The sequence below is a fragment of the Herpailurus yagouaroundi genome, unplaced genomic scaffold, assembly GCF_014898765.1.
Source record: "Herpailurus yagouaroundi ecotype Mexico unplaced genomic scaffold, PumYag 428, whole genome shotgun sequence".
Classification (NCBI taxonomy): Eukaryota; Metazoa; Chordata; class Mammalia; order Carnivora; family Felidae; genus Herpailurus; species Herpailurus yagouaroundi.
In genome coordinates this window covers 1,519,521-1,589,109 of record NW_024412645.1, presented here as the reverse complement: position 1 = coordinate 1,589,109, position 69,589 = coordinate 1,519,521, and the positions used below count along the sequence as shown (strand labels likewise).

The 69,589-nt window shown below is 49.0% G+C and overlaps 3 protein-coding genes across 7 annotated transcripts; all 3 read right to left on the bottom strand.

Moving 5' to 3' along the window:
- Positions 1–13,383: 13,383 nt before the first annotated feature.
- LOC121022611 (SEC14-like protein 3) lies at positions 13,384–22,769 on the bottom strand. The gene is made up of 12 exons (XM_040463895.1): positions 22,642–22,769; positions 21,584–21,659; positions 21,264–21,307; positions 21,083–21,142; positions 19,852–20,040; positions 18,823–18,918; positions 18,104–18,164; positions 16,849–16,932; positions 15,866–15,972; positions 15,336–15,475; positions 15,070–15,239; positions 13,384–14,232 (listed from the first exon to the last, which is right to left on the bottom strand). Exons 1-12 carry the CDS (start codon positions 22,693–22,695, stop codon positions 14,111–14,113), a joined length of 1,203 nt encoding a protein of 400 aa, XP_040319829.1. The 5' UTR covers positions 22,696–22,769; the 3' UTR covers positions 13,384–14,110.
- Positions 22,770–32,350: 9,581 nt separating this feature from the next.
- On the bottom strand, positions 32,351–48,358 carry LOC121022588 (SEC14-like protein 4). Of its 5 annotated transcripts, none has more exons than XM_040463812.1 (13): positions 48,239–48,358; positions 48,007–48,122; positions 45,018–45,093; positions 39,689–39,732; positions 39,317–39,376; positions 39,001–39,189; positions 37,467–37,562; positions 37,102–37,162; positions 36,053–36,136; positions 35,614–35,720; positions 35,398–35,537; positions 35,136–35,305; positions 32,351–34,010 (listed from the first exon to the last, which is right to left on the bottom strand). In XM_040463812.1, the coding sequence occupies exons 2-13, from the start codon at positions 48,100–48,102 to the stop codon at positions 33,871–33,873; spliced, it is 1,263 nt and encodes a 420-aa protein (XP_040319746.1). In that variant the 5' UTR covers positions 48,103–48,122; positions 48,239–48,358; the 3' UTR covers positions 32,351–33,870. The 5 variants fall into 5 exon arrangements, with proteins under 5 accessions (XP_040319746.1, XP_040319751.1, XP_040319748.1 ...); XM_040463817.1 differs by having other exon boundaries at positions 39,317–39,431; positions 48,228–48,306; XM_040463814.1 differs by lacking the exon at positions 48,239–48,358 and adding an exon at positions 47,756–47,886.
- A 15,893-nt stretch (positions 48,359–64,251) lies between these two features.
- On the bottom strand, positions 64,252–65,609 carry LOC121022606 (putative SEC14-like protein 6). Its single transcript, XM_040463890.1, has 5 exons — positions 65,572–65,609; positions 65,241–65,346; positions 65,025–65,164; positions 64,763–64,932; positions 64,252–64,514 (listed from the first exon to the last, which is right to left on the bottom strand). The coding sequence occupies exons 1-5, from the start codon at positions 65,607–65,609 to the stop codon at positions 64,252–64,254; spliced, it is 717 nt and encodes a 238-aa protein (XP_040319824.1).
- Between the last annotated feature and the right edge of the window lie 3,980 nt (positions 65,610–69,589).

The following is a 69,589-nucleotide window of genomic DNA, read 5'->3' as shown; positions in this document are numbered from 1 at the left end:
ACTTATGATTTTCCTGAGGCAGTTTGGGGAAATAAGGCCCCCCAAAGCAGGAGCTAGTGTTGGGTCTTCTATGAGGCGATGCCCCTGGGAATAAGCAGACCTTGTGCCTGCCAAATGTGAACCTGGGCAGGAGTGGTGGGGTGGTGGGCAAACCTGTGGCTTGCCCGGGGACACAGACTAGGGTGCTTCTCCTTGTCTCCTCTAATATTTGCCCAGCAGCCCCCTAGGCAGAGGTTGGGCCTCTCCTGGATGCCTGAGACCTGGGCCCATCTGGAGGCTTACTTTGCACATCCTCTTGCTGTGGGCCAATGAGTGGTGTGCTAGTGCTGTTCATAGGGGCCAGAGCTGATATTGTTACCTTTTTACGAATCATTTTAAACAGAGCCATTATTAAAAATTAAATGAGGGGGAGAGGCTGGTGCAAGATGCCTGCAGTGTGTCAGAGCGTCAAGGGCCTGGTTGCTGTAATAACCGGAAGAGTCTCTGGCCCGGGTCTGGCCACGGCAGAGTGGCAAGGGGCCACTGCTGTGCTTCTGGACCCGCCCAGTTCCAATGGGGAGGCCCAAGCCAAGAAATTAGGGAAGAGCTGGAAAAAAAAATTAAATAAGGTGAAAAAAAGAAGGATATAAACTTAGATTTAAATGCATTATATTGGGGCACGTGAGTGGCTCAGCTGGTTAAGTATCTGACTTTGGCTGAGGTCAGGATCTCATGGTTCATGAGTTCGAGCCCTGCTTCAGGTGAGCACAAACCCCTCATCGGGTGAGCTTGAACCCTGCTCAGATGAACATGAGCCCCGCTTCTCTCTCTCTCTCTCTCTCTCTCTCTCTCTCTCTGCCCTTGATTACTTGTGCCCTTGATTTTCTCCCCCCAAATAAATAAATAAATAAATGTGATATATTGGGGCACCTGGTTGGCTCAGTGCAGCTCTTGATCTTGCGGTCATGGATTCAAGCCCCATGTAGGGTGTAGAGATTACTTAAGTAAGTAAAACTTTACAAAACTGTGTTACATTAAAAACAAAGGTACTGAAAAGTTACCATCACGAAGAAAAATTTGTAGCTATGTGTGGTAATGGATGTTCACTAGATGATTGTAATCATTTTGCAATATATCCAAACTGCAAATCATCTACACCCAAAACTAATATAATGTCAATTATATCTCAAAAAACCACACACACACACACACACACACACACTCAACCAAAAAAGAACAGGTAGTAACACTCAAAACATGTTGCTTCTTGGTGATTTTACTAGACTTTATTATTATCTACGCTCTTGAGGTTATTTATATTTCTTCTTATCTGTTTGGTGGCTATACTCTATTAGAGTATTAGCATGTTGCTTCTACAACTCTGTGTTCAGTAACTTCTCTTGGGTAGCTTGCAATAGGTCACAATGGGACTATTAAAATTTTTTTTAATGTTTATTTTTGAGAGAGAGCACGAACAGGAGAGGAGACAGAATCTGAAGCTATCTTCAGGCTCTGAACTATCAGTACAGAGCCTGCTGCAGGGCTCAAACTCACAAACCATGAGATCATGACCTGAGCTGAAGTTGGACGCTTAACTGACTGAGCCACCCAGGTGCTCCTTGATGGCACTGTTTATACCACGAAGATCAACAAATCAGGGTCCTCTTGCCTGGGGAGCCAGTAAATTAAACATTTACCAGCACACTACTGCTCTGGCCCTCCTGCCAACCCAGGAGGTGGGTCACAGCACCACCATCCCCCTGTATAGACCCACATCTAGGATCAGAGAGGGCAAGTGACCTGGCAGAGGCCTCACAGCCTGTAAGGTCATAGGTAAGACTCATCCCTGGTCTGCTCCTTCTCCCAAAAAAGCCAGGTGGGGAGAAGGAAAGGTGGCCTCGGCTGCAACCCTTGCTCCTCTGGAGCCTTCACTCCAGCTTTCCTCCGGTTGCTACCCCAGCACCTGATGCTCTGGCTCAGGCCCTTCTCGCTCTTCCCTGGGTGTTCCCATTCACTCATATAGTTTCTGCCCCAATCCTCTGCCACCACATGTCCTATCTGTCCCCTCCAGTCTTGGATGAGGGCAGCAGCCTCTGGCTTATCTCCCCCTCCCCGCCCCCCCCCCCTCGCCCCTGGCTTTTCTATCTAGCCAACAGTCTTTTTTTTATTTAATTTTTTTTTCAACATTTATTTATTTTTGGGACAGAGAGAGACAGAGCATGAACGGGGGAGGGGCAGAGAGAGAGGGAGACACAGAATCAGAAACAGGCTCCAGGCTCCGAGCCATCAGCCCAGAGCCCGACGCGGGGCTCGAACTCACGGACCGCGAAATCGTGACCTGGCTGAAGTCGGACGCTTAACCGACTGCGCCACCCAGGCGCCCCTAGCCAACATTCTTAAAATGTTCAGAACAGAGTCCAGACTCCTTGTGGGGACTCTTACTCAGATCCCTACATGGTATGGATGACCCCACCCTTGCCCCTTCCCCTAAATCTTCATTTCAGCCATTCTGTCCTTTTTGGTTTCTTAGATCTGACGTTTGTCTTGACTGGGCTTTCTCATACAGTGTTCCCTCCTACTGGACACTCCCTTCCAACCTTTACCCCACCTCACACTGTAGGCCCACCCTCCCTCCCCTGACTACAGCCTACTCAATTCCTTCCCCCTCAAAGTACCCTCTGACCCCCTAGTGCTGGCTTGGTAGCTTCCTCTGGGCTCCCTCCAGCCTGATACTTCCTCCATTGCCTGAAAGGAGGGGCAGGCCCCTTTTGGGATTCACGGGCAGGGAGGTTTGTCTTTTCCCAATGCCCCCCAGGCCTTTGTCCGAGAGCATTCTGGGAATTGGGTCTCCCCGGTGGCCACTTCATGCAATGCTCAGCATCACCACAAAGAGGCAGCACCACCAAACATGCTTTGCTGGCTGTTTCAAACTGCCTCCGGGGGGGTTTTGAGAACAGCATGTTAGTGAACCCCTGGGGGCCTGCACCAAGTCCTGTGCTAAGCACTTCCTGCCATGTGGTTCATTTACTCCTTACAACCACATCATAGTTAGGTCTGTGTTTCTTGGAGTTGGAGTCACTAGCCTAAGCTCACACAGTCTGTCCCCCACCCCTACCTGCCCTCCCATGTAACTCAACATTCTCTCCAGTTCTTCTAACTTCCCTCTCTCCCTCCTCCCCTAACCTCTCTCCCCCCAGCCCAATTCTGATTCTGTTCCCATTGTCTTCCAACTCATGGTTCTCTACACAGCAAGGGCAGAGCTGATTCACAGGCTGTGTGACCATGGGCAAGTTACCTAACCTCTCTGAGCCTCGGTTTCCTCACCATACAATCTTCTATAATGAGCTCCTAAAACTGCTGCCAGGATTACAGGAGAAATGGCTCACAAAGCATTCAGCCAGAGCAGGGCTCACAGAGAGAGCTCCACAAACACTGGCCATTATTGGTGTGTCAAGAGACCTCTACTTCAAGGGCAATTGATTGAATCATTCCATCTGATGACTAATCCAGATATAAATTATGCCAGTTATATGCTTCAAGGATTCCACTCCCTAAGAATTTATTCAGAGGAAATAATTGGATGATTGTCCAAAGATGTGCAGCTGAAGGTGATCGTCGTGGTCTTATCTGTACGAACTAAGATCTTGGGAACTCCTTAAATGCCCAATGCATAAAGGAACATTCTTCTGAGCTGATCGTGCTGGTGGCTGAATCTCCCCGAGGGCCTTCTGTTCTATACCTCGAATGACTCCAGGCAGCCTCCACGATCCAGTCCGAGCACCTCAGCGTGGCATTCAGAGCCTTGAGGCCTTGACAGCCTCGTCTCTCATCACGACTCACCCCTGCACCTGCATTCCTGCCTCTGCTGACTCCTCACCGTTCCCTGGATGTGCCCTGTGCGTTAGCCTCTGTGCCTTCACCCAGGCTGTGCCCTCTCCACTTCCGTGTTCTTCTGTTGCCAGCCCCAGCTCTGATGGTACCTGCCCCATGAACGCTTCTCGACTTTTTCTCCAGACAGCATCATCTTGCTGTGCAGCCCCCTCCATCATCATGCCCCTCCCTCCCCTTGGACAAGAGTTATGAAAGACTGAGAGCAAACATGGATGGAGCACTTACTGTGTGCCAGGCACTGTACTAAGCACTGTGTTATACAACCTCCACCAGAGCCAGTGCAGTAGGTTCTCATCCTACAGATGAGAACATGAAGCCCACTGTGCGGTAAGCCTTCCATCAGCATTAACTCTTACAGACCTCACTAAATCCTCATGAGTAAGGAGGATGTTGGTATCTTTTCTAAAATCAGGAGGCACTGCAGGCAGATGGGGGAGTGTGGAAGTATTTGGCCTGTGCCCAACTCAGCCATGCCCTAGGCTCACCTGTGGGCTCCAGAGGAGGCTTGTTCCCTCCCCAGCCTCCTCTGGACCATTTTAAGGGGGCTTGTAGAGGGGGGGCAGCAGTGTTTCTTTTCATTATCACCGCCCCCAGGGGCCTTCTGCAGGTTGCTCTGGTCTTGCTGCAGCTGGGTAAGTTCTGGGCAATGGGGATCCCTTGGGACCTGGAGTGCTGGGTGGGGGTCCTTCCCCCCCCTCCCTGAGCTGAGCCTCCCCCTATCAGCAGTGCACGTGGTGAGCCCCTTTGAGGATAACTTGAAGAGCAGCAGGAGCAGACTTGGCATCCTGGGGATACCTGGAGGAGGGGACTTCTTTCCTGATGGCCTGTGAGTGGCTGTGCTGGTTGCCTTTCAACACTTGGCCTCACCTCCTAACGCCTCCAGCCCCTGGAGTTCCTTGCTGCTTCCCCCACTGAGAGCTAATGACACTAGAACCCTGGGTCACCCATTCTTCTTCCCTGACCTTCACCCTGCTTCTTGGGAGTCTTTCAGCCTTGTCCTAGGCTGAGCAGGATCCTCCTGGAGTCCAGGCAGTCCTGCTTCTTGAGGCTCGGGGTCCCCAGCCAGGCAAACTTGGGGGGCAGAGACCCCCCCAGTTATGCACCCCTGGCTTCTAAGGCAGAGCTTGTCATGCAGTAAACACCTAGCAAACACTAAACAGATGCCTTACATTCGTATCTTAAAAAAAACAAATGAACACCCAAAAAGCCTAAAACTCCTTTCTGGTCTTTGGTCTGCCATTGCCCTCTGGGATGAGATAATCCTTCCTCAGACAGGGTGGCAAGGTGGTCAGGAGCCCAAATGGTGAAAAGAATTAATTGGGGCTATGCAGGGGTGAGTGTGCTTTTACACCATTGCTCACACAGACGAGAAGAAATAGGGAAAGGTAAACTCAGGTTTCATTTTTTTTTAATTTTTGAAAAAAAAATTTATTTTTGAAAGAGAGAGAGAGAGAGAGAGAGCACAAGTGGGGGAGGGGTAGAGAGAAGGAGACACAGAATCTGAAGCAGGCTCCAGGCTCTAGGTTCCAAGCTGTCAGCACAGAGCCCGGACGCAGGGCTCAAATCCACAAACCAAGAGATCACGACCTGAGCTGAAGTCGGACGCTTAACCAACTGAGCCACCCAGGCACCCCAAACTCAGGTTTTATTTTAATGCTGTTTGGTATCCTTAGAGTCTTGCCATATGAGAACTCCAATCTTTAAATATTTCTGGAAGAGGGGCACCTGGGTGGCTCAGATGGTTAAGTGTCTGACTCTTGATTTTGGACCAGGTCATGATCTCACAGTTTAGGAGTTCGAGCCCTACATTGGGCTCTGTGCTGACAGCTAGGAGCCTGCTTGGAATTCTCTCTCTCTCTCTCTCTCTCTCTCTCTCTCTCTCTCTCTCTCTCTCCCTCTCTCTCTGCCCCTTTCATGATCACACATTCTCTCTCTCTCACTCAAAGTAAATAAACATTAAAAAAAATATTTCTGGGGCACCTGGGTGGCTCAGTCAGTTGAACATCCAACTTCAGCTCAGGTCATGATTTCACAATTCATGAGTTCGAGCCCCACGTTGGGCTCTGTGCTGACAGCTCAGAGCCTGGAGCCTGCTTTGGATTCTGTGTCTCCCTCTCTCTCTGCCCCTCCCCTGCTCTCTCTCTCTGTCTCTCCCTCTATCAAAAGCAAATAAACTATAAGAAAAGAAAAAAATTTTGAATTAAATATATTTCTGGAAGAGACCTTGCTTGGGAGTTTGAATCTGAGTTCTGCAGCTGAGAAGCTGTATGTAACACCCATGGGCAGATGGCAGCAGGACTTCCTGCCTCAGTGTCCACATCTGAAAAATAGAAGTGGTTGTGCAGTTCACAAAGTATGTGTGAAATTGCCCCAAATGGCAGCTATGATGATACTCAGTGCTGGTCAAGCTCATTTGAGCAGCTTCTCTTTGGCCTTCCCACCCCCATTACCTCCCCTGGGGTAACTTGCCCAGGGCTTGCCCTTCAGTCTGGCTATGGGGACCCACCAAACGCCCTTGACCTGTGGTGCCTCTTTCTCTGCAACCACTCAGCCTAGGCCACTCCTTGGGCAGGAGGTGAACAGTTCTGTTGCAGGTGGCCTGTCATTGACCCGGCATGGCCCTCTGAAGAACCCCTTCCAGGAGCCTTCACCCTCTATCACAAAGCCCCAGCAGGTGACTCTCCAGGTACTGCATGGTGAGTCTTGGGCTGTTGTGTATATGCGTGGGGGGGGGGGGGATGGAGTGTGGACCCCCGAGGATTGCCTAAGGGGGAGGTCAGAGTGTGGTCTACCTATACCATCTTGTGTCTGGCCTCAGTCTTCTGCCCTTGGTGGAACAGGTGCGCACCTATTTGGTAGATGAGACTGGGGTAGAGAACTGAGGTTCAACCGTCTCTCTGAGCCTCCATCATCCTACCTGTAAAATGGGTCTAGCAAACACTTCTAGGACCATTCAGGAATAAATGGAATTATGGTTGTGACCTAACAGGCATGCAGTATATACTTGTTAGGAGGTGGCCATGACTACTTACCAGGAATAACCCTCTTCCCTCTCTTCCCCCAGATGCCTTGCCACCTCCCCATGTAGAAGGCTCATGGCTGACTCTTGAAGCCTACATCCAGCTTGTGTCAAACTAGGCCATGAAATTCTACGTGGATGAGTGTGTGGGCTCTCAGAGCCATTACCTGAACCACTCCCAGAGAATATACACCCTTGTCTTCAACTGAGGGTCTAAGAGGCTACAGAGGGAGTAAGAGGGAGGGCAGGGGCTTATCCCTACCCTGATGTCTTGCTGAGCTGGGCCATTGGTGTGATAATGTAGAGGGGTCTATCTTGTTGTACTTGGTCATTGGTGACCAGCCTTTTTTTGTGTCTGATCTGAACTTGTCTGGGTCTGAACCTGCCACCTGGGCTGTGAGTTCGGCAAAGGATGGGCTGTCCTTGCCAGCCAGGATGCAAGCTGTTGAGTGACCATAGAGGCCTTAGGGTCTTGTCACTTGTGGCTGATTTTGTAACATCTGCCGTTTGCTCAGGCTAAACACAACTGTCCTTGAACTCTGGTAATGGGGTGGACATTCTTTAATGAGGCTTTAAGGAGCAAGAAGGTCCCATAGTATGAGCTTCTCTGTGGATTCACAGGAAGCTTGTTCCAGCCAGTCTCTGAGTTGAAGATCCCTGTGGTCCCCTTGGCTGTCCCCCGGGTGCCTCTCAATAGGCCCCAGATCTGGCCCTTGGTCCAGGCAGGATAATGAGACACTACAGTTCAGCGTGGAGGCCTTCATGCTCAACAATGATGTGGAAGAGAATGAGGCGAGGACCATGCCTCAGGCCCAGCTGGAGGTGTTGGGGACTCTCTTCCTGTTACTTTGCTTCCTTTCCCAGAGCTATTTTGGGCAGAGCTGGAGGTCAGCCCAGAAAGGGAGTGCTGGATCCCCTGATAGGGTCTACAAATAAAAATATAGGATATCCAGTTAAGCTTGAATTTCAAATAAATAATGAATTTTTTAGTATAAATATGTCCCAAATATTGCATGAGACTGATTTATACTAAATTTTGAAAGATTTAACTGGGTGCTCTGAATTTTATCTGGCAACCCTAACCCCTGAGAATGGCAGTGGGATAGGGATCCAGAGTTGGGATAACACCCACAGCACTGGCTTTGGCTGCAGCTCTGACCATAAGGTGAGTCCCTCAGGGTCTCACATTTCCATGTGTGGGATCAAGTTTGGGATCAGGCCTGGCTCAAGGACTGCATGTTGGGGGTGGGTGTTGGGAATTACCACTCACCCCAGAGAGATCTTGATAAATGTGATTATGAGTGAAGGAACCTGGGTAACCATGGCTTCTGTCCCTCTGGATGCTGAAAACCTGGGGCTACTTGGAGCTTCCTTCCTTTGTATCTTCCTAAGATACTGTCATCATGGGAAGTACAGATGTGCAACAGACAACTGTCACTGCTTGATGGTTGTCCCAAGATGGCACTGGAATTTCCTAAGTGTATGTCTATTTATAAAGAGCTATACTTGACACTTGACTCTTCGCTTTCTTTCTTTTCTCGATTTACTTGTTAACTCATGCATAGAACAGGAAATGAAAATCATGAAATCCTGAGAATCACTAATATTTGTATATATGCTAAGTTAGTGTTTTGTAAAATAGGATTCTTTTTTTTAATGTTTATTTATTTTAAGAGAGCATGCGAGAGTGCATGTGAGTGGGGGGTGTGCAGAGAGAGAGAGAGAGAGAGAGAGAGAGAGAGAATCCCAAGCAGGCTCCGCAATGTCTACATTGAGCCTGACGGGGCTCAAACTCACGAACTGTGAGATCATGACCTGAGCCGAAACCAAGAGTCGGACACTTAACCAACTGAGCCATCCAAGAACCCCTATAAAATAGAATTCTATGTGCCATTACAGAATTTGTGTCTGGCCCCCACTCTCAACATTAAGCACATTTCTCTGCATAGGAGAACATTTTTGTATTCTCTTATGAAAGTTAACAGCTACATAGAACCCAGTGTCTGACCAGGTTGTAGCTTAACCAGGGCCCTGTTTGAAACCAGGACTGCAGTGAGAAAATACCCATAGATAAGGGAAAATAAGAATTTTCTTTCCCTCTAAGGACCTGTAATAGACTGGGGCTGTGCCTTCCACAGACTGGCCTGACTTCCTCCCTGCAGTGCCCAGCTCAGGGAGATAAATAAGATATAACATGGTTCTACATGTGGGTGGCTGTCAGGGGCCATGGGTGCCCAGGAGGAACCTCTAAGTGGGTGTTGGGGTCCCAGATTCTTCCTTAATCCATCCTTCCAGGTGTATATCACTTGCTGACTGAGCACCTGGAGTTGGACAAGACCCTTTGAGTCTGGTTGGAAATCCTGTTTTTATAACACTTCCTCATAGAGGTGAGTGTTCTCTGTTTCAAGCTGTGGGACGCTGGACAAGCCCTTTCACTATTTTGGGTCTCCAGGACCCCCATTTCTAAAATGAGCATGTTTGCTGCCATGATATGTGGGCCTTAAGTCCTGGAAGCTGGCCAATGGAGAGAGGTTGAAAGGCCTCACCTGGCCCTGTACTGGGATGCTTCATCTGGACCAGTGGAAACCCTTACCCTGGAAATATAGGTGGCCTCTCCCTGGTATAGGCAAACCAGGGAGAGGAAGGTCCAGGGAGGCCAAGTGATGGCCTGCTGTCACCCAGCTAATACTGCCATGCTGGAATCGGACATGGGGTAGACTGTCCCCCTCCTACCTTCCTGACTGAGCGTGTCTTTCTGTCTGGACCACTGGCAGCTGACAACTGACAGATAAGTGGGAGAGCTCTGTGTGTGACTGCTGTGACTTTGGCTGTTCCCACCCAAAAAGAGGCTGGCGCCGTGGTAAGGCAGAGCGGGACCAGGTTAGAGGGGCTATTGGGGGCCTTCGGCTTGTGTGGGCAGATGGATGTTACTGAATCGGCCATGGGCACAGCCCCTGGGCTGGGAAGGTAGCAAGGTGGTGAGTCAGGGGGCAGGGGCCAGGAAGAAATTGTAGCTTGGGTGGGATGGGCTGTGGGCTGTTGGGTAACCCATGTGGGTGCCTTGAGGAGGAAGCTTGCTCTGGTGAGGGCAACCCTGCTTGGTGCCAGGACCTCATGATATGTATACTAATAACATTCCCCTGCCCTCCTTTACCAAACAAATATAATAAGTATGTAACCATCCAAGACAATTTAGAGACTTCAAAAAGATCTAAACCTACAACTCAGACCATTGTTAACTAGCATCTTAGTGTAACCATATCCAGACAGCTTTTGTTGTATATACACATTAATATAATGGTCCAGTTTTTATTCTGTATTCCAGTATTCTATAATACTCTGCAGACAGCTCTGTAGGTCAGATATCTCTTTTACATTTATGACCGTACGAACCATGGAATGGAGGTATTAGAATTTATTTGGTCCCTTGTGGATGGATATTTGTGCTCTTTAGTATTTTCTCTTAAACCCTGTTAAGTGACAGCTCACTGTCCTTTGCCCCCTGCCCCCATTTAGTAGTTGAACACACACCTGCTTAGGAGTTACCTGGCTCTGAGTCTCTGCCAAGGGCTGGGAGGGGAGGAAGATGCCAGGGCTAACAGCTTCCCCGCCACAGAGTTCCAGGTGAAGGGAACACCCATATGATAGTCGTGGGGCCACTGACAATCAAGAAGCTGCTGATGTCATGGTTTAAAAGTAGGTGCAGGGCTGGGAGGCAGCCTAGGCCCCAAAAGGTCTGGTTCTACCATCCAGGTTCGTGGACACTTGCTCTTGGTCCTGATCTCCCTGCCCTATCTTATCCCAAGCCACATCCTGTTTTTCCCCACATGTTCCTGGTTTTTCTTTTTCTCCTTTGAATAACTCTGGGCTCAAAGTCTGCCCCAGCTGTCTTGTGTGGCCTGCCCTAACCTCCAGGCAGTCCTGAGCCACTCCCTGGCCCCATCCTTCCCAGCCTCTTGAAAGACACTGAAGCACTTGGTGGCAGTGGTGCTGGCCTTCAGCTGTGTCACTCTGCTACCGATCCTGTTCCTACTGGCCCTGAAGAAGTTAGTCCAGGCCTTTGCGCTGCACTCTCCCCTTGGCTGCCTAGGGAGCATGCTGGCCGACCCAAGATGCCAGGAGTTGAAACCAGTGGCTGAAGCAATGGAGAGACCCTCTTCTGAGGAGGAGATTGATATGGTGTCCCAGTCTTCCATCAAGGAAAGCTTGGAGGCAGCAGGCCCTTCAGAAGACAACTAAACCACTCTTTTGCACACAATAAAATTTTCTATTTCTCTAGTGCTCTTGTCTTGGGTTAACTCTCTCTGGCTGGCACTTGTGTATGTTAGCACCGTGTGTTGGGGGTCGAATCGGACCTCTTAACTGCATGGTGTGAAAGTGGTGGCTTCCTGAGGAAGGTGCCTGTTTGGCACCATTTGGCTTGTTCTCTGCCTGTGGGTTGCCTTGGCCTGGGGTCTGCATGGTAAGTGTCCCAGACTGCCAAATTTGATCCCTCTTATGGGAAACAGCCCGTAGCTACCAAGGGAAGCTGAGGCCTTTCCTTCCCAGTCAGTTCTGGGCCATTGGAACTGAAAGGTAATTGACCTTCACACACTGTAGGGAGCATGCAGACCTCAGTCTTTCTGCCCCTACACTGCTTGCCGACCACTGCTGTAATGGGGTGTCCGTCAGCCAAGGTAACAAAGTAGGGCCTTTTCCCCTCCCCCTACACCACCTCCTGGACATTCAGAACTGGAGCTAAGTGGTCCCTGAGTGAGGCTGGGAGCTGGGGAGGGCTATTTCTCCACTGGTGGTGGAAATGAGGTGGGAGCTGATTTGCCATGGCTGGGTGTCAGCAGATGCTGAGGGACACTTTTTGGTTCTCAGCTCCAGCCCTGGCCTGGGCTCCCTGTGCTGCCCTGTCTTTTGGTAGCAAGTACCCTTCTGCTCAAAGTGATATCCCTGAGCAGCAGTAGAGGAGGTGAGGCAAATGAGGGCATCCAGTGGTGCTTATGGCTGCCTCAGCTTCGAGGGTGCAAAGGTCCACCCCCTCATCCTCTTTCTGACTCCTCTGCAATGTGGGATCCTTTCCCTCGGGGGCAAGGGTGAGAGCGCCATGTCCATCTACCATGCACCACTGATGCCTGAGCCAACCTCTCCCAAGGACCCCTTGGCCCACATTGCTGATGCTACTACAGTCTTCCAAGACAGTGAGCCCATCCTCCTCTTCCCTTTCTCCCTTGCTTCACCCTCCCTTCTCCCTCATTTGTAGGGTGGCCAGATAAAATACAGGATGTCCCATTAAGTTTTAATTTCAGATAAACAATAAATTTTAAGTATGTCCCAAATATTGCATTTCCCCCCATAAATCTGACAACCCTCTCCTCCTTTTCCTCTCTTTCTCCCTCCCTCACCCTCCCCACCTCTGAGAGTTGGCAGTCTTATTCTGGCATGTTGCTGTAGTAACATGAATTTGGTGGGAGTGAGCAGGTGGGGAGGGTAGCCTTAACTTCAGTGCTATTTCTGCCATGCATGGGCCAAAGGAAACAAGGCCAGTGCCTTTTGGGAGCTCAGTTTCCCATCTATAAAGTGGAGATAAAATCCTGTACCTGTAAGCGCAGATGGAAAGTGCTAGCTGCTGCTGAACGTTTGCTTGATTGGTTTCAGAGTCAGGCCTTCCGCTCTGGCTCACTCCAGCAGCCTTGGTCCTGGGCAACCCATTCCCAAGGACCAGTTAGCCCTTTGGTTCCCACCCACCCATGTTCTCTGTGTAATTTGTTTCCTCCTGGCAAGAGTTGTGTCAGGATGTAGGGCTCAAGCCAGTGAGGGACTCCAAGTCCCTGACTTGGAGTAGGAACATCAGGGAGACCCTACTTCTCCCTCAGTCACCCAGGGCCATAGTGGGTGTCAGAAGGTCATGCTTCTCAGAGGCCATGTGAACAGTGGACAGCATGCTAGGTTTAGAAGCATAAGGTTTAGAAGCATAAAGTTTAGAAGCTGGCCCATTTTCCCATGAGTTTCCTTGAACAAACATTATGCAGTTGAGTACTGGTGGGTCTCTATTGCCTCAGCTTCCCAATGGGCATAATACATACTTTGTCCTGGGTGTCAACTAAGGACACATCTACTGGAAGCTCTAGGACAAACAAATCATTCCTTCTCTCCTTCTTTGTGTAAGTAGGCTCTTAGGAAGTGGTATTAAGGGACAATTAAAAGCAATGTCTTTGGAATAAAGAAACAACAACAACAACAACAACAACAACAACAAAAACCCTGGATCTTGAATCTGCCACTTAAGAGTTGTATGACGTTGGGAGTGACTTCACCTCTCTAAGCCTTAGTTTTCTATCCATAAGATGGCCATGATAAGTGGTCCCAGGGAAGGTTTGAGTGTGAAATGGGCTAAATTCATTAAGCACTTGGCACCATGTGTGATATGCAAGACATCACTTACCAGATGATAGCTGCGATTTTTAAATTTTTACTGCCAGGCAGCAGCTAGAACCAGATAGGACTTCCTTTGCTTCCAGTAAAATTTCTTTAATTGTTTAAAATATAAGCTGTGAATTCCAAGGGAAAAGGGTAAGGGTCAGAGTGATGGGTTGGGAAAGCTGTGTGCTGAGTCAGACAAAGCCTTATGCAGGCATCTCCTACCTACCTGCGGGGGCAGCCACTCCCAGAAACCTGGGGGCTAGATCACCTGGGTCCTGCAGGAGAGTCCCCTGCTTCCACAGCCCTGTCTCTGTCCGAGGTGCTGAAACCTGCTCCGGGTAAGGTTCCTTCTTGTCAGGCATACCCGTGAATTACTTGCTCATTACCTTAATTCAACTTCACAAGTATACACTGACCATCTACTGTATATGGAGTAGAAGTAAAAAGAATTTAGATATACCTGTAACCCACGTGGCTCATAGATGATAGGGAAGAAATTCAAACACACACACAAATGCCTTAGAAGAAGTGAGGACAAAAGCTAAGGATTCATTTCCTATTTCTTGGGTTTCAGTGACATTCACCTCTTGCTTCTGCCTTGCTTCTTCCCCTATGCAATCTTGGCATCCTCAAAAACTGTGCCTCTCATACCTTTCCTGATCTAACCACAGCATATAAGTCTTCCCCAAGGCAGCTTTTTCTCTACACACTAGTCTCAGTGTCAAGAGGAGTAATGATCAATTTCTGAGGGGATAGTATATAGATAGACAAAGGAGAGGGTCAGGGGTCTCTGAGAAGTTAGGGGGCTGCCTAGACAGGGGTGAGCTCCTTGTCATACTTCTGCATGCCCTCGTCTGGGAGCAGCACCTCCACTGTGAAGCTGACCTTCTTGGCGTGAACAAAGCTATAAGTGTTGTCAAAGCGCAGGACATCTGGGGGAAAAAAATGGACAGATGGGTAGTTAGATCTGGCTTCATACTCCCCATGTCTCTGCCCTGGCCACCGGAAGGATGACAGGCTCTGTTCCTAATTGCTGTGTTTGCTAAGCTGGGGCAAGTTCTCACTACTCCTGTCCCTTTCCCATGGGAGCTGTCACCCTTGAGCCATGTCTGTAAACAGACACTGACCTCCTCTTGGCATGTGCCCAGGCTGGCTTTAGTTGCTCCAACCGACAATGAGAACAATGGCCATTCCATCCTATTGTCTCTACACCTGGACATCGCATGATAGAGGTGTGGGGTGGGCAGTTGAGAATGTCAAAGGCCTCTCAGCCTCCTTGGATAAAGTGAGATGCTGGATAAGGCCTGTGCACACCCTCTACTTCCTCACAACCACCCCAAAAGGCAGGGTTTGTAACCTCTGCTTCACAGATGAGCAAGCTAAGGGTCTGGATTGGTAAGATTTTGCCCAGTGTAATGCAGCTACCATGAAGCTGAGGTGGGACCCTGGCATCACACTCAGCTCTGTGGCTCTGGACAAGTTGATTTACTTCTCAGAGCCCCAGTTTCCTCCTGCAAAATGTTGCATCTGCCCTATTCTCTGCCTGTGTCCTGAGTGCTCTCACTCCCTGCAAGGCCTATGTGTCTCTGGCTCTTGGTGTGTAGCAAATGCTTGAGAGTGGGGCCTGAATGAACAACTGTGTGAATGAATAGCACTAACCTAGGCTGTATGTTCCTGGGGAAGGGGGTGGTTACTGATCCTCTTTTTCTCCCTCTAAACTGTGAGACAGGTGGCCTTCCAGAGCTGGGGCCCAGCCAGTGTAGACTTACATACACCAGCTTCTGAGCAGGTGAGGCTCCCGTCTTCAGGCACCATGTGGGCATTGTAGCGCTGGCTGGGCAGCACTTCTGTCATCTCCCCAGCCCTCTGTCGCTCCCCCATCTTGGTCTTCAGGAAAACACCAAAACCAATGTCTGCACCATCGGATGAGAACTGCCACCTGGATGAGCGGGAGGAGGACAAGTTCCTGCTCAGTCTGATGGGAACTTGAGGGTCTAAGACACAGCCAGGGATGGGTTGGTGGCCTGGCGCTTACCTGAGGACACAGCCTGGGAACAGAATCTCATATTCCACCTGGTGTGAGGAGCCACGGTTGATCTGCACTGAGTGCTCATACTGAGTCTTCACTTGGTCCCGCACATACATGGACTTGGGGATCTCCCCACCGTAGTTAATCTGCAGACACAGGACAAAATGGGCTTGCTTCTCTATTTTGGCCATTGCATTGTTTGTGCTGTTTCATCTGCTTGAGATGCTTTCAACATCTTCTGGAAGTATCCTGCTCACCCTGTCTTCTCCTACCCCCTGGGGAACCTTCCCTGACCCTACAGGGTCAAGGCCTCTTCTGGAAACTTCCCCTTCCAGTTCATCCCTCTGAGTCAAATTTTCCTCATTTCTTGTTTGCCTATACAGCTTCTGAGAGCTCGGTGATGGTAGGGCTGGGACTGTCTAGCTCAATACCTGGCTCACAGGGGTTTCTCCATAGACATTTGTGGAATGAATGAATGGGTGAGAAAGGAACTCAGCTCTATTCCTTTCCCCTCCCCTGTCTGGGGCTCTTCATACCTTAGTTAAACATTTGGGGTTCCCATCTGGGTCAGTCAGAGTCCCCCCAAACTGAACAGGCAGTTCCTCGGGACTGATTAGTTTCAGCAAACCGTCCTTCCAGTTGCCTGTGGGCAGAGGGGTTGAAGAGTTGTTACCAGGCATGGAGGGGACTTGTCAGCCCCTCATTCCCACCAGGGGGACCTGAGCTTGGGGAGAAACCCTACAAGGATTAGGCTTCCAGGGCCAATTCCTCAGCTTCCCAGGCCTCAGACTGCAGGAAGTGTCTTCCAACATTATGTTGCTATGGAAACATGTTTCCTCCTAGGTGATGGGTTGGCACATTTTTGAGGGTCTTCCAGTCATGAGTAATGAAGATAAGAATTATCTAATTGTCTCAAGAAGACTTTATTTTTTAAAAATGTTTATTTTTGAGAGAGACAGAGCGTGAGTGGGGGAGGGGTAGAGAGGGAGGGAGACAGAATCTAAAGCAGGCTCCAGGCTCTGAGCTGTCAGCACAGAGCCTGATGTGGGGCTCAAACCCACAAATCATGAGATCATGACCTGAGCCAAAGCTGGATGCTTAACCTACTGAGTCACCCAGGTTCCCCTCTCAAGGAGACTTTAAAGCCTTATGAGGTCAAGGACCTTGTGGGGGACCATACAGCACATAAGTGGCATTTATTGACCTTTCCTTCTCTGAATCACATCTTCTCTTCTACTGTTCCTCCTCATCCTCCCCAGCCCAAATTGGCTTTAGAAGCACTGAGGTGTTGAGTGTTGAAAGGAAAATGAGGCTCATAGGCTCATTGGTTGATTGACTATCAACCAAACTGAAACTGATAAGGAAGAAGGTGTGAAGGCCTTAGTCACCAAAGACAGGGAATGAAGCAGAGGTAACTGGAAAGACTTTGTCATGTAAAATACATTTTGCTTCACTTTTGGGGACACATTTCTGAGTCTAAGTGGCACAGAGCTCAGGGGATAGAACTGGAATTACTTACTTCCCAATACTATAATTTTTCTGCGAGTGTCTTCACTCAGGAAGGGCTTCATGAGGTTGTAGCCCACGGGGAACAGTTTGGTGGCTGGAGAGATATAAGCAGAGATAATGGAGGAGAAAATAATTCCATTGGGCCATTCTCTCCATAACATTCATAGCCAATCATATGGAGGAGTCATGAATTGGAAAATGCCCTGCACCTGACAAACCATTCAACAACTGGTCAACCAGCCAACAAGCAAGCAAGCAACCAACCACCCAATCATTCATCCAATCTATCAACAAACCAACAGAATGGCCAATCAACTTATCTTCTATTCAGCCCACCAGTTAACCACCGACCAGTCAGCCAACCTACGAAATAGTCAAACAACCAATTATCAAATCAGCCAACCAGAAAACCCATCAGCCTGTTAAACAACCAGCTAACCACCCAGCCAATTACCTTCTGCAGCCAGCAGAAGATCTAGCCAAACAACAAACCAGTCAGCCAACCAACCAATCTGCCAACTAGCTACTCACTTACCTACTCAACCAAAAATGCCAGCTGATCACTCAGTCAACCAAACTAACAACTATACAACAAACCAACCAGTCACCCAACCAACCAACCAACCAACCAACCAAACTATCCAACCAAACACCAGTCATTCAACTAGACAGCCAACCAACTTGCCAGTAAACTAGACAATCAACTAAGCAGCTAATCAACAAATCAACCAATTAACCAGCCAACCATCAAATATCCACACACCCTTCCATCTACCAATCCACTCAAACAACAACACAAATACCTATTGAACATCCACATGGTCCCAGGCCTACAAAAGATACAACAGAAGTGGAAAATCAGAGGCCCTGCCTTCAAGGAGCAGACAACTCAGGAAAAAAACCAGGATGAACACACATAAGACAACTAGAGGCCTCCAGAAGACAGCAGACAGGAGAGGCCAGACTTGAATGTTCCAGATGCCAGTACCACAAGCAGTTTGGGAATGGAGAGATCAATGTGGGTGGGAGAAAAGAGGGAGGATTCCTAGAAGAGCTAGTGTTGGAACTGCCTCTTCTTGCAGTAAGGCCAACCATAGAAATCGCTATTTATGGAGCACTTACTTTGTTCCAAGCACTCTAAGGGATTTTTATGAAGCCAAGCAACCAACCTGCCTCACTACTACCCAGGAAAGAAGGCACTTTTGTTGTCCCCAGGGCTCAAATGAGGAAACAGAGGTACGAAAAAGTGAAGTCACTTGCCACACCTTTCACAATGAGCATGTACTTCAGGGTCTCCGGGTAATTCTCTTCAAGGAGGCCAAAGAACTGTGGAACCAAGAAAGACCCCATCAGAGCCTACATCTCATCTTCTCCTATCCCCATCACCTTTGCAATCTCCCATCTGGAGTGTTCAAAGAGAGATAGAGGGTTTCCCTTCTTTTCATCACCTCCACTGGCCTCTGGAGGACAGCTTCGCACCTCAGACTATAACAACCACATTTTAATAATAATTATTTTTAGAGTAAATCTTATAGTAATTATAGTATAGCAATATTAATGACTATTATATATTAAATGTTCATTATTTGCCAAGCACTGTGTACACATTTTATATATCAACTCACTGGAATATCCCCACATCCCTTTGAAATGCAGAATATCAGTGTCCCCATTTTGTAGGTGAGGAAACTGAAACATGGAGGGGTGAAGTGACTTGCTGGAGTCACAGAGCTAGGGATGACAGAGCTGGGAAGGGTTGGCAGAAGGTGGTCCTGGTGGTGTCAGTACAGTGTTGAATCTGAGGCCTGATTTGTGGGCTCTTTCAGGAAACACATTAAGGCCATTTAGGTCCTGAGTCACAGTGCTGGGGCCCAGAAAGTCCACTGTCTTTTACCAAATCCTGGCTCTGAGTGAGCAAGAAGGTCACTGCAGACCGAACTCATCATTAAAGTAGGCAGGGGTCACCCAGGGGCCTTCTCCTCACCTCTTGGTACACTTCCACCAGAGGTTTCCAGAAGTGCTTCAGTCCCAGGCCCTCGCAGTCAAATATCATCACAATGGTCTCAATCTTCTTTCCCAGCTGCAAGGATGAAAACAAAGACCAGTACCCAGGTTTAGGGTGCAGGCTCAAAACTTGGGAAATGGTGACCCTAGCACATGACCCCTCAGAGATTCTTCCTGTCCCCTACTCTGAACAAATGAACAAAACAGTGAATGCATTTACCCACACATCCACCCACCCATCCCTCCATCCATTCATCCATTATCCATTTATAATCCATCCATCCATCCATTTGTCCATTCATCCATTAATTGGCCCACCCATCCATCAATTCACCCATCCATCCTTTCTTACTGCCATTCAATCAACCATTCATCCCTCCATTTGTCCAACTGATATTTATGAAGCACCTATTTTGTGCCAGACACTGAGAGTATAACATATAATACTCAATAATCCACAGTTCTGGTCCTCAAAGGGTTCACAGCCTGCTTAGAGAGACTGACAAGCAACTAGATCACTATAAGTTCTGAGATAGATGCTGCAAATAAACAGCACAGGAACTGTGAGAATATATGTTAACCCATATATGACGGGGACATCAGAGAAGGTGACATCTAAGTTTGAGATATGAAAGATAGAAGGGAAAGAGCCAAGGGGAGTGTGGGAGGTAGGGGTGTGCTGGAAGTAGAGTTATCCAGACAGAAGGAACAGAAGGGGCAGCCTCAGAGGGAATACCAGTAACTAGGGTTGAGAAATATGCATGAGGCTCTGTGTGCTGGGCCATACATTTGCATTATCTCATTTAATCTTTGCAACCATTATTTATTATTTATAGGTGAGGAACAGGCTCAGAGAGGGGAGACCACTCTCCAAGACCACACAGCTAGGAAGCAGCAGAGCTGAAATTTAACTCCAGAGTCCTTTGATGGTGATAGTAGAGAGCACAGCTGTATTCCTGGGACCATGTTCCCTGGCAGCCTCACCTCCCCACACAGGAGCTGGCCTTACCCGCTCTGTCTGCAGGTCACACTCATGCAAGATGCGCTCGCAGTCCCTCATCTTGGTCTTAAGCAAGTCCTGCTTGGTGACTGAGAAGAGCAGGCCCTTTGGGTCAAGCGGTCCAATGATGTCATACCACACGGGGCAGCCATCCCGGTCATAGCCACACAGGCCTCCAGGCATGTACTTCTGGATCACCTGGGCATGGAAAAGATACACAGAACTTGGCATTATTCACCTCCCGGAGACCCCCAGACTAGGTTAACTTGGGTGGCCCAAGCCTACACACAACATGATACAATCACTGTCCCTTCCCTGAAGGTGGCACTATTGTCCAGGTGAGAAAACTAAGGGACCTTCAGGGGAGGGCCTTACAATGAGTACATGGCAGAACCAGGCCTTACCTGGGCCTGGCTGAAGGCTTCTGGAGTCCTTAATGTTCTGGAGTACCCCCCCCCAACATCTCCCACGTTCTTTTCCATTGAGAGAAGTTAGGTTTCGTGATGGGAAACATGGATTCTGAAGGTCAACATGTCTGTTTCAAATACAGACACTACTGCTTCCTTGTTGTGCATCCTTGAACAAGTGACACTATCTCTCTGAGTCCCATTCCATTCCCTCTTCTGTAAAATGGTTTAGATACTTCCTCCCTTAGGGGACTGTTGGGGAAACTCCCCAGTATCAGTGACTGGCCCACAGTTCACGCTCTACAAATGCAACCATGTCCATTGTTTTACTAAGGTGCCAGTGGGTGGGACTGTTCTCTCCAACTCCTCAGTGGGTTAAGTTTCTTTCCCACCAGACAGGATGTTCTGAGCAAGACCCTAGAGGTGAGGGTTCAGAGGCACAAGCTGACTGTGGTGGTGAAGAACCCAGCTTCATGAATTCAAATCCCAGCTCCACATTGGGGCTGTGGGACTTTGGGTAGGCTGCTTAACCTTTGCTGGACCTCAGTGTCTGCATCTGTAAAATGGGGACACTTGCACCCACCTCACTGAGCTGTGAGGACTAAATAAGTTCATGCGACTAAAGTTTTAACTCAGGTCAGAATCTCATAAACACCCAGGAAATATTCATAATTATCATAGGAGAGGTGCCTGTAGGCCTGTGGGCAGTTCCACAAGCTTCCCAGGCTTTCTGGACTTCACTCATGCTTTCCAGTGAGCCAGAGGCTGTTTGAATGCTGTGTCTGTAAAAACTTGGGATGTGTGTGTGTGTGGGGGGGGGATGGTTGGCTCACCTCTGGGGGCTGCCAATCAAGGATGTGATCAATGTCCATGGACTTCCGGAACTCCATGTACTGAAAGAGAGAGGAGAGGTAAGGTCTCACAGGCTCCCAGCACCTCTGAGATGGGGGCTCAAGACATGGATTGCCCCCCACAAAGCCTTTCCCCAAATCTTCGGGGGTGGATGCATCTCACCTTGCGGAGCATGGCCTCTGATTTCTGCAGGTCAAAATTTCGAGCTGTGTGAAGATGGAAGGAAGGTGTGAGGCGACAGAGAGGCTACCTTGTGGTTACCTCGTCCTCGTTCTGGGCTGTGAGGAGCTAGGCATGGCACTGGGGGCCCGGGGAAGGACCTTCATTCTCTGCACCCTCCCTTCTCCTGGACCTGAACATATGAAGTGAGATGGCATGGCTGGATTCTGAGAGCCATGAGTTGTTGTGGAACAGTTGGGACAAGGCCCCTCTTGCTGCCCCTCAGCCTGATCTGCCCCCCACCCCCCAACCTCTGCCCTCACCTCGGAGCCAGCGCAGAAGGAAATAGTCATCAGGATTGGGCAGGGCAGGCAACACATCCTGCACATTTTCTCGGAACTGGGAAGGGAGATGCTGGTTAAAGTGGCTTCTGCACTTAGCCTTTGCCTCCAGACCCAATAATTATTTTCATCATCCCTTCTCTTACACATGCAGTCTGGTGCATAATGGTGGAAGGATGGGTGGGCAGATGGGTAGAAGGAGAGATGGATCATTGGATGGATATATGGATAGATGGGTAGGTGAATGCAAGTAAGGATAGATGCTAAGTAAATGAATAGAAAGAAGAATGAATAGAGGAATGGGTGGGTGGATGGAAAAAGAAGGAAGGAGAAATCAATGGATGGAAGGAGAGAGAGATAGTTGAGTAGAGAAAGAAGAGATTGGTGGGTGAATAGAGAGCAGGGGGGATGGATAGATGGGTGGGTGGGGTGCAGGGTTGGATGAAAGAAAAGATAAATGAGTGGGTGGGATGTGGGCAAGTGGATTGGAGTATGGAGGTATCCATAGTTCTTTCCATGTGCTGACTCACCAAGGCTTCTGCCTTTTTTCATTCCATTTTCTACAAAAGCATGGTTAGTGATTACGTGTCCCCTTCCCCATTGACCATGGGGATGACAACACACCCTGCCCTATCTCGCTCTTCCAGACAGGTTGTCTTTCAGGGTCCTGGGGAAGGAGGGGGAACAGACTCAGAGGTGCAGACCATTAGCATCCTTAGTCTCCCACCTAAGGGGCCTGGGAGGGATAGGAAGGGGGCAGCTGTTTGGTAGAGCTCTCTAGTTCTGGTTCCTACATGAGAAGTCAAGTTTGATCTGGTGCACACACTATTATTGCTTGGATGCGGTACTGTTCCATCAACTCCTGCCCTGGACAGAGCTGATGTCACTGGCCGCTTTGGAGCATGGCCCTGGGTAAGGTGACAGTAAAGGGAAAATATCAAAGACACTCTAAGCCAACAGAGTGGGCCAGGGCTCTGGCCACCTCCTCCCTTTGCCCCTCAACCTTTTTCTTCTGGGGGTCCAGGGAAAGGGTCTCTCACCTTGGCCAGGGTCTCTGCCTGCTTGGGGCTCAGGTCTCCGACTCGGCCACTCATCGTGTCTGGTTGCGGCTGGAGGAGTGGGGGACGCTTCAGGCAGAAGCCAAGCTTGATCTGTGGCCCTGACCCAGCTAGAGCCTTTTGCCCCACTCCTGGGTGTGGCTCCAGGCCCCTCCTCCTTAGCCAACTGTTGGATTGCACGTTACATAATTGGGATTAAGTGAGATCCCGTGCTTGGCTCTGAGACAGGTCTGGGGGGCAGGCGGGCACAGGATAGCATGCCAGAGGGCATGGTTGTCCAGGCTGGGTGCCTGTAAAACCTCCATCCATGCTCCCAGACCTCTAGAGAAGGGGGCAATGTCAGGAGGAGTGAGGACTTCTCCCTGCAGGCACTCTTTCTCTCCCATCCTCAGTCTCCCCATCTCCCTAATGAAGAGACCCCACACCTGGAGTTATGCAAAGGTCACCCCCTACACCCAGTTCTGACTGGTAAGAGTCAGGGACTTGGCCAATCCAGTAAATAATTCATTCAGTTTGTTGGGGGTGGGAAACTCACATCCTTTTTCACCAGGTATCCATATTTAAGAAGAGACAGGCTAGGGCAGAAAAATGGAACTCAAATGTGTCCTTGCTGAAGGTTTGTTTTTTTCCACAGGATCATAGGATTTCTATGATGCAATGCTGACCCTGAACCTTCAGCATGAGGAAGGGCTGAGCACCCCCACCCTGTTGCCTGCTTTCCCATCACTGCGATCCCTCATGCCCTGGGCCCTTAGGGAGAGGTGGTACATATTGATAGTCTTGGGGGACAGTGAGGGTGTTTTTTGAGATTTTTTAAATGTTTATTTATTTAACAGAGAGTGTGCACAAGCTGGGTAGGGGCAGAGAGGGAGAGGGAGAGAGAGAGGATCCCAAGCAGGTTCCATACTGTCAGCACAGAGCTCAACACAGGGCTCAGACTCACAAACTGTGAGATCATGACCTGAGCCAAAATCTGTCACCTGATCTAAGGAGACAGAGTCAAGTCGGATGCTTAACCTACTGAGCCACCGAGGCACCCTTCGGATTTCAAACGCCTGATCAGTGAGGGGTGTCCACCAAGTATGCGAGGTGATGAAAGAAGCCCAGAGGATTTCCCTGCCTTTTGATTTCTGTCATGCTGCTTGATGTTCCACCATTAGAAATGCCTGCGAGGCCCGGCCCTCCTCCCCATTCCTCTATGAGACATCCCCTTCAGGGTAACATCTCTGAGTGTCGCTTGTCTCATTTATGGAATGGGGCTATCAGTGCTTGCCCTGTCCTTATGCAGTCAGAGAGAAGATCTAAGGAGACATATAGACTGTCAAGGGTCATAACATCTAAGGGATTATTCTTGTCCAGCTGCCAGAAACTCCAAGAAAGCAGAGGCCATATTGTCAATGGCTACCTATAAAGAAACCAGAAGTGCATCTGATTGAGATCACAGCATATCCATGTGGTCACCTCTTCCAGGACTTGAGGTGGTCCAGGTGGGCTGAAATGGCCCCTGGGCTAGCCCAGGGCTCTCCCAGGTTCCCTGTCTGTAAGCATCCTGTGTTCCCATCCCTGGACTATCTTGGGACTTCTTTAGGCCAGCTGACATCAGTTAGTGCTGCACACCTTCTTTGCTCTGGGCCCTGATAGAGTCTGGCCCAGGAGAAGGGGGGACATCTTTGGCCATCTCCTTCCATCTGAGGCACCTGGCCAGGCATACTCAGGAGCAGTTAGGTAACTCCACACCTCAGCCCCACCCCACTTCACATTCCAGCGTCTTTCTGCAAAGCCCCGGCTGCTGTCCGCACCCACTTCCTGCCAGACTGGTGGCAGATGGAGATTGGGTTTCTCCACTGCTCTCTCATTAGCCCCTAATCCTGCCTATTTCCCACCAGTCTCCTTTCTCTCCCTCATCCCTCTAATGTGAGGTGCCCCAGTTATTTCTAGGGACATCAGAGGCAGGGCAGGGAGAGTCAGGAGGAGTGCCTATTGCGCCCACAGCATCATCATTCATAGCAGCATCCAATAGAACTTTCCACAATGATGGAAATGTTCTGTATTTGGGCTGTCCTATTGGACATATTTGGTAGCTTCTAGTTAGATAGGAAAATGGTTAGTGAGGCTGGGAAATATAAGTGTGAATTGAATTAAATTCAATTTTGATTAATTTTAATGAATTTTACTTTAAATCACCCCATGTGGTTTGTGGCTACCATATTGAACAGTGCAGGTTCACTACACTTATTGAAGGCTTATCCCATGCCAAGCTCCATCCTAAATGCATTACCTCGTTGAAGCCTCAAACACCCCTAGGGTTAGGTACAATTATTAAGCCCGTTTTACAGACAAGCAAACTGAGGTATAGAGAAGTTAAGTAACTTAGCCAGAGTTAAGCCCAGGCAATTAAGTGCTCTGTTGTTGCACAGTCTCAGCTCCAGGAGTTTCCGTCCTAATCAGGGAGAGGACCCAGACACAGAAGTCACCCCAATGGGATGCAAGTGGTATTTGAGCGAAAGGAAGGATGTGAGTTAGTGGATTGGAGTAGAGGAAAGGGCATTCCAGGTGGAGGGACCAGCATGGGCAAAGTCATGGGGGTGGGAAAGTGAGGAGTGTGTGCAATGCTGGAGATATTGCCGTAAACAAGATGGATTAGGTCTCTGCCTGCATGGAGCTCACAGTCTCCCATTTGTGGAGCATTTCCTCTGAGTATTATTGCATCGTTATGGGACCATTTGGAAATAGATGAGGGTATCCCCATTCTACAAACAAATGGAAGATCAGAGAGATTAAGAAAATTTTCTGAGGTCACTCAGCCAGGAAAAGGGGAGCCAAGATATGGACCCAAGCCTGTTTGATTGTGGAATCTGCAGCAGAACCACAGCCCAACCTCGCCTTCCCTTGGAAGGCACATTTGTTCCAGGCACATTGTGTCTGGAACATTGTAAGTGCTCAATAAATGGTCTAAATCATCATCGTGTGCTAGGAAGCCTGGGTCCACACCCCTCGGGCTACAGAGTGTTTTGAGGCCAGCAGAATTAATTTTCCTCCTCTGAAACAAAGGCCCTGGCAAAGGAGAACCTCCAACCCCCAAACCCAGTACATGTCTTCTCCAAGTAAATCCCCAGATTGTGTTTAGCTACTAGCTTGCCAAACTCTCAGGGGAACATGGCAACAGCCACAGAAGCAAACAGTGGCGGGGGGCAGATGGGGCCACCCACACCACGCCCTGGAATCCCTCCTTCTAGGCGGTTACTAGGAAATGTGAAAAGGCTGCCCCTCAGGCCCCTTGGGCCCCAGCATGGTCATATTTCTGCCTACCTTCCCCTAAATAAGTCATACCAGAACCAGTTGGGTGAGTACAGAGGGGGCCCAGGAGAAGCATCACCATGGGGTGACTGTTGCTGGGGAGAGGCAAGTAGGAAGGGTTCAGATGGCTGTAAGGTGAGATGGGGATGGCCTGAAAAGGGGAGGTGGAGGGGAATTGGGGGTGCCTCACCAGAGTTCTGATGACACTCTGGGTAGCAATCTGAGACAGTATACTTCCCATCTATACTTTTGGGCAGTTTTGTCTCCTTCTTAAATTAAAAAACTTTAGGAGTACCTGGGTGGCTCAGTCAGTTAAACATCCAACTTTGGCTCAGGTCATGATCTCATGGTTCATGGGTTCAAGCCCTGTGTTGGGCTCTCTGCTTTCAGCGTGTAGCCTGCTTCAGATCCTCTCTCTCCCTGTCTCTCGGCCCCTCCTCCTCTTGCACGCTCTCTCTCTCTCAAAAATAAATAATAATTCACATACCATAAATTCACTATCCTTGAAGTGTAAATTCAGTGATTTTTAGTATATTCACAAGGTTGTGCAACTATCACTACTATCTAATTACAGAACATTTTCATCACCCCCCCCCCCAAAAACAACCCCTGTACCCGTTAGCAGTCATTTCTCATTCCCTGCTCCCCTACTCCAGCCTTTGGCAACTACAAATCTACTTTCTATCTCTATAGATTTCCCTGTTCCGAATATTTCATATGAAGAGAATCATAGAGTCTTTTGAGACTGGCTTCTTTCACTTGGCATAATGTTTTTAAGGTTCATCCATGTTGTAGTACACTTGTCCCAGCACTATTTGTTGAAGAGATTATTCTTTTCCCATTGAATGGTCTTTGTACACTTGTTGAAAATCACTTGACCATAGTTGAGTGGATTTTTGGACTCTCAATTCTATTCCATTGGTCTGTATGTCTATCGTTATGCCAGTACCACATTGTTTTTGACTACAGCAGCTTAGTATTAAATTTGAAATCAGGAAGTGTGAGTCCTCCCTAACTTCATTTTACTTTTCCAAGATTGTTTGGGCTATTCTGAGTGTCTTGTGTTTCCACATGAACTTTGGGATCAGCTTGTCCACTTCTGCAAAAAAAAGCAGTTGGGATTTTGGTAGAGATTGCACTGAAATTGTGGATCACTTTAGAGAATATTGCCACCTTCACAGTATTAAGCCTTCTGAAACATAAACATAGGTGTCTTTTCACTTATGTAGTCTTTAATTTCCTTCAACAATATTTTGTGGTTTTCAGTGTACAAATCGTGCACTACTTTAGTTAAGGTTATTCTTGAGTATTTTACTTTTTGATGCTGATGTAAATGAAATTGTTTTCTTAATTTCATTTTTTTTAACGTTTATTTATTTTTGAGACAGAGAGAGACACAGCATGAACGGGGGAGGGGCAGAGAGAGAGGGAGACACAGAATCGGAAGCAAGCTCCAGGCTCTGAGCCATCAGCCCAGAGCCTGACGCGGGGCTCGAACTCGCGGACCGCGAGATCGTGACCTGAGCTGAAGTCGGGCTCTTAACCGACTGAGCCACCCAGGCGCCCCTCTTAATTTCATTTTTTGAATGTTCCTTGTCAATGTGTAGAAATACAACTGATTTTTGCATACTACGCTTGTATTCTGCAACCTGGCTGAAATTGGCAGCTCTAATTTTTTTTTCTGGTACATATTCCTCATTGTTTAATTTCCTTTCTTGATCAAAGAATAAAATTAAGTATAACAGTGGTGACGACGATGTTGGTGGTACAGTTGCTTCTGATGTCTGCACCATGGAGTGCCAAGAGCCACGGAGAATCAAAACTCTCGCTGGAGGAGATCTCAAAGAACTCTCTGAGTTGGTGACAAAACTGGACTGGTCAAGTTCATAATCTCTTTCCTTCCTTCTCTCATATGCTGCTTATCATAGGAATGGGTTGCTATGGTGATAGGAACATGGGGGCGGATAGTGAAGGAGACTGCAAAGTAGGGTAGCTTATACACTTTCCAGAGCAGGAGCTGGCATATCCCTTCTCACAATACCTGGGGGCACCATAAGAGTATTGAGTATTCTGAGTTCTTCATGCCAAACTGCTCTCTGTTTTTATTATCACCCTTGGGAAACCTGGAGTGCCCAAGAGTACTGTGGGGGAGGCTGAGTCTGGGGGTGACCACAAAAAAACCACCCAAGCAGCTTAATTCCTCTCCCAACACTGAGCAAATAATCCCCAAGTAGTTCAGAAATGGATGGTACTGAAACATAGCCTGGGTGCCTGGGTTTGAATCCTGGCTTCACCTTTAATGTACTGTATGATTTTGAGTCTCAGTTTTCTCACCTGTAAACTGGGGCAAATAACATCCCCCTCTTATAGGGCTACTGAAATGGTTAGAAGCCAGTACCACCCACTGCCTGGCTCACAGTAAGTGACCAATAGTGCTGGCTTTTATTTTATTTTTTTTTAAAGTTTATTTACTTTTTAAAGTAATCTCTACACCCCAAGATCAAGAGTTTTATGATCTTCCAGCTGAGCCAGCCAGGTGCCCCAATAATGTTGGCTTTTACAGTTATTGTCAGGCTGGTCACCCAGCCTACCATCCACTCCAGGACGAGGGCACAGCTAGCCGAGCCACTCCTTTCTGGTTCCTACTCCTCTGTTCTGTGGCTGTCCAACCCTCTCGTTGGGTCTCTTGCTGGTGCTGAGTCATGCTGTTATGCTCCGCTTTTTGGCAATGCTCCTGGTATGACCCAACTTCTGGGAGTGGATGGGCAAGGGAGACACCTTGCTCTGGAGTCAAACATCCTAGATTCCAGTCTTTTTTTTTTTTTTTAATGCTTATTTATTTTTGAGACAGAGTGTGCACTGGGGAGGGGTGGAGAGATAGGTAGAATCTGAAGCAGGCTCCAGGCTCTGAGCTGTCAGCACAGAGCCCAACACGAGACTCGAACCCACAACTGTGAGATCATGACCTGAGCTGAAGTCGATGCTTAACCGACTGAGCCACCCAAGCACCCCCTGAATTCCAGTACTGATGCCATCACTGAGCAAATAACTGTCTCTGAGACTTACTTTCCTCCCCTATATAACCAAGATGACTATATTTATTTGACAAGGCTGCCATGAAGATTAAACAAGATAGCACAAGGGCAGCAGGCCTACATAGGTGCTCAGTAAATGGTTATCTATTGTTTTTGCAAGGCTTCATTGAGCATCTGGGGAGTGTAGCCTGGACTGGTGGCTGGTGGGGAATAGGAAACAGACACAAGGCAGATAATGACTCTACTGCATGATAAACACTGGCCCTGTTGCTCCAAGAGCATGCAGAAGACACTCTAACTCTGCTAGAGACTAGGGGGGTTGGATAGGCAAAGAAGGCCCTAAGGACCTTGAGGGTGAACAGAACAAGACTGGGAAGGGAGTCCTAGACTGAGGGAACAGCATGAGCAAAAGCAGGGACGCAGAAACCAGTCTGATAGATTGAATTCAAGTCGTTGATAGAATTCAAGTCATTGGGTGAAACTGCAATGAGGGTGTCATAGCCAGGTCACAGAGAGCCTTATAAGCCACCAATGAAACTGAACTTTCCCTGGGGGAGAAATGAGGAGCCAGTGAAGGGCCTATACAGGAAGTGATGATCAGATTTTCATTTCAGAAAGATTTTGTCTGGCTGTCCTGTGGACTCTCATGGGAGGTGGTAGGAATGGGCACAGGGAGACTCATGGACTCCTTTCTAATAATCCAAGCAAGAGATGATGGAGGCCCTTACTAGGGTGGCAGGCACGGGATAGAAGATGGAGCCCGCAGGGGTTTAGAAAGAAAGCCAGGCAAGTGGCAGAACCAGGATCTGAACCAAGGTGGGACCACCTCTTTCTGCTGCTCCAGATGGGCCCACAAATAGCTCAGGCCCAGTGAATTTTGCCTCACCCCGCCTGTAAAACCAGCCTTCGTGAGCGGGGTGCTGAGGGGCCTGGTTCTTGCTTCTGCCACAGGGAAAGAGACACAGTTGGCTCAACACTACCCCCCGGTGGCTAAGAGCAGAGATCGCCAATGTTAGCTGAATGCCATCTGCTCAAGCCTGCTCTCTGAGGTCACCAAGTGTGAAGCCTGCTCACCCAGTGTGCTCAGCACCTGGCCTATCTGGATTGGTGAACACCATTTCACGTCTTTTTTTCTTTGAGTTTATTTATTTTGAGAGAGATAGTGCGAGTGAGGGAGGCACAGAGAGAAAGAATCCCAAGCAGGCTCCACACTGCCAGTGCAGAGCCCAATGCAGGGCTTGAACTCATGAACTGTGAGGTCATGACCTGAGCTGAAACCAAGAATCGGATGCTTAACCAACTGAGCCAGCCAGGCGCCCCTGAACCCCACTTCACGTCTTACCTTCCCCTCTTTATGTTGTGAGACATGACAAATCACTTCCTGCCCTAGGCCTCCCCCTCCTCATTAGTAAACAGGGGATGATGCTTCCCGCATCAGCTTGGGCCTGGCACACGGTAGGCATGGAGCGGAGCTGGCACTGTCCCAACCCACAAAGAGGCAGCTTCCTCAGGCTCTGGTCAGTGCCACTGTGCCCCACTGTGTGCCCTCTGGCCCAGGCTGGACCTCCCTGGCAGGAACACACCTGCCTGCATTGGCCCTCTCCTCCCTTGCAACACAGGGCCGGGTCACCCCTGGCAGCTAACCCAGGTGCTGGTTCTAACTCTGCCACAGGATTCTCAGCCTTTGGCCAAGGCACTCCCCCTCACTGAGCCTTCGTTTCCTGACTATAATCCCTGTCTGCTTCAGGGATGCATGTAAAGGAGCTGTACAAACTGTGGAGGACCATGGCCTGGAGCCCTGCTGAAGACTTGTTCTGGGCCGCTGTGATTGTCCCACACTGGTGTCCCTTCTGGCCTGGGGACTTGGAACGTGAGCTGAACTGAGGTAGAGTTTTGGGGGCAAGGGAGCCTTTCCAACTGCCCTCAAAAAACCCTAGCGGTACCCCCTGCTTATCCGCCTGCCTGCCCTGGAAGACTGTGGGGCTCTCCAGTTAGGAGATACGCCCTGGGGAAGGACAGGCCCCGCCCCCATTCCTCTGGAAAGGTAAGGCCTATTTCCAACCACCTCATTTTGAGCAAGAGTTTTGATCCATGGCTTCCTGCCAAGATTTTGTCATTCTTTCCTGAAGAACAATAAGTCTCTGTTTTGTAACCTCCATTATGAAATGGTTTTATTAACGACTACCTAATGTGTACTCAGTTGTTCACAAGAAATAGCAAACATCAGTGACCTATTACCTGCATCACCCAAGGGCCCTCCTGGCTTTCCTCTGGCTTCAAACACCCCACGGTTGCCTTCACCCCATTCCTCAGTCTGGAAGGCTCGCCCACACCCTCAGCTCTCCCTTCAGGGGTTCCTGCCTCGGGCAAAGCATGTCTGATCCCCCATCAGACTTTTTTTGCTGGATGCTCCCCCAGAATTTGGCTCCTGCCCCACCAAGCTGCCCACCTGAGAATGCCCATCAGAGTCATTTTGGCCTCCCTCAATACAGGCAAGCTTCCTGCTCGCAAAGTCGGGTAAGCCCAGCATCCCCGGTGTCCCCAGGGCCTGCAGTGCCTGGGCACTGGGGACAGACTCAATAAACATTGACGAATGAATGGAAGGAAGAAGCAAATTTTAGGTGAGCCAGCCCCTCTCTGGGCTACTTTTTTTTTTTTTTTTTTTTTTCTGTAAAGAAGTGATGGTATTGAGTAAGGGATGGAGTTGTGGAGGACATGCCCCCTGTCCACCTTGCCAGATAGGAGGTCCTGTCCTCACTTCCGAAGGTGACCACTGTACTCACTGCTTAATATGAGGTGCACTCTGCCAGCTCCGAGATTCATCACTGGTTCCCTGAACCCGACCCCTCTGTGACTTGCTACTCCCCAGGCAGTCCCGTGCAAATTAAACCCTTGGGCATGGTGTGAGCCAATCTGCTACCTACAAGGAAACCAGAGGCTGTGCTGATGGTGGAAAATGAGCGTGGGTGGTTGGAAAAGCAAGGATCAGGGTTCAAATCCATGAACACCTTGTTTTTAGGCCGGGGTTGTGAGGTTGAAGGGAGGCATTGTGAGCCCCCAGTCAGGACAACAGGTGGGCCCAGGGAAACCTGTCAGGGGAAACCTTACAACCCCCGCTGGCCCAGTGGGAAGATGGCTCTGGAACACCCAAGTGTCTCTGCATCTGGGGAGGCTGTACAGAGGGTGGCCACACAGTACAGTGGGGGTGCTGGGAAAGCTTCTTGCATCGGGGATGCAGGAGCGGCACTTGGACCCAAGGATGTCTTGTGATTTTCACCTGACAGCCCCAGGCTATCTCCTTGGAGCTGGCACAAAAGTTTTTTTCTTGCCAAACTCCTCAAACACTGTTGGGCCAGGAATGCCTCAGTGCACCAGCTTTTCGTATTTTATTTCCTTTAGTTAGTTTGCTTTTCACAGCAGCAGAGCCCCCTGTTCAGACTATGTGCTGAACCGTGGGTGATGCGGCTGCCACAGAGGGCGGGCCTGGGGCCCCAAGGACCTCACAGAACTCACCTGAAGACCCACCTTCACAAGCCTCATCATTTTCTTACCTGGGAAGAAGAGGCCCTGGAAAATCAGGAACTCTATTAAATAGTGAAAATGAAATCACAGAATCTGAGAGCAAGAAGGGGGCTAGAACCGGGTTCTTATTCACAAAGCACCTGGATGTTGCTGTTTGCTGAGGCTTCCGGTCTCTGGCAAGGGTCTCGATGCCCAGGATGTTAATCCTTTGCAGCAAGGATCCCCTTTGACAGGGACATCTGACCACTCAGCAGCTTCACTGGCTCATTCCGGGCAAGGTCTGCTCTGCTGGGTGCGGTTTGTCCAGAAGAGCGGACTGCGGTCCTGACTGTGGGCGTAGGGCACCAGGAGAGCCAGCCTTTGGGAAATGGAAGCCATCACTGGCCAGCTACGGAGTCGCATTTGGGGTGGGTTGGTAGGGAGCTGGCAGACATTAGCTGTCCCTCTAGTGACACACAAAGACGGAGGAAAAGCTTGATGTTTCTCCAAGAAGTAAATCAAGTCTGGGATGAGTACCCTGGGATGGCAGCCCCACCCAGGTGCGTTCTACCTTATTCCAGCATGTTCCACCTCACTCCAGCTCTGCTACAATCCTGGTCCTTACTCAGAGCCAGAAAGAACCCAAGCTGAATGTCAGCTGGATCACAGCAGGTGAGGAGGAGGCGGGGGTCACTGAGAATTCCGAGAGACTCAGTCTTCACCCATTTAGCTCTGTGTGGCTGAGCGTGGCTTTTCCTGATGGTTATCCCCGCTGGGCCTCACGCTCCATTTCTGATCTTCCCTCCAAAGGCAGTAAGGAGACTCTGAAGAGGCTTTGGTGCCCTGCCAGAACCAAGACCCTCAGCTCCACCACCCGGCTGGTCCCATCCCTCCACCCAGCTGCCTCCAGCTGGCCTTGTCTATCCATGTCGAGCCCCCACATGCAGAGATGGGGGCTTCCCTGCTCTTCAGACTTGACGCTGTGCTCCCTGCCTGGCCTGGGACTCATGCACACGCCCCCAAGCCGGGTCACTAGGTGTGGGTGAGTCCTGAGACGGTGGACCTCATCAGGAGTGACATAAGGGCAGCTTCTGTGGGCAGGACCCTCCCTCAGTGGCTACTGGTTCATCCTCAGCGTCCCCATTCTCAGTCTCTGCAAACAGGAGATCAGGTGCCTGTCTGAATCCTCAAGGTGGCCTATGAGCTGGATGTCCCCTTCCTGCTCTGCCACCGTGCCAGGTGAGCCCACGAAGAGCCGAGATGGTGATGCGGGGAGGGGGGTGGCTCCTCCAAACACCACGCTGCTCAGGAGGGAAAGGGACAGGGAGGGGGTACTAAGGGGTTGAAGAGCACAGGGACTGAGAGGTATCAGGGGTCTTCATTGCGCTGGGGACGGTCTCCTTGCCTCAAGACCCTGAATCTTCTCTTCAGAGGTCTTGTCTGGGAGCAGCACCTCCACAGTGTAGCTGACCTTCTTGGTGTGTATCAGGCTGTAGGTGTTGTCGAAGCGCAGTACATCTGCAAGGACGGAGAAGTCGTCAGGCGAAGTAAACCCAACTCATCTGCACGCCTGGTGCCCTTGAGAATGGGCCCAGGGCTGTGGGTGTTGGAGGGTGAGCCACGACCCAGCCCCCAGCCCCCAGCCCACTGCTCAGGACCATCTCCTTGTGCTAACTAACGGAATAATAATAACCAGCCGGCACGCACCAACCCCTTCTATGCACCAGGCATCACATCTGCACTCACAGCTGTCTGAATCCTCAAAGCAGCCCCACAGAAGGTACTATCACCCCCATTTTAAGGATGGGGAAGCTGAGGCCTACAGAGGTTGATGGAACTATCTAATGAGTGCCGAGCTAGGGAAGGGAGGGACTAGGATTCCCTTATCCTGATGCTCCAACCCAGAGAGGAGCCCTGCTCTCGCCAGAGGAGGGGGCTGAGCTCCTTAAGCCACTTTTCCGTCTCGCCTTTCAAAGAAGGCATTCCCTTCAACGCCAAGATGCAGAGTGAACTCTGGGAGGTGGTAAGTCATCCAGATTTCTTGGGCTCCACCCTTCTAATTCTCCCTTTCCACAAAGGTGAACTAGGTATGTATTAAACCAAAGCATTAGTAAAACCTGTGCTCCTCAACCTTGGGTTCCCCTTCTCCTAGCTCTGTTGCTGATTGAGGCGGGAGGTCAGCACGGTTCCTGGGGAATGTTCATCTGGCCTGGGTGGCCTGAGAATGAAGGATAAGCACATGGAAGAATCATCTCTTTGGGACTCCCACAGTGGGTCTGCTTATGCTCCTGGGCAGGCTGGGACCCCGGAAGCTAAGCGCACGGCTGTTTACTTATCTGTCTCTTAGCTTGTTGAGTGCTGTGTAAGGGCTTCCCGGGAGTTGAGTTTATGGTTCTGGGCTATGCATCCCACTTTCCAAAATGCATCTCTGCCTTTGTACCCACACCCAGGGGCCACTCACCAGATCCAACACCCTGAAGCCAATTCCCCGGGCAACCACGGGATCTAGGAGCTCACACAAACCCCCACACCCTCCCCGAGAGCCAGAAATAGAGGGCAAACAGGACAGCCTGGCAAGAGATATCAGCTCATTTCTCTGCCAGAAGGAGGAAAACAGATTCCAATGAATCCTACAGCTCTTACAGACTCCGGGTTTGAGGCAGGTGAGGCTCCCGTCCTCAGGTACCAGGTGGGCTTTGTAGCGCCGGATGGGGAGCACCTCCACCATCTCCCCTGCCCGCTTCCGCTCACACGTCTTGGTCTTCTGGAAAACCCCGAAGCCGATGTCTGCCCCATGTGATGCGAACTGCCACCTGCAGGGGACAGGGCCCTACTAATGACCACCAGCTGAGGCTCCGGGGCCGCTCCCAGCTGGGCCCAGGTGTGGAGTGGCCGCCATCCCTACCTGAGCACACAGCCCGGGAACAGGATTTCGTTCTCCACCTGCACGAAGGAGCCTCGGGCCACGGTCATCTTGTGCTCATACTGCATCCTCACCTGGTTGCGCAGGTAGTAGCTCTTGGGCACCTCACCCCCATAGTTGATCTGTGGGTGAGGGCTGCTGAGTGAGCACTGACCCCAGCCATCAGCCCTCCCTTCTCACCCTCTGGGCACCCGGTACCTTGGTCAGACACTTGGGGTTGCCATCAGGATCAGTCATGGTCCCCCCAAACTCCATGGGCAGCTGCTCAGGGCTGATGAACTTTGGCAGCTCCTGCTTCCAGTTGCCTGTGGGAGTAAGGTGGTGGGGGGGAGCTGTGGGGAAATCAGGGATGCTCAACAGAAGGGAGAGGAGCCAAGTCCAGGGAGGAAACCTGATGTGACCTTGGCTTGCTCCCCTATGCACCTACTGCAGAGAACACCCAAATGCTTTATATGGCCACTCAGGCTGGGGTCTCGGGCTGAAATATCACCTGAGTGTGCAAAGGCCAGCAGGGGCCAGGCCAAAGTCAGTACCTGAGTAAAGAGGATGAGCCAGGGAGAAATGGGGCCTTTCACATTGACCTCTGCTTCTCTGGTAGATGCGGAGACAGGTACAGCCAGGACACCAGGTCACTCACCTCCCAGAATCACTATCTTCCTTTGTGTTTCCTCACTCATGAACATCTTGACCAAGTTGAAGGCCACAGGGAAGAGCTTGGGGGCTGAAACACATGAAGCTCCTTTGGGAAGCTGGGCTAGAGGACTTGGAGGTATAGTCATGGCCAAGAGCATAAGCTGGACAGGGGTTGGATAGATCTAGATTCTGCTATTTCCTGCTGTGTGACCTTCAGCTAGTTACTCACCCTCTCTGAGTCTTAGTGCTATTAACTAGAAAATGGAGAAATTTAACCAATGTATGCATAACACTTGGCATAGTGTCTGGCTCTCAATAAATGGGTGCCTCCCCTACCCAGTTGGAGGGTGCCAATAATGTGGATTTCCCAATGGTGACTCTTTTTTTTTCCACACTCACAGTTTTCCCAAGTTGTCTTGGAATTCTCTGGGGTACAAGTTGATGTGGCATCTGCGTTAGACCTCACGTCCCACTTGAATTACTTATACTTACTGGGTGCTTTCTATGGGCCAGACTCTGTGTGACTCCTCCATAAAGTGTCTCATTTAAACTCACAGCTGCCCTACAGGGAGGTGCCACTGCACCCCTATTTTACGGGTTGGGAAAACTGAGGCTCAGTAAGGTTAAGTAGACTTGATCAAAATCACAGAGCTAGCTAGATTGGAAAGCAGATCATCTGACCCCAGGACACACATGGTGGCCCCCTCACTCTACAACCATCACAGACAGGGAACACGCCCACTCAGCGCACGTCTGTCAACCAGTGTGATCCACGAACTGTCTGTTGCCACCAATCCACACCCAGAGAGGTAAAGAAAATAAGGGTGTACATTTAGAAACAGAACTTATTTGATATTTGCTGCCACGCACCAGAGCATGAGTTTGTATACTCCAAAAGTATCGGTCTGTGAAAGGCTGACTGAAAAAACAAAAAACAAAAACCTGACCTTCTCAAAGCATGGCTTGAGAAACCCTGTACTGGGTGATTTGTCCACTGTTCCCCCCTCTTCCCCTTCCCCCTTCCCCAAAGAGTCATTCCCATTATGGGCTCACCTCGAATGACAATTAAATTCTTCAGCGTCCCAGGATAATTTGCTTCCAGGATGGCAAAAAACTGTGGCAAGAAAAGTCTCGTCAAGGTCACACTCCAGCACACTCTATGCCTGGACTTGGTGGCTTCTAATCCTGCTGAGACCAGAGCCCATGCCAACCCCCACGCCCCCGGCCATCCACTTCCCCCATGAGATGTACTTCGTTCTCTGTGATGTTCGTGCTCCTCTTTCTCCTTGGAGGGGGAAACCCCAGGCCAGCTTCTCTGGCTGCTCTGGGGGCCTCTGGGGGGCCAATTCCTCCTCCATGGATGGGAAGCTGGTGTGGAGAGTGGCTCCCCGTTAGCCTCGAGCCAGCTGCCTACCTACCTGCTGGTAGATCTCTACAGCTGGCTTCCACAGGTGTTTTAGGCCGAACCCCTCCAAGTCAAACACCATCAGTACCATCTCGATCTTCCTGCCCAGCTACATGGGACAGCACAGATACATAGGTCAGACAATAACTCCAGCCAGGAGGTCCTGGTCAGGGAGACCTGGAACTCACTGCTCCCACCCTCCAGCTACCCTCAACCCCAATTGCCCACAGCGTTTTCTAAACAGAGCCCACCCAGGATCTAAGAAGATACTGCATCTGAGCACTGCACAGTCTCCTTTATCCCACTGTTTGCTCAACACGATTGCCTGGAATTAGTTAACTGTAGAATTAAAGATATCACTCATCGCTCATTGGGCATCTTCACGTACAATAGCACAGTGTCTGCAGTCCCATGGTGTGTCAAACCAGAGCTACACTGCTGGCAGGCTGTGTGGCCTTGGGTGGGTTTTTAAGCGCTCTGAGCCTTGTTTTTTTCCTCTGTGAAGGGGGGATAGTTCCAGGTTCTGACGGAATTTCTGTGAAGATTCAGTGAGATAACTCACAAAGAGCCCCGTGCCTGACACACGCTGGTCCCTGGTAAATATCAGCAGATGTTATTACTAGTATCATCATCACCACAATTATCAGCTCCAACTGGAAACGCCCACGAAGTAGAAGATACTGTTGTGACCCCATAAGGTCAGCCACGTTGTTCGAAAGACACACATCTGTTCAAACTAGGCACTGAATAGGGTGCTTTGCAATTTTCTTAGGCTTGCCACACATCTTTGTGCAGAGGGCCTACTTTGTGTCTGACACCATGACAGACACTGGGGATGCACGCCCGGTCCTCGTCATTAGGCAACTCATCCCACAGTGACATCACAGCTCCCTGCCAGTGTTCTTCTTAGGCTCATGTAGACACTTAGACTCAAGGCCAACAGATCATGCTTGGCATTGGATTCATTCTGAAGGGTATGAACCGGGAAACACAGAGCCAGGGCAAAGAGAAGATCTGCACAGGTGGGTGTGGGTCCTTCTTGGCTTGGAATCCCAATGCCCCACAGAACTCAATATTTTTTTCTGTAGTAATTCCATATTAGCTTCTAGGGATCCACAAAGGATGCACCAAGTTTCAAGGGTCACTGTTCTTGGGGATACCCAAAGCAATGTCTCCCCCGTCAGGTGTTATAGTTATGCAGTTTACAACTGGGAACATCTTTTCCATAGGCAAAGCTGACCATCCACTGTTCTAGAGTTCCCAGGGAAGAGAGCTAGAGCATTCACTGCACCCAAGGTCAACCTCTCACCCAAGGTCAGAGGGGAAAGGGCTTTGGTGTTCCTTGGCACCTGCCAGCAGAGAGTGCCACGCACATGTTAGATGCTCATGGATGGGTAACTTTGGGAGAAGCCACGTTCCCCCAAGGCCCAGAGTGCTCAGGCCTGGGGAAAAGCAGAGACAGGGTGTCCTTCCTACCTGGTCCTGGTGCCACCCTTTAGACAGATCGGGTCCACCATATGCTTCCCATCCTAGACCCAGTCACTTACCTTTAGACTCTGCAGCTCACACTCCCGCAAAAGCAGCTCACAGATCTTGATGCGCTTCCGGATCAGCTCTTCCTTGGAGGCCGACAGGAGAAGACCCTTGGGGTCAAGGGTCCCAATGATGTCGAACCACACGGGGCAGCCTTCAGGGTCATAGCCGCTCAGACCACCAGAGTCGTACAGCTGGATCACCTGGGCACGGGGGTGAGATCTTAACTCAAACCAGTCTACCAGGCCATGTCCCTGCTCCATCAGATGGCTGGATGTGAGGAGGTCTGAGGGACATCTGCCTGTCTTGGGGGTGCTGCATGGGGCTCACCTCTGGAGGCTGCCATGTGAGGATGTTGTCCAGGTCCTGTTGCTTCCGGAATTCTATGTGCTGCAGAGAAATTGCAGGACCTGAGGACTGCCTGCTACAAAGGTCTTGAGGGCACCTGAGGGCATCAGGCCAAGTCCCTCTGCCTACAGCCCCAAGACCCTGCAAGAGCATCCCCAGGCTCTACTCACAGAACCGGGAATGGCAATGCCAGGAGGAGGGCTGTGGGAGACCCAGGTCTGATGCATAAAAGGATCCAAGGAGGAAGGGAGGAAACACATGAGAACAGGACAGGACAAGAGTCCCCACCCTTTGTCGATGATTCCTGGGGTACAGTGTGTGGGAGGCAGGACACTCATGAGTATGGGGCCTCACCTTCCGGAGCATGTCCTCAGATTTCTGCAGGTCAAAGTTCCGAGCTGCAAGAAGAGCCAAGGTAAGCGGAGGCTTGAGGCCGGACTAGAACTCACAGTTTCCTGAAAACTCATGAGGAAATAGTGGGGGTGCCTGAGCCTTTCATGACATCCCGAGAATACACTGGGGGTCTACACATTATTTTTAATTTTTTTAAATATTTATTTATTTTTGAGAGAGATAGAAACAGAATGCGAATGGGTTAGGGGCAGAGAGAAGGGAGACACAGAATCCGAAGCAGGCTCCAGGCTCCGAGCTGTCAGCACAGAGCCCGACGCGGGGCTTGAACTCATGAGCTGTGAGATCATGACTTAAGCCAAAGTTGGATGCTCAACTGACTGAGCCACCCAGGAGCCCCCTAGACATTATTTTTAAAAGCAAGGATCTTTGGGGTGCCTGGGTGGCTCAGTCCGTTGAGCGTCCGACTTCAGCTCAGGTCATGATCTCACAGCTCGTGAGTTCGAGCCCCACGTTGGGCTCTGTGCTGACAGCTCGGAGCCTGGAGCCTGCTTCTGCTTCTGTGTCTCCCTCTCTCTCTGCCCATAACCCATTCACATTCTGTCTCCATCTCTCTCAAAAATAAATAAAACATTAAATAAATAAATAAATAAATAAATAAATAAAAGCAAGGATCTTTAATCCTGTAGAAGATGTTGGAGGCCCTTGATTTCAGTATCCCGGAATTTTTAAACTGTTCATTCCAGAGGCTGATCTAACCTGTAATATTTGACGTCCCCATGGGAGCACAGACCTCCTCAGTGTTAAGGCTAGTGAGGAGCATGGACTTTGGAGTCAGACAGACTTGGGTCTGAATTCTAGTTTTGTCCTTTTATTTGCTGTGCAACATTGAGCAACTCACTTACCTTCTCTGACTCTTAGTTTTTTAATCTGCTAAACAGGAATAGTATCTTTTTCAGGTATTCAAAGGATGACATGAGATAAAACATGTAAAGTGCTTGGCACATTACCTGGCTCCCAGTAACTTCTTAGTAAATAGAAACTATTGTTGTGACTACTTCTTTTGAAGAAATAAATTCATTTTAATTGAAAATGTGGTGCTTTATTTTAAAAACAAAATTTCTAAATTTAGAAAAGAAATTTAACTCCTCCCTTCTAGTCTTTACACCACTGATTACTTTTTTTCTTTCCTTATAACATTGGCAAGGGTCTAGTTCTATTTAAACTGTAATGTTGTTTGACGTCCTTTCCTTGTTCCTGATTTTATTTATCTATCTATCTATTTTTAAATGTTTTATTTATTTTTGAGAGAGAGAGCACGAGAATGGGAGGGGCAAAGAGAGAATGGACAGAGGATCCGAAGTGGACTCGTGCTGATAGTAGTGAACCCAGTGTGAGGCCTAAACCCACAAACCATGAGATCATGACCTGAGCTGAAGCTGGATGCTAAACCGACTGAGCCACCCAGGTGTGCCTCCTTGTTCCTGATTTTAAAGAAAACGAATCTAAACCTTCTACTTAAGCATAGCATGTATTGTAAGAGTTTTGCTACATAAGCATTACCAAGCCAAGCCAAGGAAATTCCCTTCTATTTCTAGTTTGGTAAGACTTTTATTTTGTTTTTATATTATAAATAGGATTTGAACCTTTTCAAATGTTTTTCCTGCATTAAGATAGCCACATCATTCTCATTTTTAATTCTATTAATGTGTGCAATGACACTGATAGATTTTCTAAAGTTGAATTCTTCCTGCATACCTAAGATAAACTCCCCTTCACCATGCTGTGTAATTTTAATACCCTATCGGATTCTATTATGTAATGTTTTACTTAGATTTCCTTACATCTACATTAATAAGTGAAACAAGCCTAGAATTGTCTTTTATTGTCCTGATCTCATTTTGGAATCAAACTTACTCAAGCCTCATAAAGTAACTTTCACTTTTTTTTTTTTTTTTGAGACAGAGAGAGAGAGAGAGAGAGAGATAGTGCATGCGAGCAGGGGAGGAACAGAAGGAGAGAGAGAGAGAGAAAGGAGAGAATCTTAAGCAGACTCCACCACCCAGCATAGAGCCCCATGCAGGGCTTGATCTCACAACTGTGAGATCATGACCTGAGCCAAAATTAAGAGTTGGAGGCTTAACTGACTGAGCCACCCATGTGTCCCAACTTTCAATTTTTTATATATTTTAAAGCAACTCAAACAATTTATAAAAGTAGGTATTAGCTAGTCTTAAAACTTTGGAAAAATTCACCTGTAAAGCCATTGGGGTCTGAGTTTTGGAAGGAGGAAAGCTTTTTAGTACCACTTACGTGTCTTTAATATTTATTGGCTTTTTACTTTTTTTTACTTTTTTATTTTTAAACTTTTTTTAACGTTTATTTTTCAGAGAGAGAGAGAGAGAGAGAGCGAGCGAGCATGAGTGGGGGAGGGGCAGAGAGAGAGGGAGACACAGAATCCGAAGCAGGCTCCAGGCTCTGAGCTGTCAGCACAGAGTCCAATGCAGGGCTCGAACTCACGAACTGCGAGATCATGACCTGAGCCGAAGTCGGACATTTAACCAACTGAGCCACCCAGGTGCCCCTTTAATATTTATTAGCTTTTTCTATAGATTTTTTTTACTGAGAACCAGGGTGTTTTCTTGTTCTATAGAAAGTGGTTTGGGTGCTGTTGATGGACCCTCACAACTTTTTTAGTAGCACCTACTATGTGTCAGGCTGGAGGTATATGGCAGGCACAGTCCCTGCCCTCATGGGGCTGGCATCTGAGTGGGAGAGATGGACACGGTCATGGAATGGAGATAAAGAAAACAAAGGGAAGCGACTTCAGAGAGAGGGTTCTCTGTGTCTGGACTGAGGGGGAAGGTTCCAAGTTCAGCCCCAGTGATCACTCTCCCTGTTGCCTGGGTCTTGAGCTAGTGAGGCAGGAAGTGGCTACAGAGGTGAAGTTGAAGGGGACAGGGCCACATCAGCAGGTCTGCCACAACAGACAATGGGAGGCATCAGGACACCTGGTGTCCTTAGGTGTGCTTTTCCTTAAGTCGTTTTCCTTTCCCGTGACCCAGCAGCCTACAGGGTCTGTGACTTCACTCCTTTCTCAAGGACACACCAGCTACCTGAAAAGTTGGTTTTTAACCCCAGAAAGACTCCAAAGGAGGAGAGAGGTCTGATGCTGTATCAAGGGGCTTCAAGAAATCTACTGTCTGGGGGCCAAGGTGGGACTAGGCACGAGCCATCTGAGCACCACTTGGATCTGACAGCCCAGAGAAGGGCTAGAGGAGTAAGGATGGGGTCAGGCGTTGAGACCGGGCCTTGTGTGAACCCTTAACCCCACCCTGCTCACCTTGGAGAAGCCCTGAGCAAGAACCCTGCTATATCAAACTTCACACGATCCAGGCAGCTCAGAACATCTCCAAGACGATTGCCACATCACAGAACCATAATCTATCTCACTGCTGACAACCTTGTCTTGAACCTACAGAATGAAAGTTTTCCCTGAGGCAGCGACAGCCTCATCAAGGGTAAGAAACTCCCTTGGTGACCAGGAACTCCACCCCCAGAGAAGAAGTGGATCTATTTCTCCCCTGGTTTTTGAGAAGCTAGCTTGGGGTCCAACATACCCCCATCTCACCCCCAGTATCATGTGATGGTCCCTTTTGCATCTGTCCTCCCGACCCTTCTTGGATGAACAAAGCCTGACCAATTTTCAGAGAAATGATTTTGCTCCTTCCTGTGTTAGCTAGAGATGTTGGGATTGTGTGATTTCTGAGCGATTTCCTACAGTGTTGGTTCCTCCCTGTAGGTCGGGAGGCAATAACTACCATCCCAGAGATTCTCAATTAGTTTTTTTTTTTTAATTAAAAAAAAAGGAATCTACTGTCCTCACTCCTTCTTTAGCCGAAGAGAAAGACATGGACATAACTTGTCAAAAACAGAATAGAAATTGCCACAGCCGAGAGCGCCTAACAAGTTTAATGTGGCATCCTAGATGGGATCCTGGAACAGAAAAACTCAGGAAATCTAAGTAAAGTAGAGATTTTAGTTAATAGTCACGTATCAATATTGGTTCATTAAGGGGCACCTGGGTGGCTCAGTCAGTTAAGTGTCCGATGTCAGCTCAGGTCACGATCTCACAGCCCATGGGTTCAAGCCCGTGTCAGGCTCTGGGCTGACAGCTCAGAGCCTGGAGCCTGCTTCAGATTCTGTGTCTCCCTCTCTCTCTGCCCCTCCCCTGCTCACACTCTGTCTCTTTCTCAAAAATAAAATAAAAACATTAAAAAAAATATTGGCTCATTAATTGTAACAAATGAAAAATGAATGAAATAGGAATGAAAAATGTTGATAGGGGAAACTGGGTGCAGCATATATGGGGGCTTCCTGTACTATCTTCGCAACATTTCTGTAAATCCAAACCAACCTAAAAAATAAAGTTTGTAGAAAATGGTAATTTTAAAAAGTAACCAAACAGAACAGAACAGGAGGGAGGGAGGGTTTCCTCTGTGCAGGCGCTGTGCACGCCCCTGACCTCATATCTGACTCACGGCGTCTTGAAGGTGGGAAGCAGTTTTACACCCATTACCCAGAAGAGAAAAGTAAGACTGAGACACAGTGGGTAATTGCCATAGGCACACTGCTAGCACGGGGCAGAGCTGGGATTCAATAGCATGTGTGCCTGAGTCCAAGGCTGGTTATTATCACCACACTGTGTGTGCACTTTCCAGCCCCGCTTCTGACTTCTCTCCCATTTCAAGTTCAAAATCCATCCCATGGGGTGTGTTGAGTTGAAACGAATTTTTCCCTAAGGTTTCTGTTATTCTAAGTTTACACCACTGTGGCAATTCCTAGAAGAAACTGCTTCTCTACCTTTAACTGCATCGACTTCCTGAAGTGTTTGCCGGGCACCTGCTCAGTTTCCAGGTTCCCCAGGGGGATGACACAGGCCTGTCTTCAAGGAACTGGAGACAGACCCAAAGGCAAGTCATGCAGAGTATATTCAAGGTTATCAGACTCAAAGGCCTGGCCAGGCCAGTCATCCTGAGAACTTCCCAGGTGTGAACTCTAACCTCACCTGGACCATATGCCCACCCAGTGCCTGGCATTTGACACTGACAACAATGCTCAGGGAGGTAGCCCCATCCCCACTTTACAGATGAAGAAACTGAGGCTCAATGGGTTTTTTATGCCATGCTGATTTGGAGGGGAGCTCAGACTCCAGTCCAAAGCAGGCTGATTCCAGGGCCTACGTTCTCCACTGTCTCCCAAAGCCCCACCCACTTTCCTGAAACCCTTCTGCCCTCTCTCCCTCTCTGCCCCCTGACGCCGCCAGCCTCACCTCGGAGCCAGCGCAGGAGGAAGTATTCGTCAGCATTGGGCAGGGTGGGCAGCAGGTCCTGGAGGTTGTCCTGGAACTGAGGGGGAGATACAATGGTCAAAGGGGCTCCCATGACCCCTGTGCTCCCCGCCCCATCCCTGACCCTTCCCAAACTCAGTCTGCCAGTCAGTCCTGTCCAGGGACCCTGCAGGGTGGGGGACCCTGCACAGCTAGCAGCAGTTGCCTGGACCTTTTTGCCACCTGAGAATGGGGCACCCCTCAGCCCACCATGGCAGGAAGAGTTGGGTCCTTCTCAAACTTTGAAGGTTCTACACCTCCCCAAGATCCTCATTCTAGAGGTCTGAGGTAGAGCCCTGCCATCCCTATTTTCAGAAAGATCCCTGGAGAAGCTGATGTGAGCAAACCAGAACATCGTAGGAACCTTGCCCTCGATATACCGTATCTCGAGGGTCTAAATTTGGAAGCAAGTTACTTAACCACTCCGAGCCTCAATTTCCTCATCTGTGAAGTGGAGATAAAGATAAACTCGTGCTAATCAAAGGAGTGTGCACAGGTAAAGCACTTAGTGTCAGTCCTGGCTTGCAACAGGTGCCAAAAAAATGTGGGCACTCAGCAAACTTGGGCTGCCCGGAGCTCTGGACAGTGGAGTCTTTGTGGAAACAACCCCAGGCAAAGGTCAGCAGGGAGGAACTGAAATAGAAGCCAGGGATGCCTCATCAGGCGCCATGGAGGCTGGAGAAAGAGGGGGGCTGACCTGCTGCCAGAGCTTCTTCCTACCGACAAAGTTTGGGGAAGCCACTGAAAGTTTGGGCACGGGACTGAGGCTCAGGTCTGGGACGGAGAAGAGACCTCACTTCCATGGGGACTAAGGGAGCTGAAGGCAAGTCCTGGAGGAGCGGGTTTGCAGGGGGACCCGTGCATGGGAATTTGGGATTAGAAGCCAATGCTAGCAACGCCACAGGAAGCTAGCTGGACAGCCATCCACCAAACCTCCTTTAGCTTCATGGATGATGTTTCAAATAAGAATGTATTCATGTATTGCTCACATAATTAAAAGCGAATAATAGGATTAAACATCTCCAGTGTTAACAAGTCACATGAATGACAGCACGTGCTATCATCACCCCCAGTCCACCTCCAGGCTCCTGGAATGGAGGTTCTTGCACATTGATCAACTGCAACCTCTGGGCTTCGAGGAGGTTTTTTAGTGGGAGCAAAGGCAGTAACAATAACCGAGAAACAGTAACTCTGCACCCCTCCGCCCTTCCAGATTACCAGAGTCCCCCCTTTGAACCTCAGGATGTGCCCTAGGGCAGGAGGAGCAAATGTCACATCCCTGCTTTGTGGATGAGGACACTGAGGCTGGCGGTGGAGGGTCTTCCCCAGGGACAGAGTGGGGGAGCTATAAGGCTAGGAGGACTCCACAGTTTCCAATCCCAACGCCACTCCATCTTTGGAAAGCACATCAAGTAAGAGAGAAAGCCACTAAGCAGGTGCTGGAGAGGGTTTCGAGTAACTTGAAGAAAACACTATCTTAACAAAGATGCCATAGGGAGAAAGTAGCCTCTGGCAGTGCGACCAAAGGTGGTAAAAACCAGGCTTCAGAAAAAGCTGGAAGGAAACGCTCCTAGGTATGGTTGTCTAGACCTCTGGGACCATGGGTGACTTCTTCTTTATCCTACTTTTCCCTTTTCCCTAAATTGTAAAACAACTACCATTCATTTTTTTTAAGTAATGGAAAAAATAAGAATAAACTCGTTTTACATTACTTAAAGCCCTTTGACCCACAAGCATCACCATCATAATTCACCCCCAAGTCCAGGTGTCCAGCCCTTCCCATGAGCCTAGTGGCTGGGGCTTCCTTGAGGTCATTGCCAGTGGGGAGGGAGAGGGCTAACCAGGGGACTCCCCCTCCTCCTTCACCTGGGGACACCTCCTTCAGCTAAGGACCCTCAGCTCCTGGCACCTCCTCCTTGACCTGGCAATTCCCTCAGGGACCCCACTCTTCACCTGGGACCCTTCTTTACTTTGTTAGGAATTCACCCAGGATTCCCCTCCTTCATCAGGGATCCTCATTCTTCCCTGGCGGACCCTTCCCACGGTGGGAGTCACAAAAGAAACTATTCTCCACAAGTCTGAAGCTGTCCAAAGTGTGAACCAGGCCTGTAACCCTCACTCCCCTAACCCGAAGTCACAGTTTCTAGGCCTTGCCATCTGCAAACCAAATTAATGCTGTGGCACCTAAGACCTGAATATGCTCCTCTTTCCCCATGGGGTGACACTCTCAGCTGCAGCCTGCAGGACTGTCACCAAAGCTGGCCCATTCCTGTTTAATGAAAACATTGACAATAGGAAGAAGCCTTGGACCCCCGGGGAGCCAGAAAGGCACAAAAAGAAACCAAACAAATGTTGCGATTCCGGCAGGAGATCTGCTAGTCTGTCTGTCCCAGACTGCCCAGAGGAATGGCAGCACCACCCTACCCCCACAACCAGGGGACAAGGGCCAAAGCCCGGGGTCCGGAGAGGGCAGGAGTGCAAAGCCGGATAACCCCGCGCGGGTAGCCCAGGGAAGGGCTCAAGTGTGCTGTCCCGCATAAGGCCGCCTCAGCAACTGCGTCCCGAAGGGGGCGGGCGCTCTCTTGGGTCCCTTTTCTGGAACAATGGGGGTTCCAGACCTGGTGGGCAGCATCAGGCAGCTCGCCCCCTCCCGAAGCCTTCCCACCCTCTAAGCCCCTCACCCTGGCCAGCGCCTCCTGCTGCTGGGGGCTCAGGTCCCCGACTCGGCCGCTCATGGTGCCCGTGGGTGCAGGGGGTCGCGGGGCGCTGGTGTGTCTGGAGTCTTCGGCCCGCAGCCTGGCCTAGCTGCCGCCTGGTTTTGCCCCGCCGATCAGATGTTGGTCCCGCCCGGACGGGAGAAGACCAGCCCTGCCCCGCCCCGCTCAGTTCTCCCCTCCCCTCGGCTTGTTTGGCGGCGGTGGCCAGGACTCACCCTACCCGGGGCTGGGAGGTGACCGGCTCCAGAGGGTTCCCGGAGCGCAGACTCCAGGGGAGGGCTGTAGGTGTCACCACCTCCAGGTGTCCTCATCCCAAGGCTTCCACAGGTTCCTGCGTGGTAGGGGAAGGGGGGCAGGCATAAAGAACATGTGGGCAAGTTCTGGGGAACACACCTAGATCCGGCGGCCCCCCCCCCCCCCCGCAATATGGAGGGACCTTCTATAAACCTGGCTCAACGCTCTAGGTGATCCCCAGGACCTTCTGCCCTGAGGGACGCCATCCTCCCTCCCCTGGCCTTGAACACAGGCTGTGTGGGCCCTGTCTGTGTTCACTGGCTGATAGAAGCCTTTATGTGCCAAATGGTTCCAGCCTTCAAGATGGTCAGGAGGATTAGATACGATGATCCGCCAGGGGTTAGCCTGGCATTGCACCACCAGTCAGTGTGCAGGAATATTGTATCATCATTATTATTATTGATGCGTTCACCAGAGCAGGGAGCTGCAGAGGTGGAAATTCTGGGACGGCCCCACGCTGGTGAGCCCCTGGGTAAGATCTACAGCCTGAAGGCTGGCGAATGGGAGGTGGCAGTGGATGGCTGGAAGCCCCGGGTGGGGTGATGGAGGAGTCAGGAGGCCAAGGGTGGGAGGCGGCTGACACAGGTGGCCAGGATGGCATCCAGGAACCAGGCAAAGGTCATGGAAAAGGTGAGAAAACAGCTTGGCTGGGCAGGAATTTTCAAGAGAGGAGCAGGTGGAAACTGAAGGAGGAGGTAAATCAAGCCACCAGAACCTTTCTCCCTCTGCCCTCCCTCGAGGCTGAACCAAGTTCTAGACCTGTACTGACCAATCTGGTTGCCATGAGCCACATGGGGCTGTTAAGTATTGGGACCTTGGCTCGTCACTCTCGTGGAATAGAGATGTGCCGTAAGTGTAAAATACACGTTAAATTTTGAAGACTTAACACCCCCAGAATGAAAGATTTCATTAATTAATTTCTTACATTGATTATAATATTGGAATAATTTTTTTGAAATATTGGGATAAATAAGATATATTATTAAAATTGATTTCATCTGTTTCTTTAAAATATTTTTTATAATTTAGAATTTTTTTAAATGAATAAGTTTTATTTTTTAGGGCAGTTTTAGATTTACAGCAAAATTGAGTGGAAAGTATAGAGACGTCTCATATATTCTGTTCTCCCCACCACACGCACAGCCTCTGCCACTATGGACAGTCTCTACCAGGGTGGGACATTTGTTACAACTGATAAGCCTATACTGACACATCATTATCACCCAAAGTCCACAGTTTACATTAGGGCTTACTTCTGGTGCTGTACATTCTGTGGGTTTGGACAAATATGTAGTGACATATATTTACCATTGTGGTACCATACGGAATACTTTTACTATTTTCACTAAAAATCCTCTGTGCTCTTTTCTTTTTAGGTTTTAAAAAAATGTGGCTACCAGAAAATTTTCAATTGCATGTGTGGCTCACATTTGTGACTTGCATTCTATTTCATTTGGACAGCACTGCCCTAGAGGGATTTAAAATCTTAATTAAAAAAAAAAATTGTAGCCTGGGTGGCTTAATCAGTTGAGCGTCTGACTCATGATTTTGGCTTAAGTCATGATCTCAGGGTGGTGGGATTGAGCCCCATTGTGGGCTCTGTGCTGAGCATGGAGCCTGCTTGGGATTCTCTCTCTCTCTCTCTCTCTCTCTCTCTCTCTCTCTCTGCCCTTCCCTCTCCGCCCAAATAGAAAAAAACAAAATTGTAAAAAGCTAAAAGAAAGTGAAACTGACAGCCCATCTCTGGAAGGGCATGGTCTTTGTTTAAAAGCAATGACAGGGGCGCCTGGGTGGCTCAGTCGGTTAAGCGTCCGACTTCAGCTCAGGTCACGATCTTGCGGTCCATGAGTTCGAGCCCCGCGTCAGGCTCTGGGCTGATGGCTCAGAGCCTGGAGCCTGCTTCCGATTCTGTGTCTCCCTCTCTCTCTCCCCTGTTCATGCTCTGTCTCTCTCTGTCTCAAAAATAAATAAACTTAAGAAAAAAAAAATTTTAAAAAAAATAAAAGCAATGAGAGGGGTGCCAGGGTGGCTCAGTTGATTAAGTGGCTGGCTTTGGCTCAGGTCATGATCTCACAGTTTGTGGGTTTGAGCCCTGCTTCAGCTTCTGTGCTGACAGCCCAGAGCCTGGAGCCTGCTTTGGATTATGTGTGTGTGTCTCTCTCTCTGCCCCTCCCCTGCTCATGCTGTCTTTCTCTCTCTCTCAAAGTAATAAATAAACATTATTTTTTTTAATTTAAAAGCAATGACAGAAATCACAAAGGGGACAGTCGATTTGACTACATACAAATGCAAAAATCTGTTAAACAAGACACACAACTAGGTCAGCATTTGCTAATGTGAATTTGTAAAAACAATATACAAAAATTGATATTTTTATAAAGAATCCATGTAAATTAATAAGAAAAATAGGAAGGCACTAAGAAATGGACAAAGGACTCAACACACTGTCAGAAGAGGAAATGCACAGGGGAAATAATCAAATGGATAAATGCTCAAATTCCAGGTCATCAAAGAAATGGGTATACAAGCAATGAGATACTTTTTTTCCCCTGGCTAAATCAGCCTCAGAACAAACCAAATGACACACACACACACACACACACACACACACACACACCCATCTTTTTTTTAAATAATCTGATAATAAAGGAAGAAGCTGGGGGCACGTGGGTGGCTCAGTCGGTTAAGTTCTGGACTTCAGCTCAGGTCATGATCTCACGGTTCGTGGGTTCAAGCCCTGGCCAGGTTCTGTGCTGACAACTTGGAGCCTGGAGCCTGCTTCGGATTTTGTGTCTCCTTCTCTCTCTGCCCATTCCCCGCTCACACACTCTCTCTCTCTCTCTCTCTAAAAAATAAATAAACATTAAATTAAAAAGAAAAATAAAGGAAGAAGCTGGTGAAATGGAGATATGTATACATTGCTGGCAGGACTGGTAATTAATTCAGCTTTTCTAGAAAATGACCTGACAATATGCATTGGATCCTTCAATAGTTTACCACTTTGTCCAATAACAATCCTAACTAACAGAAAGGATTTTCTTTTTTTTTTTTAAGTTTTTTTAATGTTTGTTTATTTTTGAGAGACAAAGAGACAGAGAGTGGGGGAGGGGCAGAGAGAGAGGGAGACAGAATCTGAAGCTGGCTCCAGGCTCTGGGCTGTCTGCCCAGAGCCCGACATGGGGCTCGAACCCACAAACTGTGAGATCATGACCAGAGCTGAAGTCAGACGCTTAAATGACTGAGCCACCCAGGTGCCCAACAGAAAGGATTTTCAACTTAAAGTTATGTGTGCATTGTTAATAGGAAAATTGGAAACAATTTTTCCAGAAACCACAGTGCTTAATGTGGTTGATGAAGAGTTTATAATGACACAGAAAAAAAAAATACCATGGAACAATTTGGCAAAGATGAGACCACGTTATATATGCCATATGCTTCCAGAACAGACAACAAAATCCATTCAATAAAAGGAAGCCCAGGCAAGGAATATGTTCCCAACTTTTCCCAGTCTCCGAGAAGTGGGGAAAGTCGTATTTTTAAAATGCCACAAGTAACAAGTCGCCTTCAAAGAGAAGCCTTTACTTAACAGCACTTATAGGCATTTCCCTTGGGCCAGGCCTGTTCCAAGGGCTTTGTAAATATTAGTTCAGTACTGTCCAGTAGATAAATAATGAAAGCCACATGGGTAACTTTAATTTTTTTTTTTAATTTATTTGAGGGAGAGAAGGGTGGGGGGAGAGACAGAGAGAGTGAGAAAATCTTAAGCAGTGTCCACACCCAGTGCAGAGTCCTTCTCGGGGCTCAATCTCACAATCATGAGATGGTGACCTGAGCCAAAATCAAGAGTGGGACGCTTAACCGACTGAGCCACCCAGACACCCTCACAAAGGTAACTTCAAATTCTCTAGCAGCCATGTTAAAAAAAATCTCATTTTAATAATGCTTTATTTAACACAGGGTAGCCAAAATATTATCATTTTGTCACCTGTAAACACGATCCATAAAGAAGATAATTATCTCATTAAAAAATTAATAGTGAGATATCTTGCATTTTTTTTGTACAAAGCCTCTGAAGTACAGTGTGTATTTAGTATTTCAGCTTAGTATGTAGTATTTCATTTCAACTCTGACCAGCCACATTTCAAACGCTCAATGAGCCACATGTGGTGTTTTAGATTGAATTGTGTCCCCTCCCAAATTCATATGCCGAAGCCCTAATCCTCAATATCTCAGAATGTGGCCTTACCTGGAAACAGGGTCATTGCATATGTAATTAGTTTAGATGAGGTCATACTGGAGAAGGATGGGCCCCTATTTCACTGTGACTGGTGTCCTTAACAAGAGGGGGAATTTGGATACTGACATACCCACGGGGAGAATACCGTGTGAGGGTGAAGACAGAGATTGGGGTGATGCTTCCACAAGCCAAGAAATGCCAAAGATTGTGGGGAAACCATCAGAAGCCAGGGGAGATGCAGGGAACAGATTCTCCCTCAGCCCTCGGAATGAAGCCTGCTGACATTTTAATCTTGGACTTGCAGCCTCCAGAACTGTGAGAGAATAAATTTTGTTGCATAAGCCACTCAGTTTGGGGTGCTTTATTAGGGCGATCCTAGCAAACTACCACAGGTGGTTAGTGGTTGCCTTCTTGAACAGTGCGGGGTTGGTTCATGTGGTCCTCCTGGCACATTCTGAGATTGGCACTGTGATCACCCCCCTTAGGGACCAGGAAACTGAAGCTCAAGGAGCCTCTGAGGTCTCAGAGCCAGCAAGCAGCAAAGCCAGGCAGGCTGGTGCCGGTCCAGGCACTCATCGCCCATGTCATGTCCTTCTGCCTGCCGAGCTCCGTGCTTCCAGGTTACCCTCAAGTCCTGTCATGCTAACAGGGGCAGATGTCCTCCCCCTGACCCTGTAGCACTATGCCACCTCCTCAAACGTCATCTACTGGCTGGTTGTGGAGTACTTTCATTCTTTTTTTTTTTTTTAAAGAATTTTCATATTCTTTATTCATATATAATATATTTAAGTTTATTTATTTACTTAGAGAGAGAGAGCAGGGGAGGGGCAGAGAGAGAATCCCAAGCAGGCTTCGCACTGACAGTGCCGAGCCGGACTTGGGGCTGGAACCCCCAAACCGTGAGATCGTGACCCGAAATCAAGAGTCAGACGCTGAACCCACTTAGCCACCCAGACGCCCTGGAGGACTTTCATTCTAACCATCCAGTGCTTTGAGGGACAGATACTTCCCCTCTTCCATGGTGTGCCTGTCTCCCCCTGCCTTCTCAAGCTCATTCCCGTGGTCCCCCCTGACCCATGGGCTGAGAAGCTAAACCACAATGGTGGTATCATCATGGTATGTAACCCGAATCCCACACTTCCTGACCACTCACTGCACTTCCTCTCCTGCCCACCTTCTGGGTGCTCTGGAAACTCCTGGCATCTCTCAGGGGCCATAAGTGCTCTGCTTGCAGTCCTAATTCAAGCCTAAAACCTACCAACTGAAGGAAGTTCTGTGGGAGTGAATGGCATCTCTGTTGTTGGAGTGGGATCATTCTTTGCAGGAGCCCCTGCCTGCTCTGCCCCTCCACATCATGGCTAAATCAGTCCTACCCGTCAGACCTGTTGGCTGGACAGATGCCACTGAATGTCTCTCCAAATATGTAGGATGTGGCTTGGGTTACCCTAGGTGCAGAGTTTGGAAAGGAGTATCTACCTGACACAGATGCCCAGGGCAGGTGTGGCCTCATGCCTGAGCCTGCTTGGGAAGTGGAGATTAGGCTTTACAGCAGCTGGGGGAAAGTTCTGCTGGCTCCCACCACCAACTCAGGATGGCCCCAGGAAAAGGTGGGGTCTGGTGTGGCCACATATCCTCTACGCTCTAACTCTAAGAAGGGAGGTAGTCACAAGGGTCTGGGAGAGGGAGGGGTGGGCAGTGGGAGCCTGACGAACAACCCTAAAGACCTGGGACCAAGGAGGAAAAACATGGCTTAGGGGTCTGGGACCACAACTGCATTTCTATCTTTCTTCCCTCACAAAAGCCAGGAGGTCTCTGGCCCTTCCCAAGCCACAGAACATCAGGTAGGGAGTGTATAGAGCTAACTCTCTCCCCTTGCTGCTCTCTCCTGCCATAGGGCCTTTGCACACGCCATTCTCTGAACTTGAATACTCTTTCCTTGCCTCCTTTTCCTGCACTGCCTCATTAGTGCTGCCTCAACTTCTCTGATCCCCAGTTAAATGCTCAGACAGAACCGTGCTCCTCTATTCCAGAATATTGTTCTCATTAGACATTGCTTGATTCGACTATTTGACTCACCCCCTTAACTGTCAGCCCCATGAAGGCACAGGCCATATTTGTTGTGCTCACCATTGGACCCATGTGCTCATTTACATGGGCAGCAACTGAGAGGCTAGTAAGACCCAGAGCTAGGATTTGAACCCTTATTTGTCTATACCCAAGGCCTGGATCTTTAACCACTACCTGTTTTGGATCCCTGAAGATAGAGTGTTTTAGTAAAGACATAAGCAAGAACTCTGCACTAGGGGGGTCCTGAAATGTCCCCCAGAGGAGATTGTCTTTGGGCTGGGCCTCTAAGGTGGGAACGGGAAGAAGACATTCTGGGTAGAGACGAAGAAACTCATAGAGGTAAGAGAGGGGAGAGGGTCCATGAGGGCAGGGACTTCAAAAAGATCGAGGTCAGGTCATGAAAGAACTTCAGGCCATGTTGGGGACTCTGGGCCATGTCTTGTCGTTGGTGGGGAGCCTTTGAAAGTTTAGAGGGGTCCCTGGATGGCTCTTGATTTTTGCTCAGGTTATGATCTCATGGTTATGAAATCAAGTCCTGCATCAGGCTCTGTGCTGGGCAAGGAGCCCAAGATTCTCTCTCTCCCAGGGCACCTGGGTGGCTCGGTTGAGCATCCAACTTTGGTTCAGGCATGATCTCGCAATTCATGAGTTTGAGCCCCACATCAGGCTCACTGCTATCAGTGTGTCAGCACAGAGCCCACTTTGGATCATTTCTCCTCCTCTTTCTGCCCCTCCCCTGCTTGCACTCTCCCCAAAATAAATAAATATTAAAAGGAAAAGATTGTCTCTCTCCCTCTCCCTCTGCCCCACTCTCAAGAAAGAAAGAAAGAAAGAAAGAAAGAAAGAAAGAAAGAAAGGAAAAAAGAAAGTGATAGCTTTAGAGGCAGAAACTGATGATTCTCCCTGTGCCAGGAAGATAACCCTGGGCCCAAGTGAAGAATGACAGAGCAGATGTTCAGAGCAGGAAACTGGTCAGGAGGCTATTGCATAAATTCATGGTGGATGTGGGAGAGGAAACAGAGAGCAAACAGTGATCAAGGACAGGTCAGAGTCTCACCTCTATCCCAAACCGGCACCCTGTTGGCAAACTTGCTTGGGGAATATGAAGGCTGAAAGTTGCTCAGTGCCTGACTGGTCTGTGGGAGTTATACTCTACCTGTAAATTACCAATTCATTACAAGTGGTAATTTTGAGCACTTCAAATACTTTGAACAGCAAAGGCAGAAATCCAATGATTCTCAAAATTGCTACAATAATACTTAAGCTTGTTCCTAAATATTCCACTTGAACTTCATTTGTTTCTTGGTTATTTCTATACTTCTTTCATACCTTCCTATAACATAACCACAGGGTTACAGCTCTATAATTTGACATCTCTGCTGAATTTCAATGTTACACTTTAATTATTTTGTTGGAGTTGTAATTTGAATAGGCCCAGGTGAAAATGTAAATACTTCTTGGTGTCACAGTTCTGAGTTACAGGCCAATTAACTGGACTAGGGGAGCACGGAATCTGGGGTTTTCTCCCAAGGGGATTAAAGCCAGACTGGATTGACTGTCTATAAACTTTACTTGTTACCTCAGTCAGACTTAAAGTTCACACCTTTTACACACGGTTCACTTGTTTGTTTACAACTTAAAGTGCCCTTCCTTTCTCCAAAATGGCTTTTTATGCTTTTCTGTTATTATGAATCATTGGTCTGGTTTGCTTTTTAAATATTCTGCTTCATTGGTTGAGCTATTTGGAGGTGTCCTCTCCAAGGAGATAAAGGATCAGTTTGGCTCAGGGCCCCCCCCCTCCCTTGGGAAGATTTCGTGATGTCATCATGTTATATAGCACTGCCCAATAGAATTTTCCCCAATGATGGACATATCCTATGTCCACGCTGTGTAACTTGGTAATGCCAAGGAGCAACAAAGCCAGACACTAACTAGTTAAGGCAAACAAAATTCTTGTATTTTTAGGGAGGTAGCGGTGCTAGTTGGAGTAAGCATCCTCCCTCCCATTCACTCCCAGCCCCCAACTTAGGCTTTTACCTCCCACAGGAACTGGGAGCAGGATCAAAAGTCATCTTCTTGAATGTTTGACTTTGAAAGAGATGGCTTTCAGGTCCTTGATGCAATAGTTTTGGGTGGTAGATGATTTACCTCTCAAAGGGGTAGAGAAAGGATTTATAATTGCAAGCTTGTCAGTGGGCATTTTAAGGGAATTGGGGCAATCCTAGGGATGGGCACAAGCAGCTAGAAGCCATGCTGAACTTGGTCAAGGAGAAAGTCTTTGCAGCAGCCACTAACCACATGTGGCTACTGAGTCCTTGAAATATGGCTAATGAACTGAAGAACTGAATTTTTTATTTTAGTTGTTTAAATTTAAATCGTGGCTGATTACCACTGTATTGGACCGCACAGTCTTAGAACATACTATTGACACATCCTTCTTCTTGGTTATTGTGTGTGGCCCCTTCTTTGACCCCCTTCTCACCTATTATAAAGTCTGACTTTATAAAGTTGGTCAGCCCTTCTGTTCTTTATGTAGTTCTTTATTTTTCCATGACTGTGTGGCCAACTCGTATCTCCCCATGGATTTTATTTCTTTGCATGTGTATTGCTTATATATTTGAGATGAAGGAATCCACAAGTGTTATTTTATTTTTATTTACTTATTATTTTTTGAGTAAACTCTCTCCCAATGTGGGGCTCCAACTCACAACCCTGAGATCAAGAGTCACATGCTCTACCCACTGAGCCAACCAGGTGCCCCCACAAATGTTATTTTTTAAAAATTTCTTATTGGAGTAAAATTTGCATAACATAAAATTAACTAATTTAAAGTGTGCCATTCAGTGGCATTATTTGTCAAAATGTTGTCCAACCACTACCTCTACCTAGTTCCAAAACATTTCATCAACCCAAAAGGAGAAACTCTATTAAATTTTTTAAATGTTTGTTTATTTTTGAGAGAGAGAGAGAGAGAGAGAGAGAGAGAGAGAGAGAGAGCACAACTGGGGAGGGGCAGAGCTCTAGGCTCTGAGCTGTCAGTACAGAACCTAACATGGGGCTTGAACCCACAAACCGTGAGATCATGACCTGAGCCGAAGTCGGATGTTTAACTGACTGAGCCACCCAGGTGTGGAGAACCCCCATTAAACAATCACTGCCCATTTCCCACCTTTCCCTAGCTTCTGGCAACCACCAATATGCTTTCTGTCTCTGGATTTACCTATTCTGGATAATTCACATTCAATGCATCATACAATATGTGATCTTTTGTGTGTGGCTTTGTTCATTTAGCACAATGTTTTCAGGGGTCATCCATGTTATAATGTGCATCAGTACTTCATTCCTTTTTATGAATGAATACTATTCTATTGTGTAGATATACCCATTGTATTTATCCATTCATCTATTGATGGACTCTTGGTTGTTTTTACCTTTTAGCTATTGTGAATAGTGCTGCTGTGAACCTGGGTGTACAAGTCTTTGTTTGAACCCCTGTTTTTCTAAAACAATTTTTTAAATGTTTATCTATTTTTGAGAGAGTGAGAGAGACAGAGCAGTAGCAAGGGAGGGGCAGAGAGAGAGAGACACAGAATCCAAAGCAGTCTCCAGGCTCTGAGCTGTCAGCAGAACCCAATGCAGGGCTCAAACTCACGAACCATGAGATCATGACCTGAACTGAAGTCGGATGCTTAGCCGACTGAGCCACCCAGGCACCCCTGAACCCTTGTTTTTCAAGTCTTGTGGGTATCTACCTAGGAGTAGAATTACTAGGTCATATGACAATTCTATGTTTAAATTTTGAGGAACACAGGGCCGCCTGGGTGGCTCAGTCGGTTAAGCAGCCAACTTTGGCTCAGGTCATGATCTCACAGTCTATGGGTTTGAGCCCTGCATCAGGCTCTGTGCTGACAGCTCAGAGCCTGGTGCTCACTTCGGATTTTGTGTCTCCTTCTTTCTCTGTCCCTCCTCCACTCACTCTCTGTCTCTCTGTCTCTCTCAAAAATAAACAAACATTAAAAAATTTTTTTTTTAATTTTGAGGAACACGATTTTTTTTTTTTTTCTTAAAGGCAGAAGCACAAAGAGCCCAGGACTCTGGAGTCCCTGCTCTCCCCAACCCCAGGTGTCCCATCTGGGAAGTGTCAGTACATAGGCCCCGTGGGGCCTGGCCATCTCCTCTAGACAGGACATGCTCAGTGGGAAAGGCATAGAGAGACAGGAAGAGAGGGTCTTTGGAATAGAAAGTTAAGCCCAAGTGTAGGGCAGGATTGAGGAGACAGAAAGAGAGACAAAAGGATGAGTAGGGACCCTTTAGAAGAGGCAGGAGCTGTAGAATGAGCATCAAGGACTTGGAAGAGCCTTGTGAGTGGAGCCACACCAAAGCCTCCCCAGTCCTTGGCAGGGGGACTAGTTTTCTGAAGCCTGAACTCGGGGAAGGCTCAGCCCCTAGGCCTGTTCTGGTGGTGAGGCTGGTCGGACACCCATTGCTTGTTGAGTTCAGGCTGCAGGACATGGGGGGCTTCTGCTCACAGAGGCTGCCTTTGACTGAGAGCCTGAAGCCCAGGCCCAGGAGACCATGGATGTGACAGGAGCCCCTGGGGTTATGGTGCAGAGGACGAGCCTCTTAGCAGAGCATCCCAGAAATTCATCAGAGCCTTATGCACAGCAGAGGAGGAGGAACTTGGCATCGTTTATTCATTCAGTATCCAACAGCTCCATGCCCTGCACTGGCCCAGTGCTGGAGACGGTCAGTGGAAACTGTGGATGGGAAACATCAGGAGCTCCTGCATGTACTGCCAACCCTCAGCTGCCTACAATAGGTCCTTCAGGCCAGAAGCCCACCCAGGTCTTGGCCAAGGGCCATGTGTGCTCCCAGAAGAGGACCTCTAGGCTTCCTTTCCTCTCTGCCCCTAAGGTACACTAGCAGCCTCTTATATGGCTGCAGGGTGGTGGTGTCCTGGAGGCCTGGGGTGAGTGGACAATCCCAGGCCTGGCCAGGGCAGCAGGGGTGGGGGGGACATGCACTGCACAAGGGGGCTTCTTACCCTGCTGCCAGAGCCATTGCCTCATGGCCAAGATTGCACTGACCCCAGAATGGGGGATATTCTGAGAGCCGGATAGTTCGCAGACCTAATGCCCAGCATCCAGAGCCCAAGTGGGTGGCTGCAGTCTGCGTTACCACTCCATGAAATTTGTTGAGTTGGAATAGATGCAAGATCATTTACTAAGGATGATTCTCCCAGGTCTGGAGGGGCACTCACCATCCAGAGCAAAGAGTCTATGGAAAGATGTGTAAGTTCACAAGCTAATGGCAGTGGAAGCAAATGGGCACTGAATCAGCACAGGCTGGACGGGGCCACAGAGAACATAAGACATGTGCCCCGGATCTGGCCAAGCAGTCCCTGCAGGGGGGAATGGGGGACGGCTCTCTAATGGCCTGAGGAGAGCAGGTGTTTTGAGCTATTGGCTGAATTAAGAGAAGAAAGTCCAGGAACAGGGTAAGTGAGAAGGTAAAATTCAGGGGCAGATATAAGGGGGGTCACTGAGTCCTATGTGCAAGAGATCAGGGTCAGGGTTGGCCACACTAGGACGCCAGCAGCCAGCTGGGGGGGAGATGGTGGAGGGCACCGCAGTGCACTGGGAGATCAGAGCCAGGGTAAATAACAGAGGAACTTTTGGGCTAGCCAGGGGGAGAACAGCAGGAGAGATGAAGTTGTCTGGGCAAGGCTTGTGGGACAGGGGCAGGTAGGTGTCTAACACTTGTTATCAGCACCCATTAGTAGCTGCTGTTCCCCACCCACTTGCTCTGTGCCTGTGGCTCTCATTTCTCCTCATAGCAGCCATTCTAAGTACTGTTGGCTCCCCCACTTTCCAGTGAGGAAACAGCCTCAGAGAGATCTGGTTAAGGTCAGACAAGTGCCAGAAAAAGGACTTGAACTTGGGTCTGCCTTATCTCACAGACTGTGCCCTATTTTCAAAAAGATGCTCAACATCACTAGTCATTAGCAATGTAAATTAAAACCACAGAAACATAACCACGTACCTTCTAGAGTAGCTACACCAGAATAACTAGTAATACCAAGGCCCTGGATGTGGAGCAAAAGGAGCACTCAAACACTCTGGTGGGAATGCAAAGTGATGCAAAACAGTTGGCCAGTTTCCTACAACATTAAACCCAACCAGCAGCTCAGCGGTGATCCCACCCCTGGGCATTTACCCTGGATCGATGAAGACAGGATCACACAAAAACCTGACGAAAATGCACCTAGCAGTTTCATTAGTCATTGCTCCAAACTGGAAGCACAGCTAGTCTTCAACTGGGAAACGGATAAACACTCTGTGGTGCATCGGCACAACAGAATATTACTCAGCCACAAAAAGGAACCAACCACATGCAACAACACAGATGAATCTCTGGGCAGTATGCCGAGTGAAGAAAGACAGCTCCAAAAGGCCACATACTGTATGATGCCATCCGCATGGCATTTCGGAAAAGTCAACTGCAGCGTTACAGAAGAGATCAGCAGTTGTCAGGGCTGGGCTGGGGGAGGGGATCAGCAGTTGTCAGGGCTGGGCTGGGGGAGGGGTTGACCACAAAGGTGATGAGGGAACATAAGGCAAGCTGAGGACAAAGCACAAGCTAGCGAACACCACCCCATTCTCCCCCACCCCATGAGATATGTGTGATGTTCCTCAGGCACTCCTGGCTGCCGTAAAGCTACGAGGCAAAAACAAATGGTTAACTGATGGAGATCACAGTCACATAGGACCTGAGTCTCCGTCAGTTTACAAATGTCTTAGTAAATTACAAGAAAAAGCCTATCTTATCAATAGCCTCATCTCCAGAAACCTATAGACTCAGTTTCCTGGAGCCCCAACATCACCCTCCCCTCCATAGTGTTGTGGGGAACAAAGACAAGAAGGAAATGGTAGGTAAAATTAAATTTCTTTATAACCTGTTGCTCATTGACTTAAGGCATATACAGAGTATAACATTTCTCCAGCAATTCCCTACTGTCTTTCTCTTTTTTAAGTTCATTTATTTATTTTGAGAGACAGAGAGAGAGAGAGAGGAAGAGAACAAGTCGGGGAGGGGCAGAGAGAGAGGGAGAGAATCCCAAGCAGGCACTGTCAGCATGCAGAGCCCTGTGTGGGGCAGAGAGCCTGATATGAGGCTGGAACTCTAGCCGGAGCCCAAGGCAGGACTCCAACTCACAAACCATGAGATCATGACCTCAACTGAAGTCAGCCACTTGCTTAACTGACTGAGCCACCCAGGTGCCCCAACTGCCCACTGTCTTAATGTTAATGTCGTACTAGAGGGAAAACAACCTTACCGGGACAATAGCAAAGCCTCCATTATCTTAGAAGCATATGAAAGTCCTTTTACAGGCCTCCCTTTTGCCTTTACCTCCCCCAACTCCATAGTATGTGATCAGTCACTCCTCACAACCCCAGTGAAGCCCTTTCTGCCCAGGGGTCCTGTCCCTGTGCTTCAATAAAAATCACCTTATTGCACCAAAGATGTCTCAAGAATTCTTTCTTGGCCATCGGCTCCAGACCCCCACCACTCCAAAACCTCATCAAAGGGATAGCAGGAGGGAATTTGGGGGGTGATGGAGCTGCTATGTGTCCTGATTGTGGCAGTGGTTATGGGACTGTATGCATTTGTCAAAGCTCCCGGGATTGTATGATAAAAAGAAAGAGTCTCACAGGTATAAATTACTAAGTACATGCCCTCACTCTGACTCAGCACTGCCTGCTGGAGAGAAAATTTGCACAGGGGGAGAAAGGCAGGCCTTCTAGGTGAGGAGACAGCTTGAACAAAGACAGAGATTTGGGGCAGGGGAGGGTGAGCCTGGAGTGGAGGCTTTGGGTGGGGGGACAGTGGGAGAGGAGGCAGGTGGGGACAGCTGTAGACATGTCCATTATCTGGCCAATGGCTCTGGCCTTCGGCCCACGTTTCAAGAAGACTGTAGCAAGGGCAGATGCTAGAAGCAGATGGGGTGATGGGTGGGATATGGCAGATCATGGGAAACCCCTCGACCCTTGCCTTGGCTCCCCAGTGCCCTCCCCTCCCCCACTGAGCTGCAGCCCACATGGCACCTCCAGCTAACCTCCCTCAACCACCTCCCCTCCCTGCCAACCCCAGTTCCTTGGTGCCGTCTGTGCGAGATAACATGGTAGAATCATGGAGGATGGTAAGAACCAGCCAATCAGGAATCAGTTGAGTAAACTTGCTACCAAAATTCTGGGACAGATTGTTGAGTAGGGGTGGATTATGGTGAGCCCTTAAAAATGAAGGCAATGACCCCTAGGAGCCTATGTGGGGTCCCTAAGAAAGACCTGTTGAATGCCCACATTTCCATATTTGCACAGGTGGCCATATTTGGCCATGTTTGCCAAGTGGCCAATGAAGGAAGTAGTTTGGCTGGCAACCATACTGACAGCAAGCGGGGACAATGTGTGTGAGTAGTGGAATGCTTAGGCCAGAATCTCTGTTGAGATCTAACCTAATGCACCTGTGGGACCTGACATCAGCTCAGTCCGAGGCTGAGTCTAAAATCTTAGTGAAGGGGCGCCTGGGTGGCTCAGTCAGTTAAGCTCCGACTTCAGCTTGGGTCACAATCTCACGGTTGGTGAGTCTGAGCCCTGTGTCGGGCTGTGCGCTGACAGTGCAGAGCCTGCTTGGGATTCTCTCTCTCTCCCTCTCTCTCTCTCTCTGCCCCTCCCCTATTTGTGCACTTGTGCTCTCTCAAAATAAATACATAAACTGAAAATAAAATAAAATAAAATCTTAATGGAGAGTTTAGATGGAGAACCAGACAATGAAGACATTCTCAGATTCCCTAACACTGGAATGGAAAGTTTATGAGTCAAAATTTCTTTCTAGATGGGGAAAGCTCTAAGGTTGAATTCCTTTTTTAAAAATATTTATTTATTTTGGGCAAAATGCCAGTGGGGGAGGGGCAGAGAGAGGGGTACAGAGGATCTGAAGCGGGCTCTAACGTTGACAGGTTGACAGCAGTCAGCCCTATGTGGGGCCCGAACTCAGGCACCATGAGATCATGACCTGAGCCAAAGTTGGAAGCTCAGCCCACTGAGCCACCCAGGTGCCCCAGAGGCTGAATTTCAATTCAGAGTGGTGATTGCTGTATTGCCTTGTCTTCTGTATTAACTGTATCAACCTTGTCTTCTATTTTCTACATTCTGATGCTCTGACATCTGGGGCCTTGCTGACCCTGGGAGGAACTGTGTCTCCCAGGGATAGCCAGTTCCTAGAGATAGCAAACAACTCACCCAGGATTGCGCTTTTCAAATGCAAACCAACTAATACAGAGCCTACACTCCAACCACCTCCAGTGCTGGCTCTAGCACTTAGGGCCACACTATTTCCTTGCCCTGATCACCCTATTACCTGGGGCAGTCCCTATGCCCCAGAGCCTGCTGACATTATGCAAACTAGCTAATCCTAAAGATTTCCCCGCCGCACCCATTCCTTCCAGGGAAAACCATAACCAAAACTCCCGCCCAGTTCCTCTCCCCCTCTACCTCACGAGGAACCCTGACGTTTATTCCATTTGTCGATTTCTCCATGTGGCTTTCTGTGGCTTGGCATCTCCATCTCCTCCTCTTGGGAACTGTGAGTAATAAATTATCTTTTCAAGAACGGCAATTGTTTCCAGATCTGTTGGTCTTACTATACCTCAAGTGTTAGAACAGTAACTCATGACTTGGTATTGGCTCATAGAAAAGAGCCTAGAGTTTTCACTGAGCCTGAGGTCCCAGGAGGATAGAGTGTTTTGGTTGCTTTGCTGTGGCTGTCTGGCCACCGGGACATGGTCCCAGCAGTGACACGGTCCTTATACGCTGACCCACTGTGACAGATGGGCTGGGAGCAGCAGTTGTAGGATTCCCATCCCTGGGGAGGTTGGAGGGGGTCTGGCCAGGTAAGGCTGTGAATTCACTGTGGACCCAGAGATCAAAGGGGAGGCTGTGGGAGCCACAAGGTTTGCCCAGGATCTCTCCGTCTTCTCCACAAAGCTTTGGTCAGTGAGCAGCACCTCCACAGTGGAGTTGATGTGTTTGGAATGAACTAGGCTATAAGTGTTAAACCTCAAGACATCTGCATTGAGGGACAGGGAGACCTGCATTCAGACAGGGTGACCCACCCAGGACCTCATCCTCCATGGTGTAAATCCTTGTACCAGGACCCAGACCAGGGAGCCATTGTCATGCCTGAGAGCCTGAAGCCGGCTATACATTGTGTCTACCGGAGCCAGGGGCCCCCACGTGGCAAAGCCTGGATGCACCTTGAGGCGCCTGCCTCCAGCCCCCCAGCTCCTAGTGGAGCTGTTTGCTGCCAATACTGACAGATGCCAGCCTCGAGGCAGGCGAGGCTCCCATCCTCAGGTACCAGGTGGGCTTTGTAGCGCCGGATGAGGAGCACCTCCACCATCTCCCCCGCCCGCTTCCACTCACACGTCTTGGTCTTCAGGAAAACCCCGAAGCCGATGTCTGCCCCATGTGATGCGAACTGCCACCTGCAGGGGACAGGGCCCTACTAATGACCACCAGCTGGGGCTCCGGGGCCGCTCCCAGCTGGGCCCAGGTGTGGAGTGGCCGCCATCCCTACCTGAGCACACAGCCCGGGAACAGGATTTCGTTCTCCACCTGCACGAAGGAGCCTCGGGCCACGGTCATCTTGTGCTCATACTGCATCCTCACCTGGTTGCGCAGGTAGTAGCTCTTGGGCACCTCACCCCCATAGTTGATCTGTGGGTGAGGGCTGCTGAGTGAGCACTGACCCCAGCCATCAGCCCTCCCTTCTCACCCTCTGGGCACCCGGTACCTTGGTCAGACACTTGGGGTTGCCATCAGGATCAGTCATGGTCCCCCCAAACTCCATGGGCAGCTGCTCAGGGCTGATGAACTTTGGCAGCTCCTGCTTCCATTGCCTGTGGGAGGAGGAGAGGGGACCTGTGGGGTCTCAGAAAGGCTTGAAAGAGGCAAGAGACGCCAAGCCCAGTGCTTTCCTGTGGCATACTGCTTCCTAACCCTGGCATGCTTCTGGTGCCCCTAGGGGAAGAAGCTAAGAGACTGTAAATCTAGGCTGGGGGTTTACTATATGCACCTGTGTTGACCAGTTCCTGCCCCCAGGTCTGCCCCTCTAGACCCAGTACCCTGCCCTCATCTGTCCAGGTGTTGGCCCCTTGGCCATCTTAGTAGGGACTCAGACTAGCACCTCATGGAACCCAAAGCCGAGGAGGGGCTATCTCTGACCTGGGCTTCCTTTCCCTTAGAGACTGAACTTCCAATCAGCCTCTCCCCTCAGCATCTACAGCTCCAGCACCCCCAGAACTGGGGGCAAGCTTGTGTCAGCTCTCCCACAAGCTGCTCTGAGATAGCCAATGGTGGTCCATAGACAAAGGAAATGTTATTGTAGGAACAAAGTAGAAGAAAGCAGAGGTAGGGTCACCTGGGTGGCACAGTCAGTTAAGCATCTGACTCTTGATTTCGGCTCAGGTCATCATCTCATGGTTCATGAGTTCAAGTCCCACACTGGGCACCTTGCTGACAGTTCAGAGCCTGCTTGGGATTCTCTCTCTCTCCCTCCCTCTCTGCCCCTCCCTCATGCTCATGTGGTCTCTCTCTCTCAAAACAAACAAACTTAAAAAAAAAAGCAGAGGAAAATATCTAACATATCCTACAATAGGTATGAACTACTGAAACATAAAAGCAATGGAGAAACCAAAGGAAAAGCCCCATGAATGTAACATAACACAAAGTCAAAAGCCAAAGATAGCAGGAAAACTACAAACTGGGGAACATGCCACAAATATGACAGAAAAGGTCAATGCACTTAATATGTAAAGAGCACTTATAAATCAATAGCAAAAATACTTTTCTAGAAAATGGGCAAGAGATACCAGGAGGCAATAAATAAACAAAAAATTAAAACATCAATTAGCATTAAGAAAAATTCTTACCACACCAGTGATAAAAGAAACCCAATGCAGTCCCTTAGATTCAGAGCAAGAATGTCATCACACATCATGTAGCCTCTGGGAAACTCTGGTGTATATACTGAGAGGATGAGAGTGAAAAAGGCAAATAACATCTAGATATTATTATGAAAATAGTTTAGACCTTGAGGGCCCCCTGAAAGGGTCTTGGGAGCCCTCAGGGTTCCAGGACCACACTTTGAGAACTACTGGTTCAGACTGTGAATGACTTAAAATACATAAGGAGGAGGGACACCTGGGTAGTTCAGTTGGTTAAGGGTCTGACTCTTGATTTTGGCTCAGGTCATGATCTCATGGTTCATGTGATCGAGCCCCGCGCTGGACTCTGCGTTGACAGCAACACAGATCTTGCTTGGGATTCTCTCTTTCCCTCTCTCTCTGCCCCTCCCCTACTTGTGCATGCACACACACTCTCTCTCTAAAATTAATAAATAAACTTAAAAAACCATAAGGTGGATAACCCAAAAGGTCACATCTCCACACTGTCACCAACCTGTGACTTTGAGCCATTCCCTTCTCTGTTAGAGTTCAGTTTTCTTGCCTCTCAGTTAAGGCAGCCCATGACCCAGTGGCCCCACCTCTTGAGATCCACCTGAGAAAAACACTCACACATTTGTGTAAGGAAAGTGTGTAGGTTTTCCACATTGAAGAGTTCGTAATAATGAAACATTGGAAACGACCTGAATGTCCACCCCTAGTGGGCTGGTTATGTAAATGCTGACCCCTCTACCCTGTGAAATACTATACAATCATTAAAAAGGACAAGGTGTATTAAAACATTCTCGGACAAAAAAAAAAAAAGAAAAAGAAAAAAAAACATTCTCGGACAAATCTGCAAGCCATATGTATTATCTAATAAAAAGAGCAAGTTGCAGAATAATTCTTATAATATATTAAGTCATGTGTTCTTGGTATTTCTATTTTATTATATTGTTGATATTCTATCTATACTCTTAAAAAATCTTTTAATGTTTATTTATTTTTTTTTGAAAGAGAGATAGAGTGCGAGTGGGGGAGGGGCAGAGAGAGAGGGAGACACAGATTAGAGGCAGGCTCCAGGCTCCGAGCTGTCAGCACAGAGCCTGACACGGAACTCAAACTCACGAACCACGAGATCATGACCTGGGCTGAAATCAGACGCTTAACCAACTGAACCACCCAGGTACTCCTATTCTATATTATATTTTGTATATTTATATGCATATTTCTGTGTGTATGCATGGAAATGTATTGAAAAGAGTCTGCAAGATACACAGAAACTGGTGACAATGGTTATTTTGGGGGGCTCAGGAGGCTTCAATGTTATCAGAAAGGTTTGGATTTTTTATAATGAGAATATTTTCAGATATCCCCTGTATAAACTTTATTTTTTTAAAAATGGTTTTTTTAAATGTTTATTTTTGACAGAGAGACAGAGCATGAGTGGGGAGGGGCAGAGAGAGAGGGAGACACAGAATCCGAAGCAGGCTCCAGGCTCTGAGCTGGCAGCACAGAGCCCGACGCAGGGCTCGAACTCACAGACTGCGAGATCATGACCTGAGCCGAAGTCGGACGCTCAACCAACTGAGCCACCCAGGCGCCCCATAAACTTAAAAAAAATAATAATAACGTGACAATAGAGCACTTCACCATTGCCAGCCACTCTTCAGTCGTCAAATTTATAATTCAAGAGGTTCATGGAGCAGATGGAACCAGTTCTGTCCCACTGAAAGTCGGGCTTCCAGGAAGGGAGCATTTAAAAAATTTTTTTTTCAACGTTTATTTATTTTTGGGACAGAGAGAGACAGAGCATGAACAGGGGAGGGGCAGAGAGAGAGGGAGACACAGGATCGGAAACAGGCTCCAGGCTCTGAGCCATCAGCCCAGAGCCCGACGCGGGGCTCGAACTCACGGACCGCGAGATCGTGACCTGGCTGAAGTCGGACGCTTAACCGACTGCGCCACCCAGGCGCCCCAAGGGAGCATTTAAATCAATCACATAGAGTCACCCACTGGAACATTCTGCAGCCTTATAACTATACTAGAGAAGAAATATTTTTTAAGATTAAAAAAAAGGTTTTTTTTTAAGAGAGAGAGAGACAAGTGGAGGAGAGGCAGGGAAGATGGCGGCGTAGGAGGACGCTGGGCTCACCGCGCGTCCTGCTGATCACTTAGATTCCACCTACACCTGCCTAAATAACCCAGAAAACCACCAGAGGATTAGCAGAACAGAGTCGCCGGAGCCAAGCGCAGACGAGAGGCCCACGGAAGAGGGTAGGAAGGGCGGCGAGGCGGTGCGCGCTCCACGGACTGGCGGGAGGGAGCCGGGGCGGAGGGGCGGCTCGCCGGCCAAGCAGAGCCCCCAAGTCTGGCTTGCAAAAAGCGGAGGGGCCTGACGGACTGTGTTCCGACAGCAAGCGCGACTTAGCGGCTGGGAGGTCATAAGTTAACAGCTCTGTTCAGAAAGCGGGAAGGCTGGAGGACAAAGGGAAGGAAAGCTGCTGAGCCCCCGGACGACAGAGCTCAGTTTGGTGGGGAACAAAGGCGCTCGCCAGCGCCATCTTCCCCGCCCATCCCCCAGCCAAAATCCCAAAGAGAACCAGTTCCCGCCAGGGAACTTGCTCGCTCCGCGCAAACACCCAACTCTGCGCTTCTGCGGAGCCAAACCTCTGGCAGCGGATCTGACTCCCTGCTGCTGCCACAGGGCCCCTCCTGAAGTGGATCACCTAAGGAGAAGCAAGCTAAGCCTGCCCCTCCTGCCCCTGGGCACCTTGCCTACCCACCCCAGCTAAGACGCCAGATCCCCAGCATCACAAGCCTGGCAGTGTGCAAGTAGCCCAGACAGGCCACCCCACCCCACAGTGAATCCCGCCCCTAGGAGAGGGGAAGAGAAGGCACGCACCAGTCTGACTGTGGCCCCAGCGGTGGGCTGGGGGCAGACATCAGGTCTGACTGCGGCTCCGCCCACCAACTCCAGTTATACACCACAGCACAGGGGAAGTGCCCTGCAGGTCCTCACCACGCCAGGGACTATCCAAAATGACCAAGCGGAAGAATTCCCCTCAGAAGAATCTCCAGGAAATAACAACAGCTAATGAGCTGATCAAAAAGGATTTAAATAATATAACAGAAAGTGAATTTAGAATAATAGTCATAAAATTAATTGCTGGGCTTGAAAACAGTATAGCTGACAGCA

What these genes read in the sequence shown, in the direction of transcription:
- LOC121022611 (XM_040463895.1), bottom strand. Translation starts at nt 22,695, where the DNA reads ATGAGTGGCCGAGTCGGAGACCTGAGCCCCAAGCAGGCAGAGACCCTG. An exon ending in GTACATGCTCATTGTGAAAG is followed by an intron (nt 16,933 to 18,103) that starts GTGTGGCAAGTG and finishes ATATCTCTCCAG; the next exon opens with CCACCAAACTGTTCCCCGTG. An exon ending in ACCCCAAATGTTTAACTAAG is followed by an intron (nt 15,476 to 15,865) that starts GTATGAAGAGCC and finishes CTGTGTCTGCAG; the next exon opens with ATTAACTACGGTGGGGAGAT.
- LOC121022588 (XM_040463812.1), bottom strand. Translation starts at nt 48,102, where the DNA reads ATGAGGACACCTGGAGGTGGTGACACCTACAGCCCTCCCCTGGAGTCT. An exon ending in CCTCCTGCGCTGGCTCCGAG is followed by an intron (nt 39,733 to 45,017) that starts GTGAGGCTGGCG and finishes CTCTTCTTGCAG; the next exon opens with CTCGGAACTTTGACCTGCAG. An exon ending in CTGAGGACATGCTCCGGAAG is followed by an intron (nt 39,377 to 39,688) that starts GTGAGGCCCCAT and finishes ATTTCTCTGCAG; the next exon opens with CACATAGAATTCCGGAAGCA.
- LOC121022606 (XM_040463890.1), bottom strand. Translation starts at nt 65,609, where the DNA reads ATGGCCAAGGGGCCAACACCTGGACAGATGAGGGCAGG. An exon ending in ACCCCAAGTGTCTGACCAAG is followed by an intron (nt 65,165 to 65,240) that starts GTACCGGGTGCC and finishes CCTCACCCACAG; the next exon opens with ATCAACTATGGGGGTGAGGT. An exon ending in CTGCCTCGAGGCTGGCATCT is followed by an intron (nt 64,515 to 64,762) that starts GTCAGTATTGGC and finishes CCCTCAATGCAG; the next exon opens with ATGTCTTGAGGTTTAACACT.